This window comes from Topomyia yanbarensis, chromosome 3 (assembly GCF_030247195.1).
Source record: "Topomyia yanbarensis strain Yona2022 chromosome 3, ASM3024719v1, whole genome shotgun sequence".
Classification (NCBI taxonomy): domain Eukaryota; kingdom Metazoa; phylum Arthropoda; class Insecta; order Diptera; family Culicidae; genus Topomyia; species Topomyia yanbarensis.
Genome location: NC_080672.1, coordinates 395,911,541 through 395,962,791, shown reverse-complemented (window position 1 = coordinate 395,962,791; position 51,251 = coordinate 395,911,541). Strand labels below are relative to the sequence as shown.

The window sequence follows — 51,251 nt, the reverse complement described above, 5'->3', positions numbered from 1 at the left end:
CAGGGACTAGGGGCTTTTCAAAGGCTGGCCATCTGCCAGACAGTAACACATCCTTGGATATATAACTTTCAGCATTGCTCGGGCGAGCTCATTCTCTGGTCGAACGTCGGAGCAGAGACCATAGCAGTAGCCGACAGATATATTTAAATTATGCAGTGCGCTGTGTACTGCTTTGCACACCACAACTGGAGAGTTACTGCACTCAGTGTCAGTGCTAGTCAGCATGCCGTTCCGATGAATCTGGCACCGCATTGCTTTTTGCGACACTAGAGTTTTAAAACTGATAAAAAACAAATCGACGGCCCTCAAATTTGTAAAGCCGATTGTTTTGAGCTTCATGGAACACCTTGAAACCAGTGATGCCACAAGTACAGATTTATCTGGAAAGGTACAGACTATTGAAGCATTTTTGATACAGATTCTGTACGGTACAGATTACAGATTTTTGTAAAAAAGTACAGAATAGTACAGATTGTTTTACATGACAGCAAAGTAAAATAATTTAACCCTGCAATGCATCCCAGTAAACAGCAGGTAAACGTTGATTTAGGCAGCAGTGATGGCAACAATCTGAAGTGGAACTGGTACTGATTGAGCTTGAACTGAAGCTGACATTAGAATGCGATATGCGAGAAATCTGCTTCCAGCAAATCAAAGGGATGATGTATAAGTGAAAACCGAGCGAATCTTCTCGGAGTGCATACGTTTGCCCTTTTTTACAATGGAGAATGCAATTTACGCACTGACCCAGTAACACGTGCATTAGTATATGCCAAGCTACCACACGGAGTGTACTGGAGTGTCGGTCTCCACCATGACAAGGTAATACCGACTAAACTCCATTGGGCTCCGCCATTGTTCTCCCCAGGGACTACCTCTCGGTATTACTTCTGGGGGGGGGGGGGGTGGCTGTACTTGATGTACTCACTCACTCTCGCTCACGCGTTCATACATCGTGTATGAGGCTTACTTGGGTGCTCGCTCTGTCACTCTCTAACACTCCATATTCTTGGAGATAAACTCAGAGGCAACACCCAACAGGCAGCACAGTACACCGAATGACCGGAACAACCTCGGAACAACGCGTGATATGTGAAAGAAACTCGGGACGCAAATCGTGAACGTGTTTATTCAAGCTAATGCTACAGTGGAATGGATGGTACATTTTGCTTTCTCTGTCTGCTGACAACTAGGTTGTCCAGTGGCGCCAGGTATAAATATTACTCCCACTTTTACACTGCCAACACTCCTCCTTAATATTTCTCCTCAATCTGGGATCGTACATAAACACTGACAAAGTCTATTACACTTGATATTGCTCGACCGATGCAGCTAAATATTTCTGCATCACCGTATTTGTATCCTACAACGCAAGCAAACAAAATGTAGATTTCTGTAAAATCGACTCCAGTTTGCCCAAAACTACTAATGGTTATTAACAAAATTAATAGGCCACAACACATTATCATCATCTTCGCTTTCAAATAATTTTCATTCGTCACAGCTCTAAGAAAACGTTTGGGGCTTGCAATACAAGTCTCGCCTCTCTCCATTTTTATATCGACGGTGCCCGACACTACCGCGGTATCAACGTCAAATCGTTTCAGAAACACTCCTGATTTTCTACAGATCAATCCGTCCACTTGTTCCTGAATATCCGCCATATGTTTTTCTGGAAACTTTTGCGATTCATTTGGCTCCTCCTGAAGCGCAATACCAATATTTCCGAATCCTGACTCTACGATATTATTTGAGCCATTCAACTTCGTCTGATCTCGTGACTCAAACCGATCATGCCACACGTGCAAACAACTCTCCGATCGTCGAACTTTCTTGTTCAGCTTTCCGTTTACTTCTTTCAGCACATACATGTTGTCCGTTAGTTCCGCCACTGCAACAATATGTCCTGTAGCACTCACGATATCACAACGATCTGCATTAAACTCTATCCTCAACCCCTTTTGCGTCAGCTTATGTACGGATAACAATCCACTATCCAAATTAGGCACGTAGAGCACATCTTTAAATAGAATATCAATAATTTTTCCTTGGCCATCAAAACACTTTGTCGCTCCTTCGCCAACTCCTGCCGACATAGTTACAGAACCATCCGCCAATACCACCTTGATCCGTGAACTTTCGTCCAGTTTGCTAAAGAAGTCCTTATTGTTCGTCATGTGATGTGAACACCCGCTGTCTATGTACCAACAGCCTTTGCGCCGACTGTGCCCAGCAGTGAAACAAATCGGAGATTGTTTATTCAAAACCTGCTTCGCTTTCACCTCCTCCTGCTTGCCATCATCGGAATCTTCGTTACTCTGCTGCTGCTTCTTCTTCAGAAGTCGACAATCCCGTCGGAAATGACCAGGTTTTCTACAAAAATAGCAGACCTTCTCCTTCGGCCCCCTGTTATGAACTTTCATAGCTTTTTCACCAGTGTCTACACCACGTTCTACTCGCCGCTGATGCTCATCGAATAGTTTTTGCTTTACAAGCTCCATAGTCTGGTCAGCATCCGGCCGGCTTTCCAGTGCCGTCACCAAACTACTATACGATTCAGGAAGACTGCGATATATCATCGCTATTTTTAACGGATTCTCTAGTTTCTGACCCGCACAATCCAGTCGGTCGAATAGCTCCTCGAGATCACACAAATGCTTCTCTATGTCACCTCCTTCATCCATGTTCAAGCTGCAAATGCGTCGTAGTAATGAGACTCGTGACGTCATCGTCGCCTTTTCATGGAATTCTTTAAGTTGATTCCATGCCGCTTGAGCAGATACAGAATTTCGAACCAAATTTAACTGACTATCCTCGACATAAAGAACAATAGTCGCCAAAGCCTTCTGATCGGCCTTCGTCCAAGCCGTTGTAACCGGTTCCGGTTTTATCCCTGCCACAGCATTCCACAGCTCCTCACGCTTTAGCAGCATTTCGATGCGCGTTTTCCATACTTGGTAGTTCTGGTTACTGAGTCGTGCAAACATATATTTCTCGCTCATTTTCATCAATTTTTCGTATTATCAACGAACAGAAACAAGTGAAAAAAAACGTTAACCGCAACGCATACTCCAACCAAAAGAAGATACAATGGTGAACTTGCAATATAGCTACACAACACGCGCCTTTTACGAGCCGTAAACAGCCAACCTCGATTGCACTCGGGCAGAGGAAGAAAAAACAAAATTCTCGCAAATTTTAAAACTTCACCAACAGTTCTTTCACATCACCTGGGCCCATAACCTCTTGGAGATAAACTCAGAGGCAACACCCAACAGGCAGCACAGTACACCGAATGACCGGAACAACCTCGGAACAACGCGTGATATGTGAAAGAAACTCGGGACGCAAATCGTGAACGTGTTTATTCAAGCTAATGCTACAGTGGAATGGATGGTACATTTTGCTTTCTCTGTCTGCTGACAACTAGGTTGTCCAGTGGCGCCAGGTATAAATATTACTCCCACTTTTACACTGCCAACACATATGAGGCTTACTTTTGTGCTCACCTCTATCACGCCATGCGAGGCTTACTTGTGTGCTCACCTTTTTCGTACCTTGTGAGGCTTACTTTTGTGCTCACCTCTAACATACCATGTGAGGCTTACTTCTGTGCTCACCACTAACATACCGTGTGAGGATGACTTGGATGCTCACCCTTCCATCTTGGCATGAGGCAGTCCATATATACGCCTATTCACTCACTCTTCTGCCTTGCTTCGGGGTGGCTGGGTTTACCCCTTACGCAGTTGCCAGTCGCTGCGCCAAACCTGCCTCAGCATGAACAGACCATTCACTCACTTTTTCGCGCTCGGCCCTTTCCGCTTCAACTAACCAATCACTAGTAGCCTGCAGGCAATCTGGGTGGTTGCAGTCGAGACTGCGTTCCACTTCTCCACCGCTTAGCACATCCGCTGAATAAGGGTATCAAGGGTTGTGTCCCAGCCACAGACGTCAAGCATTGTTCTCCTTTCGACGTCGAACCGATGACATACGAACAGTATGTGTTCGGCAGTTTCGTCTACACCTGGGCAGTCCGGGCAGACTGGGACCTCCGCGTGCCCGAACCTGTGGAGGTACTGACGAAAACAGCCATGGCCTGACAGGAATTGTGTCAGGCGGAAGTGAACTTCCCCATGGGGTCTTCCCACCCAGCTCGATATGCTAGGTATCAGCCGGTGGGTCATCCTACCTTTCGAGGAGTTGTCCCACTCACGCTGCCATCTGGCGACCGAGGTCACTCTGGTGCGCTCGCGGGTTCCCCTATTTCCACGTAGCTCGAAGCACTCCTCATCTTCCCGAATGACCAGCCCGACTGGCATCATGCTCGCTATCACGCAGGATGCATCGTGTGATACCGTGCGGTAGGCAGATATCACTCTGAGGCACATCACGCGGTAGATGCTCTCCAGTTTCTACCCTCAGTGACCTTGACCATGACGGGCCGCCGTATCTGAGGACTTGCGGTTGTTGACGATAACTACCTCCAGGGCCGGCGGAAAGCGTGGGTAGTATGGGTAGTACTACCCACTCAAAATTAACCGAGTGGGTAATTACCCACTCGAAATTTTGAACCATTTCAAAAAATTTAGATGCGCAACACATGTATCTCGCTCTACACACATTTGAAAACATCGATGTACCACAAATTCTATTTGCATAAACGAACGTGATTTAATGTGAATGTAATGTAAGCGTGTGCATTGCGAAAAGGGAAAAAATCCTTACTAATGGACTCCTCACCCTATGGTTTCTACCCACTCGGGCGTAAAGTGTTTCGCCGCCCCTGACTACCTCCGTATTATGCTGAGCGAGCTCCAGGCCTCTCGCGCTCATCCATTCCTCCACCGTGTTGATCGTGTGTTCTGCGGTTAGTTCTACCTCAGGGATTTACTCCCCATAGACCTCCAAGGTTACGTCGTCGGCAAAGCCGACTATCTTGACCCCAGGAGGAAACTTCAGTCTCACAACCCCGTCATACATGAGGTTCCATAATACCGGGCCTAGGATCGAGCCCTGCGGGACTCCGGCGGTATAGGAACCCTTTTCTGACCGGCATCTGTCTCGTATAACAGTACGCGGTTCTGGAAGTAACTTTCCAGGATCCGGTACAGACCCATCGGTAGGCTAAGCCGGTGTAACGAGAGCGCGATGGCATCTCAGCTTGCGCTGTTGAATGCGTACTTCACGTCAAGTGTCACTAACGCACAGTATCGAATGCCTCGCCTTTTCCGTTGGATCGCTATCTCGGCAGTCTTTATCACTGAGTTGATAGCGTCCACCATGGATTTACCCTTTCGAAAGCCTAACTGGTTGCTTGACAGGCCGTCCGTGCCTTCTGAGTGCGGGGTTAGCCTGCTGAGGATGATCCTCTCCAGCAATTTGCCAGTCGCGTCGATCAAACAGATTGGTCCCGGGTTTCGGCAACAGCACCAATTTCTGCCTTTTCCATCTATCGGGGAAGTGGCACTCGTCAAGGCATCTCTGCATATCTAGCCTGAATATGTTAGGGTTCGCTATGATCGCTGCCTTGAGAGCGCTGTTTGGAACTCCATCCGGCCCTGGAGCTTTGTTCATTGCAAGGGAATTAGCCACTGCGAGTAGTTCTTCATTCGTCACCGGAGCCACCATTTCGGCCCCGCCCACATTGTCTCGCGGTGCAGGTGGCCAGGGGCTTGTGGCTCGAGACGGGAAGAGTACTTCGATAATCGTCGCCAACCGGAGACCGTTCTTGGGGTGGAGAGCCCCCTTTGGTCTTGTCCATCACGATTATGTAGGCGTCACCCCACGGATTCGCGTTGACACTCTCACACAGGTTGTCGAAACACGCTCTCTTGCTGCTTTTAATAGCCTTGTTAAGGACCAATTTCGCAGCTCGAAACACTTCACGGCGGTTCTCTCTTGCATCCTCGGTGCGAGCTCTTTGCATCCTACGTCTAGCTCTGAGACAGGCTGACCGTAGAGCTGCAATCTCGGCACTCCACCAGTATACCGGACGTGTGCCGTTTCTTGGCAGGGTTTTCCTCGGCATAGTGGCATCGCACGCGCGTGATAGAACGGCTACCAGCGCATCCCCGCTTAGACTGTCGGCGCTAGCCTCCAGTCCCAGGGCCGCGGTGAAAGCTTCGCTGTCGAAGTTATTGGACTTGCACCCGCGTACCTGACAGGGATCTCCCGCCCTCGGATGCTGCACACCATAGTTGATCCTAAAGCGGATTGCTAAATGATCGCTATGGGTGTAGCCTTCGTCTGCCCTCCATTCCATGCCTGGAGCCAGATTCGGGCTGGCAAATGTTACGTCAATCCACGCCTCCACCCCGTTTCTACGGAATGTACTAGCGGAGCCATTATTAGCTAGCACAGTATCGAGTTTCGCAAGCGCCTCCATTAGCGCTTGGCCCCTGCTATTTGTACAGCGGCTGCCCCACTCCACTGCCCAAGTGTTAAAGTCTCCCGCTATGACTACCGGTTTCCGACCTACTAGGTCTGACGAGAGCCTGTCGATCATCTGGTTGAACTGTTCTATGGGCCACCTTGGTGGAGCGTAGCAGCTGCAATAGAACACACCATTGATCTTGGCAATTGCAACACCCTCGGCGGAGGAGTGTATTACCTCTTGAACCGGGATCCGTCCCGTTGTACAGATTGCCACCATTCTAGACCCGTCCGACACCCAATTGCCGTTGCCGGCAGGGATGTTGTACGGGTCTGATAGGAGGGCGACATCTGTCCTCGACTCCGAGACCGACAGCCACAGCAGCTGTTTGGCTGCTGCACAATGGTTAAGATTTAGCTGTGTGACGTTCACGACTTCTTCTTATTTGCCTCACCGAAGGGACACGAAGGCCCGCCCATAGCATGATTACGGGCTTGTTTCTTAGCGGTGCAGATAAGGCACTTGTGCGCCTTAGTGCAACCCCGCTCCTTATGCCCCTCCTCGCCGCAGCGACGACATAGCTTGCTCCTGTCTATGCCCTTGCACTGGTAGGCTTTGCGGCCGGACTCAAGGCACCGATAACACCTATCCACTGAAGGCGGCTGGGGTATGCTAATTGCGCTTACCGATCAGCCGATCTTCACTTTACCTTTCTCGGTTACCTTTTTGGCATCCGCCTTCAGTAGCCTGAGGTAGGCTACTTGGGTGCCGGAGGGTCCCCCTCTAAAACGCACAGAGGCCCGCTCGATTGTCATTAGCAGGCTCTATTTCAGCTCCTTGCTAATATTATGTTTCGCGCTAGTGAACTCGATTATTGCATCGAGCTGCTCCACCACTTTGCACATCGCGGATAGTGGCCCGTCCAGCGAGTTGGTAGGGCTATTTTCTACCACTGCTGAGGGGTCACTGGTGCTATCGGATGCAGCACTCGTGGCTCCACTACTCTCCCCACGGGGGGGGGGGGAGTAGACTTCGCCAAACCACCTCTAGCAAAGGGGTTTGGCACCTCCGTTTGTTTATTGTTTTTGTTTTTGTTCACTTCATTCATGTTGATACCCACGAGTTGCGCGAGAAAGAAAGTTCCGCCACGCCAGAGCTCCGCAGTAACGTGGTAAGGAACGCTTACTGTGGGGGTTGCCCAGGTACCCCACAGGCTCCGTTAACGATCGAGCATCTTTTTCATCCCCTCGATCACTCATCCCTCGGCACGGGTCGCTTCTGGAATTGGGGTTATGACCTATCTTGCTTTACGTGGTGACCGCGGCCCAGATCATCACAACCATCCTCCTTTACCAGGGCTTTGGACCTGTAGCTCTGGTTCTCAATAGTTCCAGGTACGTATGTTATTACAGACATGCTACTATTGAGATCCGTCATTCGCTAGCGGAGTTAAATACAACCCTTTTGAAATCATCAGAAGGCGATGGTTCATTATGCGGCAAATATGCCAAACAATAAACGTATTTCTTGTTTATGTCATCAACAATCATATTGACTGTGACAGCATAAATATCGCGAGTTGTGAGGTCGAACATAAGATATGCGTCAATAGCACTATTCGCAAGCATACATGCACGAGAGAGTTCATGTGGATTCGTCATGCCATTTTTGTTGAAAGCTACAAAGACGGAGTTAAGTAGCTTTCCAACATAGAAATTTCCTTTGTGGAAATACGATTCTTGAACCAAAGCTATTGAAGATTTCCCTTCCTGCACAAGGCGGGATAGATTCATAGTTGCTATACGTTTATGCTGAAGATTAATTTGTGCTACTCCAACCATACTCGATTACACAACTACACATTTCATCATCAGCACTTGTTGTACAGCAGCTAGAAGATACCAAACACGTTGACTTATAATCGCCTATAGCGAACCCCTCCTAGTGGATCAAAGCCAAAAAGGCCAAGTGAAATTCGACCAAACGATCAACAGACAAATGAATTTCGACCAACAGACCTAGAACCTAAAAACTGCATGAAAATGACTTCAGGGTAAATTAGTTATGGAATTTGCGTTTCTAACTTAGCTACCAACTTCAGTGTAGTTCAACGATGGCCTCTGCTTTTACCCTGCAGCATTATAAACTACCCCACTGCTCTCTGGTACATTCAATCTTACAGTGTTATGGTTTAGTTCTCAGCATGCTTGCCGGAAATGTTAGCAGCAGAAAAATCTATCAGGAAAATTCTAAATAACCTTTCAAACCACGTACTTAAAATGTAGAGTCTATAAAAACCTTAGCCTTGACCGTGAGCGAATCAGACAAATAGTCATCTTTCGATGAACTTTACATCCTTTCTGCACAGCTCGTAGGTAAGCGACAGAAGCAAAAAAAAACTAAAGTCATTTAATAGTTGACGAAGGGAAGAACAAAGCTCAACAATAGTAAATACATATTATTAGCTAGGGTTGGGGAAGGAAACACGCAGTCTCGAGACTCAACGTCAACACCCCAACAATTGAGCCAGCTACCTTGGGACCCCTCCGAACGACGACAGCCGCCGCCCCAGCCATCAGCACCAGCGGAGAAGTTTTCCTCTATCGAGCCACCATACATCGACGGGCTCACGGGCTCACCCACCGGTAGTTGGTCGGTTCAGTATATAAAGTGAAGGCGCACAGCGCGGCCGTTGTACGTCACTAGTTCCGTTGTGATGAAAAGGCGAAAAAATCGCGGAAAATCTTCTACTGCTAACCGGGTACGGGTACGGGCGCTTGTTTAGTCGCGGTTATCCTGTCGTTGTCATTCCATCGTCAAAGTCGGACGTGTTATCGCGGGTGTGTGTGTGTGTTTGTGTGCGCGCGGGGGCCACGCTACGGATAGAGCGTCGGGGTTATTATTTCAAGTACGGGATCGAAAAACGCGATGTCACCGCCTTGCGGCGAAACAGTTTAGTAAATCCAAAATCCGCGCCAAAAAGTGCCTCGCAGGAATGCCTGAGCTTTCCTGCGGTTTCATCAGCCAATCATAACATCAACTCAAAGCATCGTGAGAAGGCCAGGAAGCAAACACGAAGGCAGCAGCAGTGAAACGAAAGGGCAAAGTTTTATCGATTCCGAACATTAAAAATCAGCGCCACGTTACTTCGGTCGTCTTCCTCGGTGGTGGACTCCTGGGTTACCTTCTGGGCCAGGAGACCCGAGCTTGTGGCACACTGCCGCAAAGTTTGAAAACTTCTTCCGAAATCCGGTCGCGGTCGACGGTTGCTCTGTTTCCGGAGACGTCCGCGGGGAATGAAAGGAAAATCAAAGTGCAGACGAGAAGCAGCATTCTACTTAATGAGTGGGTGCAACGTGTCGATTTCTCCCGAGTGAAGCAGTAGTGCCCGTGGTCTCTAATATGAGTCTTACTGAAGCGTGTGGAGGATTATGAATAAAGTGCTCTTTTATAGGTCAGTGCTAATTTTCGGATTACATGGTTCTAATGACGCCAAAGTCGATGCTTAACGGAAAAAAATCGCTAATTACCTTGGCCGTTGGGATAATGGGGTACTAGTGAAGCATATTGCATGACATTCAAGAAACTGTAGAACATGGCCTTTCTACAAACAGCTAGTTCTTACATGATGTTTACATTGTTTGGTTTTGTGTTGGTTTCTTATTGCTGATGCGAGTGCCACCAACATAACTCTGGAATATTGTTGAAACACGAACGTTTCAAATGAGTGATCTCTCGCACGTCAGCAAGGACCTGACTGGGTTAGTCACGCTCACACGGTACAAGCGTGCATCCTAGAAGCCTAATGAAACCAATAGTGAAGCGCCACGCGAAAAGACCACCACCACCGTTGTGTGATTCGCCGTTATAAAAAGCGCCAGTTTCACGACGCCTCGAGAGCTAATAATAAACTGTATCTTTTGCAGTGTCTTCTACCTGTCATTGACGCTATGGATCTACGCGGCTACCGGTGCATTAACTTATCGACTTCCAGCAGGCGTTAAAGTGTACGATAAAAATGTCAAACCAAGTAAGTGGAATGCGTGGGAGGGGTGCAACAACTAAACCGAACGTCACCAACGGGGTGCACTGTTGATTCTCTTGTGGTCAACGATTGTGTCACTGTTTCTCCAAAATATTATAGCGTGTTGTGTTGCTTAAAAAATAATAGTGGCCATTAATCGTAAACCGTTTCTTTGCATAAATTTCAACCAAAGCGAAACGTATTCGAATGGACAGATTCTACAATATTTACCGAGGGTTAAAAAATACCATTAAAATGTCTTTATTGCATTGTACCCCTTAATGCTATAAAAAAGTCACATTTTATGGATTCCCTGTCACGTACTGTTTATGGTCAGAGAAATCTTAACGCATGGTAAATTTTTTTAACCACTAAGGAGAACATTTTTAAAAACACGTTTGCGCGTAGAGGGCACAAAACTTAGCTAATTTTTTTAAGGATGTGCATTAGCTTGCTAAACCAAACCAAGTTTCAGTTCCAATAATTCTCATCAGCTTCATCAGAACTCCTTTTCTCGTGGCACATTACACAGGACTAAAAAAATTAAAATAATTTCAGAAACGCAAATAGTGTTTTCGTTTTTTGGAGTCAGCATCAATCCAGCGCTAGCTTAGTTCAGTCACTAAGTTAGTGTCGGATTCTGATGAGAAAAACTCGAAACGCATCTCCCATAACTAATTCAGATAAATCTTGTTGATAGATTTTGTAGAAAGTTCGACATATCTTCCATGTGTATGTGGTATCAAATATTATCATGTAAAGGTTCATCACAAAAAATAAGTTTAAAAATAACCACGGTGACAATTTTTGACCCATTTCCGAACTGAAGAGTTCATAATCGTGATCAAATTGTATTTTTTTCTTGGTTTTGTAAAAATTGCTGATTTTTTTAATGTTACCGTTATCGTGCCTAGTATAGAATACTTTAATTTATGACCTATAGAGACAGTTAAAGCCCGCAATAAACAAATTACAATTACAGTTGTCAGTGAGTGCTCCACGCAGTCTGGACAATGTGAGTCAAAAAGGCAATTAATTATTATTAATGAATAATTCATCTTCGTTTGAAAACTGTTCATCATTTGTAGTGTTCTTCGATTTCAAAAGTAACTTATATAATTTACTAGTCCCATCAAGACTAGAGACATTTGAACGCTTGGCTTTTCCACCTGCTTCGCTCGAAGTATCTAAAAACATTCCTATTGGTCTTACGAGACGATTTGAATACCGTTGAACTCTATCTGCTTCAGCAATTCCAAGTAAATCTGCAGTGTCTAGAAAGTTCGATATTCTACCAAGGGGTTTCTCAAGAAGCACACGCAACTCAAATTAGACAAGCCTCTTCGTTTGAAACTACTATGAGTGAGTTTGTCTTGTGCACGACCTTTCAATTCATATTGACGACCACAGTCACTTGTCGCTAAGCTCTTTTCGTTGATGGTCTAGTTCGTCGAGTTGGCATTACGATATATAATGATATCTAAGAAAACATTACAATGATCTAAAGAAATGTATCTGTGATCAGATAACGAGGGTTCGAGGTCGTTTGAAACAAGTCAGTTCGGTAATTCATGCGATATTCTGTCGGAGCAGAGAGTTACATCTAACACCTCTTTCCTACCGCACTGTTCGAATGTTAGGTGAATTCAGAGCCTGTCAAGTCGATATCTGAGTTACCCCAAATGATGTGAAGGACTTTTGCATCACTGCCAATTAGGATTTATTCCCGCGGAGCGAAGAATTCAGGCATCGGAAAGTTACTTCGTGTCCCCGGATATAGCCTAAACGGCATTTATAACATTTGCTCACTTTTTTAGCTACGACCAATAAAAAAATTTAAGTAAATCTCTCACGGAGGAAAACTATTGTTGTTTTCTTTTTTTTTAATACCTTGTGGCCCACAATTTCATGTTTTAAAATAATTTCAGACAAATGCTCACCACGAATACGTTTTACATTTCTTATAAAAGAAATGTATAGAATTCGCTCAAACTTTCAAGATTTTTTCCGAGGCCCGGAGGGCCGAGTCTTATATACCAATCGACTCAGCTCGACGATTTGGGACAATGTCTGTGTGTGTGTGTGTCTGTGTGTGTGTGTATGTAACGGACAAATTCTCATTCGTGTTTCTCAGCAATGGCTGAACCGATCTTATCCAAACCTATTTTAAATGAAAGAACTAAAAAACAGTATGAACGCTATTAATTTGTTTTTGATTCTGATGTTTAGTTTTTAGGATATGAATGTTTGAATGCGTAAAAATGGCGTTTTTTGCAGTTTTTTAAAATTTTCTGCCGAAGGTGACAATATAGATTAACAATTTATATGTTTTTAGACAGCTTTAACGAATACCTTTCGAACAAGCTATAGATTGTTGAAATCGGACTATTATCAAAAGATATATTTAACATTAAATGCGGACGAAAGATTTTTATCATTTCCCATTGCCAGAAATATGACCAAAACATGTAATCTATTATTAACGCCGAAACGGCTTATTTTAGGTCAATAGTATCTTCGGAGAATTTAATGGAGGTAATATGCCCTTTCTTTTGGTATTGTGCTTTTGCTGATTAATCCCCCTATGAGTGAGATATTTTCACAAATTTTCTTGGAAGTGATTATATCGAAATGATGCCTTCACCAAATTTGTAGCTCTTACTTTTGCGAATAACTTTACTGAAGACTTCAAATATCTATTTTGAATACTTTAAAAGTTATGGCTTGTTGTTTGTGGATTACTCTTTGTCGCCTATTTATTGTTCAATATAGTAATAATCCATTGAAATAAGCCAAACATTATTTCGATAAATCGAATTTCGTATTCCATTTTTCTATCTACAACCGCTAGAAATAATCATCGAACACTTCCAAGTTGTCTGGAAGGAACTTGATAACGTATCAGTGCAAAAATGTTCATTTGTGCGAACCTTCTGACTGCAATTTTTCTAACTAATGACCATCGGATCGATCCGAAACCTTTCGGAAAATGAAAAGCGAAATAAATAACTCCAAGCAACGGCGTAGCCAAGAGAAGGTTTTGGGGTTTAAAATCTTACAACCCCCCCCCCCCACCACACCCAAAAAAAATATTGGATCGAAGTTGAAAATTTATTGATGCAGACTGATTTAATTCAATATTACAAAAAACATTATCTGATCCGTAGATTGATAACCCGTTGTTGTAAACATCATGAGGACTTTTGATAAATTGTCGGAATGGGGTCCTGATATGTAACTGATCTATTGGTCTTGATTTCACAGTTGTCTAATAGCATCAATATCAAATTCCTGCCTGAAACATTCCAATAGAAAATTCCAGAGTTCTGTAATCAATCATAATCCTCAGATTTATTTTCAAATTTTCAGCTTTTTTCCTACACAATATTACGAAAGCTTATTAAACAATTTTTCCTAATAAGTTTGTGAAAATTATAAACTATTTGAAATTTTTTAATAGTTTTATTTTTTATTTAACCGTGATTTTTTAATAAATAGTGACCATCCGCTTCACAACGTAGTCTATTTTTCATGGCTTGCGGTGAGCACGATCTCTCGAATTGCTGAACTGAAAATTATGGAATAGAAATTAATTTTTAGTATTCTTTACAGACCCGCTGGTGCCCTAAGACGATTTCGCTAGATTTTCAGAGCACTGTGCACCCAGTGCATTAACGCAAGTGACGGAAGGTTATCGAAAAGATTCGTGAAAATGAAAATTCCAGTAATGATGATGATTTCCGCAAACGGTTCGTTTTCGAGTGGTTTTTATTTGTTCTTTGGCATTAGGATTAGCGATAATCATTTCAATCAAGGATACTACTGGGAAGTCACCTTTAGAAAAAGTCGATGTCGAAGTAAAATTTGGAACTCTGCACGCATGCACTTCAGAGATAGCGTGATATCAGGAGCTGCGATTTCATTTCAACGCTTTTTTGTTGAAAGGGCGATACTTACAAATGAAAACATAGGGCTTTTTTCATACATGCGAATGAGGGCTTTGAAACGCAACAAATTAACCTAAAAATTTTGATTCTACGATATTGCTTTCTTAAACTACAGCAAAAATACCACGGGCGAAACTGTATTTTTGTTTGTTTATTTAAAGTTTCGCCTTCCACGCTCCATGCATATCAACAGGGCGATACTTTTTTTGCTAGCAGTATAGAGGCGAAACTGTTATTTTCGTATTATTTAGGATTATCAAGCTGATATCAGCTGTAAATATTAACAATGATCTCTATTGAAAAAACACGGACGAAATCGGTGGTGTAGAACGGTAGTTATTGTAAAAAACGTAAGGGCGATACTTCAATGCTGATAGGTGGGACCGAAAAAGTAAACAATCGTCAAAGGGGCGATACTATCATTTTGTCAATTTCAATAGCAAAAACAAATTTTAATTTAATAATTTCAAATACTTTATGAAATTTTGGGTTTCGATCACTGAATCATGCAATCTAGGATGTAAAAAAACACAATAGTTCTTAAATAGGATATAGAACCAAATCTGGAAATATTCACCGTTGATTTTCTTTGAATGGTATCACTGCTAGTATCGCCCTTTTCAAGAAAAAGCGTTGATTTCTTAGTTCTCAGTCGCATTGGAAATTTGAGTAAAATATAAACTTCAAATCGATTAAAAAAAAATCGTTTTTTTGTTTCAGTACAATATATAACCCCTTTAGGAAAATTCAGTTTTCCCACCACAATATAGATATTTTATTAACAGAGCATTAACAATAATTCGTTGGTATGTCTATTTTATTTATTTTTTCGCTTTCCCATTGATTTGGTTTGAGATTTCTAGCACTGATGTTGTCCTATGCTGATTTGAGCGATTCTCTGAGTCCTGCCACTATCCCATGTAGTATATGTTATCAAACACATCGCGAAGCATCAAGTTCTAAATGCTCTCAAACGATATAATATCCGAAGAGTGATAAGAGTTATAAGAAATGTCTCATCACACTGTTAGGTGGATTAAACACGTTTTACAAATGGCATTCGGTGTTTTTTTGCCAAAAACGTACTATAAATTATTCACCCGAAAGCAACAAAGAATCTTCTGGGCTGTTTTATGATTGTTTTGTTTTATGATACCTTCATTTTGGTGATACAGTTATAGTGATTAATGCCCCTCGAAGCGAGATATTTGCTACCTTTTTTCAAGTATGAAAAACAGGATGAAGATTTCAGCAACGTTGAAAAGCTTGTTTTAGCGAACATCTTTACCGAAAACCAAAATTCTCTACTTCTAGTACATTCGAAGTTATAGAATGTTGTTTGTGAAAGACTTTTTTTAACATAATCTTTTAATCTTTTTTAGATGTTGAGGTAACTATGACACAATATGAACTTTCATAATGCGATAACCTTTTATGTTTTGCACCTAAAAGTTTGAAATTTTTTAACTTTTCCTTTTTCCTGGAGAGCAACGGCTTTCCATAGAGTTCCGAATTTTCTGACATTCCTGAAGGTACAAAAAAGTTACGAATAAGGTGTTAGCGGGTCATATTATCCCGGATTTCGAACTCAGTTTTAAGTTCTTACTTACTAAATTAACAATGAAACTAATAAACTATAACTTGAACCAGAGTGTATGTAAGGAGAGTGAAGACAACTGTCATGATTATCTGTCAGTGATATTCCAAACGGACAAACGACCTCTCAAAATACATGGATTTGACTCGTTTGGGATGACACTGACAAATAATCATTGTTCCAATTGTGACAGTGTCGTCACTCTCCTTATATGCACTCAGACTTGAACATTTAAACGGGCTGCCAGTGTTTTCATTTCCGAAATAAGTGCTGGTAATTTTCTGGCATTTGTGTCCTCCTATCTATAAATATAGTAACTATAACACCTTTGTGTTAGAGTATGTGTCCGTCCTAGATGCATTATAGTATAAATGTTCACATTCGTCATTTTTGAGTGTGTTGGTTTGTTGCTAGTGAAATTAATCATGTCGCCCGGTACAGCGAAACACATAATCAACAAAACGCCCTATCGAAACGAAACTTACAAGCACGTGGTCACAATAAGTATGGCGGCCGGGATCGCAAAAGGGTAAATGTTTACATCACTGACCAATCAGAACGAAGTAAGGGAACACGAGCTTTTGTTTTCTCCCTCATTTCTTCTTGTTGGCTCGAAAAAAAAAATGACAGCCGATGCACACATAGAAAAAAATGTGGACACCTGTACATCTCGGTGTCCGTCCATCAGGCCGTTAGGCCGAAGAAGACATTAAGTCAAAGGGACAGTAGGCTGAATACATATTATGCCGAATGGGCATTAAGAAGAGAGATAGGGAAAAAGAAGTCGAAGTTATCATGTGGAGCTTTCTTGGTGTGACCTAATTTTTCATATATCTCGACTAAACGAATCTCATATTGCATTGTCTGAAAAATAAAAAAATATTTGTTTCAGTTCTTTCAAATTTATAATTTATATGTAATTTTCATAGCAATATACACTTAGGTTTTTTACGGGGGATACAGGCCGCGTAAATGAAAACCGTGTAAATTTCAATCTCCGTGTAACTGAAAACCGCGTGAATTTCAAAACCCGCGTAAATGAAAACCGCATAAATTTAAGAATCCGCGTTAATGGGAACCTAGGATATGAGTTGACCACTTTAGTTTTAAGTCAAGAATAACCCCAGCGTACTTAACCCATTCATGCCCATGTTGTTTGTGGACAACAACGTTTTTAAACTGCTATAACTTTTGATTGAGGAAAGATTTGCTCACAAAAACAAGTAAGGCTAATAAATGTGACTACTGCCTTTCATTTGTGTATTAACAGTTACAAGGATCAGTTCTAGAGCTAAAGTTATTGCAATTCATCTGAATGCATTCCGATGGAGCAGTGCTGCCAGGGACAGTTTACGATGACGACTGAAAATGAATTTTTCATATTATGTTCGTTAAGTTGCAATATTATTGAAAACTGATCAAACCTATCAATTTATATTGTCTTTGGCTATGTTTTTCACGCAATTGGACTATTGTAAATATACTAGGAGAATTGTATTGAGCATCGGAAGGTAAAAATTGAGTTGCTAGAAGCTTGCAAGGGAACCTACCTTTATGAAAAAGGCTTTTCGTGTTTCTTGACCCCACTGTTTTTAAGGAAAAATAGTTTAGAAACCCTATATGAACGAGAAAAAAGTTGGGCATGAAAGGGTTAACTTAATATGCTACAATAATTTGAGAGTCAAAGAACTGCAACAGACGAATGAGCTTCGGTTGTGATTCTTCGTTGCATGAAAAGCACAATTATTGTTTCATTTGGATTAACTGATAGTCCAAAATAATACATTATTGCTCAATAACACATAAGGCTTGCTGCTTCAAATCAAAATGCGTGTTAATACAAATAACGGCGACCGTTATATGGTAATCATCCGCGTAATGTCGGAAACCCAAACTTATTAGGTTTTCTCAACAAGTCTTCGGCGACAAAATTCCACAGAAGAGGTGACAGTACACCACCTTGAGGACATCCGCAGACACTCGACTTGTCTGAACGATGAGCACAGATGCCGGTTACTAAGCATTGCGTGTATCAAGTTCGTGATATACGAAGGTACTGCATGACCCCGTACTGCTTCCAACATGGGAAGCCACGTTGTCAAAAGCAGCTTCAATATCAAGAAAAATTCTAAGAGTGATAGCTTTTGCGAAAAACCCTTCAAATGTTGTAGACTACATTATGTAACTGAATGGTAGTAGACGTTCCCCGATGACATGCATGGTGCATTGCATACAGCAGGTACTCGCCCAAACTAACATTCCGAATGTAATGGCCAATTAACCGTTTCACTGCTTTAGGAAGGAAAAAAGTCACGCTGGTCGGTCTATAGCTCTTTGCTCCCTCATAAGTAACGCATAACATAAGTAACCTTTGGAAATGAATTTTACAATTATTTCCCTCCAGGCTATTGAAATGTATCCTGTTGCAAGACTACAAGTAAGAACTTTTTTTCAAAATATGCTTGATGTTTTCATATCCTCTTTGAAGTAGAACTGGAATGATTTTAGCTTTTCCCGGAGACCTATACGTTGCATTGTGACGATGACTTCATCATGTTTGACTGCTGATTACACTAGTTTACAGCATTTCTGAACTCACTAAGCTGATGGTCATTTTCGATGCAAAATTGTGTGCTGAATCCGAAAATGAAGTTCAAAAAATTTACAGTAGGACTGTTTTTGAGTTACAATGAAAAACTGAATTTCACCTTTAAAATAAAAAGTACTTTCAGTAAAATCCAAATATATTCGGTTGTAGTGCATCGATATGAAATGTTATAATATGAATTAAGAGGAAGGGGGGAGGGTGGTAAGGGTTGCAAGGCGAAAAAAAAATTTTTTTTGGAGCTTTGCCTGAAGCGAATTGATCAAAACTTTTGTACATTGTGGTGTACCATCTAACATTCTGAAAGTGTACTATGCAAAAATATCGATAAACGACTCGGCGACGAAGCTTTTTGTAGAACGTCTCTGGAAAAAAACATGATTTGCGGTGCTACCTGCCATTACAAAACTATTTAACTGATTTCTTTCAAACTTTGTCTACAGATTCTATATAAAAAAAATACCTAAACCCTACGTTAAGCTTTCGAGATAAATTTTCAATTAAGGGGTTTCTTACTCATTTTAAATAAAAATTTAAATTTTTTACGAAAAATTCTGCCTTTTTGAGTGATTATCTCAATAACTCAACGTAGGGGTATTTTTATATAGAATGTGTATGCAACGTTTGAAAGAAATCGGTTAGTAGTTTTTGAATGGCAGGTAACACCGCAAATCATGTTTTTTTTCCAGAGACGTTCTACAAAAAGCTTCGTCGCCGAGTCGTTTATCGATATTTTTGCATAGTACACTTTCAGAATGATAGATAGTACACTATAATGTACAAAAGTTTTGATGTACAAAAGTTTTGATCAATTCGCTTCAGGCAAAGTTCTAAAATATATCACAAAAAAGTGTTTTTTTTTTCACGCTGAAACTCTTACCTCCCCCTCTCCGCTTAAAGGTATTTGAATGCACTTTGGTTCGTTTGTTTTAATGTGCCTACTGGTTCTGACATTATTTACCAGTTTATAGAACTTTTTCTTAATTTTTAATCATTTTTTAAAGAAAAATGAGCGTTTGGTCAATATTTTAGGCAAGATAAAGCAATCCTAAAAATTATATCTTTATAAGAGATTAAAGCATGTTAATAAACAATGAAAATAAGCCCTTATTAGTTTAAATCGGACGGAAATTGTGAATATTATTCAATTTTTTGTAGGAATGGAGTTTTTAAGTTTCTCTGAGCCAACTTATTGAACCGTCTCGATTTCTGTTTTTCTAGGGCTTGTTTCATAATATATGAGGCACTCTCTGTCAGAATTCTGTTAAACAAATAAATTGACGAATTTGGAAAGAATTTAATGTAGGGTAATAGAAGAGCTCATTTATCCAAATGATTCTCGACTTCTGATAACAATAATTTCAGGCTCAGTGGAGTAATGTCATCAAAAAATTGCCATTAAATATACGCATAATATTTACATGTGTCATGCAGAATCGTATATGTATAAAATTCGTTGTAAACCTCACGCTTCACAACGCCTTGATACACATATCGGAAACTTATAACGGCGCAAAATGTTAAATGCTTGCACTAGCTTCACAAATGAAGACTTATCCACCTATTTCATCCCGTTTTGTTCTACTAACAATTTATTTTACGTTATTAAAATATTTAGAAGCTTGTAATTTGAAATTATATTGAATTCACATTGGCTTCTACGACGTACCGATTTTACTGTACTGGTCCACTAAACTTCAATATACTACAATAAATTGCGTAAAACATCTAAGCACAATTACAACATATTCTACATTCTTCAAATCATTCTGAAGTTCACATTTTGAGATTTTAAACCTAAAATAAGTCTTGTTCGATATCCTACATAATTTCAAAACACGAACTGCTAGATGTTCTAGGAAGGAAAATAAATAAAAAGTTTTACAAATTATCAATTTTATAATACTTGACGTTTTTTATTAACATTGTACAAAACACAGTTGAGCAGCTAGCGTTTCAAAATACGAATTTTATGCCGTGTGAGGGTTTAGTTTACAACGAATTTCATATCATAAGTGTTATTTTATGTAATACACAATATTACACGCGGTATTGCATACCAATTATTCGATGACTTATAACCTCATTTAGCCTTAAATTATTGTTATCAGAAGTCGAGAATCGTTCGGCTAAACAATAACAATAACAGTCTATTATCTTTCTCCTGACTAAACCAGCCTAGAGACCGTGTGGCATCCGGCGGGTTGAAGTATCTCAGCCAAGAATTGTTCCAGATCCCATGTCGTAAGAGGTGACTGATAACAGGAGTCCTCGAGTGGAAGTGTTTCTCCCTGCCGAGGACTGAATGGCTGGCATGATTGAAATATGCCAGTCACGCACGGAGTGTCGTGGGTATTGTCTTTGCTGTGTTAAGCGAGTCTCTTACACAGTAGATGTTTGCTTCTTCGTAATGTGCTGTAAGCGTCGGAAGTCTCCTCCATGAAGATTGTTGATACTACCGCGTGTTTTAAATTGCCGTATAAGTTTTTAAATTATAAAGCAGGAAATGTTTGTGTTTGTTTGATGTGTTTACTGTGAACCGACCTTCCACTAATCACAGTTGATAGACCTTTGGAAAGCAACTATCATCAGCATGCAGCCACCATAGCTTTTAAAACCCACCACCAGATGTCGTCGACGGAAAGGGGTGGCGGTAGGCGAAGGAACGGGTGGGGTGGCGATCAACCTGATTGGGTAGCTCGCTGCGCGTTATGTACCATAGACGGGGGCAATGAACTTGGCCAAAGGGGAATGACCGAGGCTGCTCTAGCTCGCTTCGACTAACTTACAACGGGAAAGGTCGATCACTTACCCGGAAAGCGTCGAACAGTCAAGTTAATTGAAGAGCAACTATTGGAGTAAATTTATAAGTGAATTTGAAATCGTGAGGAGCTCAAGTGGACAACAGGTAAAGTCCGAATATGATGTCATGGCCCAAAAAAAAGACCAAGAATGCCCGTCAGGTTACTTAACCACGATTTGTGTTCTGTTATCTACAGGACCCCGCAGTTTTTGCTGAAAATCTAACCGATGCGCAGTTCGTTGGCTTTTCTTCACGCCACGCCATTGTTCCGGGATTCCGGCTCGCCATCAATTAGCAGAGGACCAAGGCCGCAACCACCCTTGGTGTAACTCAACGACACCGAAGATCGCCACCCCTTAATCGGTTCCAGTCCAGCGGACGGCAAAGGCCGTAGACGCGGCGGAAAGGAGAACGGGAGTTCGACAGTAGGAGAATAAGGTGGTGAAGCAGCAATAAAAAGGTCAGATAGAATTAAGAAGTGGAAAGTGGAAGAGATTGAAGAAAGAGTTTGTGAAAGTGAGGAAAATAAAAGTAGAATTTGCATCAACTAATCGGGCATTTCCTTGCTACCCGCGAAACTCCAGGATAAGCGTGCCGACCCTGAGGTATTTGTTTCAGGGAGTGTCAGCAGTTCACACGGCTGGGGCTGGCCAACACTTACAGTGCAATGCTCTGATCGACCATGGTTCGAGTAACCCAAATTAATCTTCAGCATAGACGTACAGCAACTATGAATCTATCCCACCTTTTGCAGGAAGCAAAACTTTCATAGGTTCAAGAACCGTATTTCCACGAAGGAAACTTCTATGTTGGAAAGCTACTTAGCCCCGCCATTGTAGCTTACAACAAAATGACAAGACAAATCCACACTGAATGTCTCGGGCATGTAAACTTGTGAATAGTTCTGTCGACGCATATCTTTTAACCGACCTCAAACTCGTGATATTTGTGCTGTCACAGTCAAGGTGACTAATGATAACATCAACAGGAAATTCGTCTATTGTTCAGCATATTCTCCGCATAATGAATCATACCCTTCTGATGATTTCAAAAGGGTTGTATCATACTATGGCAGAAATGGGTTTCCACTCATAATCGGCAGTGATCCAAATACCCACCACATAATTTGAGGCAGCTCAGATATCAATTTGAGAGGGACCAAATTGATGGACTGTTTATGCAGCACAAATTTGCATATACTTAATGTAGCAAATCACCCAATATTTGCACGATCTGGCAGAGAAGAGGTGTTAGATGTAACTCTCTGCCCTGACTGTATTACACATGAGTTGGCAAACTGGCTCGTCCACAACGAGCTCAAGCCGTCGTTATCTCATCATAAGTACATCGTCTTTGATCATTTGAACGCCTAGATGTAGCAACCGCTTGCGGTTCTACTGTGTGATAATTCAATTTTGAATAAGTTGTAGAAAACATTGGATTTAATTATTGTAGATTGTAAATTCCTAATTCCTATTGTAAATAATAGCAAAAATTAGCCTTTTCTCCTGTTCTCAAATATTCAATACCTTCATTGTTACGTAAACAAATAAACATAGCGAAACAACGAAATTACTAGAACCTATTAATATGAGCAACTCAATTCATTTCAATAATTCACTACCACAACTATTAGTAGTTCATTCATAATCAACCACAAATAGAAATGCAACCATCTACCAACGAAGCGCATCAAAGATGAAAAGCAAATGCTATATTACTTAGACTGCAACATTATACAAAATGAAAACCCAAACATAAATAAAAATTTAAATTAAAAAAAAATCATTTCAATACCAGTCATTTAAAACAGTCGAAATAGGAAACACATCGAATGCACGCTGCCGTGATGCACAAATCCTCGACAACCTAGGGGGTACGTTCCATTTGAGCCAGTATATTCTGATTCCTCATTCTGACGGCCTAAAATATGTGTGATAAGGCGGAGTTTCGTACAAAAATAACATAATTGATTCTGTACCAGACTACAACGGTGAAGTGGAAAATGCCTAATCTGGCCGCGAAAGTATCGTGCGACCTCAAGAAGTCCAGGAGTCATTTTTAGAGGTTTTCATGTAGATTTGTCCATTTAAATCCCTGAAGTGATGAAGAAATGAAAATTTGCCACATGCTCGGATCGCTAGCCAAACAAGGATTGTGTTCCGAATTTCGACATCTTCTTCTTTCACTTTCTGTACAGCTTCCCTGTGCAAATTTTGCCACCTTGTTGGTGACCCCTCCTGCTTGGTGCCTTTCGAACTTTTTATACGTGTTGTAAAAAACATTTTATTGCTATTGGTCCAATTTGGAATCCTTTACTCCCTGCACAAGGCGGGATAGATTCATAATTGCTGTACGTTTATGCTGACGATTAATTTGTGCTACTCGAACCATACGCAATCACAGCACTACACATTTCAACATCAGCAGCAGCAACTAAAAGATACCAAACACTTTTGCTGTAGCGAACCCGGAAATGGGTATTAGGGACATAGCCATCATTTGAATTCCACAATTTGCGAAGCAACATACGTCCACTTTGTCAGAGATGCACTACAGCACGGATACGACCCATGACAGGCATATTTTAGATGTTACTATGTTTTAATAGCTGCAAGGTTCTACCGCATTGATTTTGTTGGCTATTTTTGGCAAATTTAAGACTACAAGAAACGAAAGCAATACAATTGAAAGACGGATTACGTATTCTAGAGCGAATCAGTTAGAAACTTAGAATGGAAAACTAGGACTAGGCAGGCTCATATAGACATGATTGAAAGGAAATGTGAAGAATCCTTTGCCTTCTGCTGGTAGGAGTTGGGCGTTTCACCCAAGTCTACCGCATGGTAGCTGATAGAACATCACTCATCATCATGTTTTAGCACCGAAGCTGGTGTTTTGACGTCCTTATCCGTTCACGCTCTTTTCATTTTGTTGCTACCGTAGAAAGCAAATTGCACCTCGTCAACGCTAGTCTAAGGATTAAATGTCATCATTAGGTTCACGAGAAAGCATGAGATAGGAACTAGTGAACACTGTGCTATCGCACAGTTTGATTACCCGGAATATTTCGAGTTTTTAATGATTGTTAATAAATAGCTGCAAAACATGGCGTGAGTTCCACCTACCCCAACTTTTCATCACACAATGTTCAGAAGACGCGCACTGCCAACAGAATCTCCTGTCTAAAGCGCAATCCATCAGAATTATTCCTTAGAAGTAGTTAAGTACAGTTCCAGCAAGGTAAATATTTGGAACGCCCCAATCGAAATGAGATAATAATTGCGCGTCATACCTTCCACCTGTATATGCGAGAGTCGTTAACGGAAACAATGCATGCATCTGCCGCCCTTGAACAGTAACATGATATTGTCCGTGTGTTCCTTCTTGTCGCTCCCTGCACTATTATCAGGTGCCACGGATGCAATAAGATAATTGCATTTCCATCCATTTACTTGATTAACTTTTTCCAGCATTTTAAAGTTCGCTCAACTTCTAGACACCGTCTTCGTGTAGCATAATAATATGAGATTGAATACGGCTAGGGGGGAATGAATTTGTGAAATTAGTACCTCGAATTTCACCCTTCGACTACATCAATTGGCCCACCTTTTCCGGGTTCCTGTTTCAAAACTTAATCAAATTTCTCGGTTCGATTCACAGCCTGGGTTCTATTTATAGCGAACCATTTAATTTCCTATACATTTAAAGTCGTGGCCTTGATACAGCCTGTTTGAGTTTATCTAACTACGCGAAATTCCTTCCGAGCTAATAATTGCTGTTTGATGGTGGCCGGCAGCATGTCAATCGGCACGCCACGAGCTGCAACCTGAAAAGATTGCACGCTACCGCACCGATGCGTAGGTATACTAAATCGACCCACATCTCAAATCGACAGCTTTGGTGCAATTCTGCGGAATTATGATGATAACGCGTGTATGACGAAAATTTAATGTGCATGCGGAAACTCTATCCGTTCTGGTGGTAGGCCCGTTCCGCGAATAATTGAAAATATTAAACGATGAAATATGTTTGTTGTTAAAATGCTTTGCGTTATTATTTGGGAGAAACAGTGGTAGCTTCGTGTTGGTATAAGAGAAACAATTATTTTGATATTTTATTATATTGAAAACTGAATTATGGAGGAAGTTCCTAGTTTCGCTGTGCAACGTGATACGTCGAATGATGGAGGCGCACGGTTGTTCTACTGAAAGGAAAACAAAAAATGGTAACCATTGATTGAATGTTTTATGTCTTCCACAGGTTCTATTACCGATATATCAGTTTCACTCTACATCAACCGAATATCTGGAGTGGATGAAAATAAAGAGGTTTGTATCTGATGCATTTGAAGAGGTATACAGCATTTCAAAATTATTGCGTTTGCTCGCACCCATTTTTCCTTCACAATTTAAATATAAATCAAAATATTTAGCTATTTTTAGTCTTAAACAATACAACAAAGAAAAATTCAAAACAATATATATATAGCGTCTGTGATAGTTCCGTTTTACGCACTGCGCAATGATTGAAAAAAGTTGTTCACAACATCAAAATTGTTTAAAGTGCTTCCATGGCAATCAACGGCCTATATCAAAGTTCACTGTTGCTAAACCATAAGCGTTCTAGTGTTTATCTTTACCCACATCATTGTATTCCCATTCTTAATGTACAAAAATTTTCACCCTAGGAAATCTCAATCGACGTATTTCTGCAAATCATCTGGGAAGATCTACGGCTGGCTCCGGTGGAGGAACCAGAAATGACGAAACAGTACGTGGAGCTGACACCGACCGAACGGAACATGGTGTGGGTTCCCGACCTCTACATCCGGCAGCTGCGCGAGATGAAGGTGATGACCCTGCTCGAGGAAATGAGCAGTCTGCGGTTGTACAAAAATAGCACCTTATCGCTGAGCATAGGGTATGGTGGGGTGTGTGGTGGGAATGGGGGTGTTGCTATTATTGATTATGCTAATGGGTTTTGATTGATTATTTTACAGTGCCACAATAATATTTAAATGCGATATGGATTTCGTGCTATATCCACTAGATGTACAAAGATGCCCGGTAGATTTTAGCAGTTGTAAGTAGTTGCTAGAAGGTTGTTAAACATGGTTTTTCGTCAGATTTATTAGACCACTCCGAGATTTTATTTTTATTTATTAATTTATTATTTCTGATCTGAGAGTATGTATCTGAACCAAATTGTAATATTTCAAGCAACAAATTACTTAAATTTTTCCCCTCTTTCTCTAGATAAGTATACCGTTAAGGAAATGCGCTTCCGCTGGAAGAACGACAACGGTCTCACATTCCCGAACGATTTCGGGGATCAGTTCTTCCGATTGCCAAAATACGTTGTCTCGTTCTACACCGAACAGGCACCGCAGACGATTCACTACGCTGATGGTGAGATGCACTCATTACATTTCCTATTTTCGTTTAGCACTAGATTTCAATTTGAAAAGCCCTTCCAGACAACCACAGTTCCGCCCGGCTGGAGATTACGTTGTCGCGCGAAGTCAAAAGCTACCTGCTGGAAAACTATCTTCCCTCGACGCTGTTCGTCTCGATGTCGTGGGGGTCGTTTGTCGTTGTTCCGGAAATCGTCCCGGGGCGGATGGTGCTGCTGGTAACCACGTTGCTCTCTCTAATCACCATGTTCGACACGGTTCGCAACAATTCGCCGGACGCGCTGGAGCTGAAATGCTTGGAGGTGAGTTCATCTATGATTGATTCCGAAAAAAAGAAACAGTCTAACATACGTTATTCTACTACATCCTTTCTCTAACCTCATGGCATTCCCCACTGGCCTGGCTGGACCGATTCCGCCGAACTCGCACAGGTGTGGCTTATATCATGCACACTCTTTGTGTTCTTCGCGCTGATAGAATATTTTATCGTGCTGTTCGGCATCCGGTACGACAAGCACTGGCGAGTGGCGCACAAAACCCACGTGCAGGTTGCTCCTCCGGTACAACTCCAGTCGACGATCAGCCTGGCGGAGACACCGGTGAGTGTTTGTAGCTATAGTGTGTTATATGTGTAAATAAATACATCCTTGATGAAGTGGGAATTTAGCTTTAATTTTCTCTAACGAATTAGCAAATTACGCTATGACAGACGGATATTTTTCTTTTCATACAATACTGTTCTACTGCACTTTGCATTATTAATAATATTTATTTAGTCTTCTTGAAACAGCAGAAAAATCAGAGAAATACTGGATTCAACTGAAATAATACACAGCAAAAAATATTTTATTTAAATCATTTTTGTTTTAAATTTCATTCCGTATACTCATATTTTCAACTCATTATAATTGATTTTATTATTATTTTATGAGTCATTCCACGAGTGAAAAAAGTTTTCTTTTGAGAGGCCGTTTTCAAATAAGATTGCACGCAGTTTTGAAAAATCGTGTTTTGATATAAATGCGTTTAATGTTTTGCGAACACATTCGATTAATTATTCGTGGTAGAATTTCAATATTTTGTAACAATTGCATGGAATTATGGGTTTTGAACATCGCTGATTACGAATCTGAAGTTAGTTTATTGAAATATAAGATGGCCGGACCCCACTAAACAAATAAGTGATATTTAAACCAAAATCGCGAAAAGAAGGTTTTGCGATTTAACAACAAAAATTTGAGTTAATATGTATCAAAATCGAAAAAATATAAATGACGATTCCAATATGGCGAACTAAAATGTGACTAACAATTTTGACAAAAATATCTTTCAGGAAACGCAACAATAAAACGATAAACAGGCGTAGCGTAGTTGGTAAATCGATTGCCTTGTACGCAGCGCACCTGGGTTCGAGTCCCGACCCCGCACATAGGATTAGAATTTTTCATAAGAGATTGTTCTAACCCGAAGAGGTGAATGACCTTAAGGCTCAAGTTACCTCAAGGCTTGGTAGTGTGCGTAAGAAAAATTGTGTTCAGCTTTGCCACCAGATTATCCATTTAAACCTTTTCAAAACTCTTAAAGATGAATATCAGTCGATTTATTAAATAATCACGATTCAATTCATGCAAAATACCTGCTGGAAAAACCATCGGCTTAGCTGAATGGTGCTTTTGAAAAAGCGGCTGTGATTTTTTGTCACACTACCACACCATGCTGGGGTACGCAACACAACTGCGCAATGAAAAAATCACCCGATGGTTTTTCCAGCAGGTATTTTGCATGAATTGAATCGTGATTATTTAATAAATCGACTTCTATTTTTCTTTTAGAGTTTTGAAAAGGTTTAAGTGGATAATCTGGTGGCAAAGCTGAACACAATTTTTCCTACCCATACTACCCAGCGTTCAAATATAACACATGCTCAAAAAAGGTTACTTGAACCTTAAGGTTAAAACCTCTATAATCGAAATAAAAAAATCTAATTTTTGAAAATTTCAAGTGAGAATCTCCCCTGTAATATGACAATACTTAATTTATTCAATTAATTTTATAGCTTTTTGAATATCGTTATTTTTTTATATTATTCATTTAATTAATTCAAATATTTTTCTGCTTCATTTTATTAATTTCATCATAATTTAGTTTTTTTCTATTGCGGAATTATTTTATTCATTCTATTGATTTTATTTGTTTTTATAAATTTTATCCATTTTATTCTATTTATTTGGCGGTGGTCAGCTGTTTTCATCCGCGTCCCTTATCACCTATTTTATAAGGTGATTCATAAACAGTGCTATCTTTGAAAATGAACCACCTTGGTTATGCAACTAATTTTTCCGATCTTATTTTATTGCAAATAATTAAGTAGTCTTCATTTTATTATATTCAGAATTGCACATATTCTGTCGTATGTAATTTTAAATGTTCTTTGATTCGATGGCATTGTAAGGGAACACGTATCCGCCGGTTGATGCCAATCGAGCTGACATTTCTTTGGACTGATCAAACTAATTTCTTTGTTCAGTGTTTATTTGACCAACCAGGAAACTAATCCACTGGGTATTGTGCGTGAGGAATACGCATGATCTTGCCTGAGTGAAATGATGACTGTTGAATCATATATTTAATTTACAGTCCGCAAGAAGAATCAGAAGCCAGTTACCAATTTGCAGCAGTCATATCAGCACGAAGAACATATGCTTTATTGTCATATTCGTTGGCTTGCTTTTAGTCCAACAAATAAATTAAATTAAATCAAATTACTTGTTCTCATTATAATGAATATTTTCATTTGCTTTGAAGTAGTACATGCACTATATTATTGATTGTCATGTTAACAATATTTCTTCATTAGTCTAAAAATATTCTAGCTTGATTATTGACGTAAAAGGTGACAGGTTAGTTTCTTTTCGTTCTTATTGTTTTCAATCTTGTTCTAGTAATTGGTGTAAAGATTAGCGTCTTCGATTATATATTCGACATAAAAAGCTAGTCGTTTCAGGTATTTCGGTAGTGCTTATTTTATACCGTCTTTAAGCACTAGCTGCCGTTAGTTATATGAGTCTTTTACGCGCTCTACAGAGCAGTAACAACTATAATACTCGGTATCTTATTCAATTGTTCGTGGAGAAAGAAATCAATAAATAATTGTCATTTTTTTGCTATATAAATACCAAATATTTTATATACGATATATTAGATATTACCGCATCCATTTCGACAGATCTATTGAGACGCTAAAGGTAATCATCGCTTTTCATAATATTGAAATCTTTTTTAAATATCGTGTTTCGCCGGAATAAAAAACAAGGAAAAATAAAATTGATTCTATTAAACATATATATAAAAGTCAATGTTTGTATGTATATGATTTATAGACTCCTAAACAGCTTAACCGATTGCCGTAAAAATTTGTACATAGTAGGCGTTTGCTATGGAGCGTGTTTGTGTGCTATTGGTTGGGGATTATCTGCCCGCCAGATGGCGCTTCGGAACAAATTGTGTTTTTCTCCTATTTCGATGAAAGTCGCAGCAACGCGCGGTGGGTATTAGCTAGTTAAACATAAGCAACACTCCCAATTGTTGGCAATCCGGAGTTGAAGTTGCTTTTTCGCAAACCGGGCATTTCCAAATTAATTCAACAAACGTTAAGTCAATCAAATTCTCGGCAGCCGGCAGCCCAGAGCAATAAACACATGATAACACATATGAGCGTTGCATAGATCGTCTCACTTATTAAGGCGAATCCAGGTTTGTGTAACTCTTTACCCCATGCTACTAACAAAAAACTCCTTCCCGTGCCAAACGTGGAGATGCAGAGGTATACACGGTCTCCATAACAACGTTTGCTACACTAAAATTCCTTTCCTTCCCCGACGACTGCAAGGACGTGGCCGGCGCCGTTATTGGCATTTGAACGTAAAGAACTCTCGAAACGTGCACATTGAGGATGGATAGCTACTCCCAGGCCCCATTCGTTGATTCTCTGCGCAATTTTGCTTGTTCTAGTCAATCACGGAGTAGCAACTACGAATTGTACGATCATCATGCTCATGCTCATTTTATCCATTTTATTCTATTTATTTGTTTTATTACTTTCGTTTTATTTTATTTATTTTATTCATTTCATCAATTTCTTTAATTTCATAGTTATTATTAATTTTATTCGTTTCATACATTTTATTAATTTTATTTATTTTTTCTTTAATGTTATCAGTTTTATTTATTCAATTTGATTAGTTAATTTAATGCACTTAAGTAATTTAATTAATTATTCTTATACTTCATTTAATTCAAATATTTTTACAATTAATTGAATTATTTTATTTTATTCATTTTTTTATTTATTTTGTTCATTTCACTCATTTAATTCAATTAAATTCCACCTCTAGTTGGATACCTACTGTCCTGCAAACTAATAAATCCAACAGTGATATGTGTAAGAAATGTCTCATCTCACTGCTAGGTGAATTAAGTGGTTTTTTTTCTTGATTTGTTTTCCAATCGTTTATTAAGCCTAACGTATATTATGCCTAACGTGCATTATGTCTAATGTCCATTATGCTTAACGTACGTTTGCCAATGCTACCAATGTGTAGCTGGTTGTTGATTTGGAGAAACTATGTGCAATCGTTTTTACTTCGCTGTTGGCACTGGCTGTTGATTTCGGGATTCAAAACGCATCAGTTATTGGTTGGCTGTTCGATTGTGTTTTAGCAGCTTATGTCGAAGGCTGTTTATTGGCACTGGTTGTACAGGATGCGAGACGATTTTTTGCAATGAATGCTAAGTTTCAGAAAAATTATACCATTTAATCATATTTGCAAAAGCTCTTTTATGGATTATTTTCTACTGTGACATGTGGGAATAGTAAATTATTTCATTGAAACCTGTTTTAATCCACCTATTGGTGCTATTGTGGCTTTCTCATTTCTCCCAACTATGATTCCATGAATTACGCGTCGACGCTGAAGTACTTGAAACAAAAAAGACATATCATGCTTAATTTGTTAAGGGTGGGGGTGGTAATGGTTTCAGCGTGAAAAGAAAAACGTTTTTTTCAGCGATTTTTTAGAACTTTGCGTGAAGCGAATTGATCAAAACTTTTGTATATTATAGTGTATCATTTCAATAACATGCTGTAATTTTGCTATGCAAAAATGTCGACAAACGACTCGGTGACGAAGCTTTTTGTAGAACGTCTCAGGAAAAACATGATTTGCGGTGTTACCTGCCATTCAAAAACTACTTAACCGATTTCTTTCAAACTTTGCATACACATTCTATGTAAAACGTACCTAATCCCTACGTTGAGTTTTTGAGATAATTTTTCGATTGAGGGGGTGTCATATTTGTATTTAATATAACTAAAGAGACTAGAATAACAAAGAGACGCCATCTTTATTCAGTGAAAACAATTCAACTAGCAACAAGGCTACAGGTCACAGGCAACACTGCAAATGTGCAAGCCTCACCAAACTTGTTTGTTGTTATTCCGTTTGTTTCTTCTAACCAATATAGAAATCCAATGCGACTTCTGGTCTGCTGAGTTCCTCGACTAGCTAAAACATAGTTATATCCGCAGGAATCGTATTTTGCAGCAGCAAAGCCATATTAGGCCAAAATTTATTATTTGCATCATTTGGTTTTCGTTACCCTCATGCTGAATTTCGTGCTCCCATAAAACCAAGCCCTTTTCTCTTTAGCGTTTCTAAACACGATGGTATTGTAACAAATTTGGTTCGAGGATATAATTTTTATCTTTAAATCTTTAGTAATTTTAGTGAATTGCATAACAATACTTCCTTGAAAACAGTGCCACATAATGCTAAACATTTACGATTGATAACTCTCTTGTTCGTTTGGAATGACATTGACAGTAAAATTGGAATTCCAAACGGAACTTGGCGTCTCTTTGTTATTTTAGTCTCATTAGGTATTACATTAAAAAAACTCTAGAAAGAGAACTGCAGAAAGAAAAACAGCATTTTTAGCAACGTATGCCCCGGCATTGTGTGGCAACGGTTGTACGTCATTTCGCGGAATACCATTTCCCGGTATACCATATTCCGGAAAATCATATCCCAGAATGTACTATTTCCCGGAAAACCATTTCCCGGAATGTACCATTTCCCAGAAAACCATTTCTTGGAATGTACCATTTCCCGGAAAAACCATTTCCCAGAATGTTCCATTTCCCGGAAAACCATTTCGCGGAATACCATTTCCCGGAAAATAAATTAAACCTTGCGTACCTTGCCACCACTCATTTTGAAATTCTCTCTAGAGCATAAAAAAGTAGTTTGGAAATATGTTTATAATTTTATTGATTTTAATGGTAAGTTAGAATAACATATAAAACAATGCTTCAGATATATCTATTTTGGGATTTTTATGGATTATGCATCTAAAAAATCTGCGGTTGTTCTTTCTCATACATGCATGCTTCCTTGTCGTTCGTTATTTTTGGCATGTTTTTGATTTATATGTACTTTCTATTTCTATGTAGCTTCACATTATTTTAAGTACTCTTACAAAATATTCTTGGTGTTTTATTGGATTTAAGTACTAGTGGTCCTAACATACCTTCCCCATCAGAATTCCCATAGAAAATTTGACAGTTAATAAATTTCACAGTCGACCGACAAAAACGGGTGCATCGAGGTCGACAGATTAATTAAACGAGCAAGTTGGGTTTCGTCGGTGGACAATTTTCGTCACCATATTAATCGCCAGATTTAATCTGTGTGAATCTGGTTCCAGTTTTAAACCGAATACAAATTTGTATTTGTTTCAACTATCAACTAATCGATCGATTTAATTGGTTGAAATAGACCGATTTCAACAGATTTCGTCTGTCATATTTAATCGGTTGTTGAGTCGGCTGACGTCCATGTTAAACCCCCATAAGAGTCGGTGCAACAATCGACCGATTAATTGGCGGCATAGTCGGCCGATTGTGCCCACGCAAGCCGATTTAGTCGGTGCGAAAATCGGGAGGATTTTCTATGGGGTTATAACTTTTTGAATTATAATTGTTATTCTATGAGCTTATTCGCCTTCTTTTGGAGATGAGCAAATCATGAAAAATATTTTTGAATTTGTCTTCTTTAAAATTTGAGTACTTTTTTTGGAAATTATTAATTCATAACAATCTTCTTTGAGACTTTGCCTTTTTAAGCATAATCTGTTTTCTGGTACTTTATTGGTTTATGAGAGCTTGTTTTTTTTTATTAATATGATTAGAGAGCAAAGATAAGGTGTCAAGCGAATCAAACAAAAACTTGGAATGCAGAAGAATGTCATCATGTTTTATTCCAGCACAGTCAATCAATATCTATAAAGCTTATCATATCTTGATTGCAAATTTTATTTGTCGCGGAATAATGTGAAATAAAGAATAGAGGAGAATAGGTTAGTTTAGTTTAAAAGTTGGTAGCTCTCTCGGTGTTCCATCTAAATATACGTAAATGGAATGATTCCTACAAAAGGAAAAATATTTCTTTTTCACGGATTCCTTGTTAAAATAATTGAACAAATCCAAGATTACTCTTCTGTAACGGCGAAAATGAAATCCTTTGATTTCGACGATAAATTTAACCCATTCCTCTGGATCTCGAAGACCATTCACGAAAAAAGTGGTTAATTGTAAACGCTCGTGATAATTAAAGTTTTTAGAAACCAGAATTCTCTCTATGTAACCAGCCCACGTGTATGCAGGTCCACAAACATCTTGGAAGGTAAAAAACACATGATTCGTTGGGCTGTAAACTCGGCTCAAAATCTCTAGTGGATTGTTCATGATATTGCTTCTATAAAATGATAAGATTTTGAATGCTATAGAATACCATATATGTAAGTCAACATAGCTCTGGATTTGTTCTTAAAGTTCAAATTACATGTTAACTTTAGATTTCAATAGTATAAATAATTACCGAGAAAAAGTACATTCCGGGTAATGGTATTCCGGGAAATAGTACATTCCGGGAAATGATATTCTGGGAGATGGTACATTCCGGGAAATGGTTTTCTGGGAAATGGTACATTCCGGGAAATGGTTTTCTGGGAAATGACATTCCGGAAAATGGTTTTCCGGGAAATGGTAAACCGGGAATCGACGTACAATCTGTGGCAACACGTGCAATGTTATAAGGATAGGCAATGTTCGATTGAATTCGTTTTTGACAGCTAAACCCGAATCCAATCGATACAAAATATAGTCTCTGCAGTTCTCTTTCTAGAGTTTTTCTGTATAACATTTCCTATGGTGCAAGTTGTCAGAATCAACCAATAAGCAGCTGGAAGATTCTGACGTTAAATTGACACAAATACGACCCCCTCCCCCATTGTTATGTCTTGTCTTAGGTTTCCCTCCAGGTACACTATACCACAACGACCAAACTATCCCGATTAAAATTTTCATCGAATATTTGCAATATATGGGTCTCTCACGGCTAGACGATTCTTGATCACTGTGGCTGTCATTACTTTCTAGTGTGGTTGAAGTTTGTCGTGCACCTAAAAACGTAGTCTATTTAGTGATGTCAGGTTAGGTGATTAGCTTAACTTTCGTGTATATAGGGAAACTCTGCCCAAGACGGACACGTTAAAGTTTAATGGCAAATTCGACTCCTCGATTGATGCGTTGCTCGCAAATTGCACTCAAACCGTAATTTGAAATAATCACCCTTATTCTTGTTTACGACGAATGCGAGAGTCGTTCGAAGGTGGTTCGAGCGAATAGTTAGCCCATTTGATTTTGCTGTCGTAAACGAGATTACAAACCACTTTCGTTCGAATCTCGCATTTGTCGTAAACAAGAATAAGGGTGTATATTCTATCAATATAGTAACCACAGATAATAGACGCTAGAACAAAATTGTTTCAAAAACCTGTGTAACCTTCAAATTGATAAACGTTGGACATCCGTGTTTCACTATTGCCATTCGCGCAACTGTTTGCTACACGTGTTTGACAGCTGCACTATAACTACATTGTATCGATCACTGCGCCATCTACAAACGTTTGCCCAACGTATTTCATATGTCTGATTTATTCGGAATTCCAGTAGCGGTTATTTACACACGATTCAAATCGAGCGTAAACGTCTGTTATCTGTGCTTATACTAATAAAATTTAAAACAGAAAGATGTTTAAAATGGTTGTGAAAAAGAGGCACAAAATCGGTATGCGAAAGACGGACACCTGGTATGGGTAATATGGATATATGGCATTGGTAACGATGAACATAGGACAAGGAGAGAGTGAGGAGGCGCTTCTCGATCAATATATTTTGTTGTCTATTGGTACATAACAATCTAGCGATAATAAAAAATAGCCCAAGGTTATGCAGTTTGACGTTTCAATTCTAGTTTATATTCGCGTAATAAATATGTCCATCTTTTTCCACCGTACTGTGTCCGTCGTATCCAACATGATACCCAACTTTAAAAATGTTCCTAAATCATGAACGCCTCCATTGAAATTTCTGTTTTTTCAGCAGTCAAGTATTAAATTGCCAGTACATCATGTCGACCTAAAACTATTTTCCGAGAAGAACAGCTTTCAGGTTTAAATCGTTATTTTCTGATGTCAAAAAATAATGATCTTTAATTTGGAAAAATTGTGCCAGTTTTTCATATGTATTGGTAGCGGGTGTCCTTACGAGTACACTCATATCATTCTTAAACCTTAATTATTCTTTTATGATTTTTAAATTAAAAAAAACCAACTTAAATTCAACCAGCAAACTGACAGTTGTCCCACTAAATGACGTATCTGCAAATATCTCGTTCGCCTCATTGTTAACCGGGACAGCACCCCACACAGCATGATCTGGTACTTTGTCAATCCGCTAACAACCTGCCATCCCAAGTTTCATCTGCAAACTATGGTAGATCTGATAAGGCAACCTATAGGGTCGTGCAAGTCGCATGGGTTTGGATGTGTTATTGTCCTAAAAGGAAACAAACTAAAAAAATGTTTTTTCAATAGTTTCGGGCCAAAAAATTGAAAAAGAACTGAGATATTAACTCACGGTACTAATCTGCATCAGAATATGCCTTAACCTGCACACCCCTAAAGATCCCTATTATACTCGTTAGCGTGCTCCCGAGAAAGAAATTGTTTTGCTTAAATATTTGATAATTCGCGTGCTAGATAATAGCAGTATCTTTCGGAATCATTTGAAATCTTCTAAAAAATCATATAGTATCAGTACTGCCCATAACAGCATAAGAGTCCCATGTTGAAAAACAGCAAGCCGAGAAAAACGCTGTTCAAGATTGTCCCATCCATTGAGCCAAATGGATGGGACAACCATGTTTTGGTATTTTTTTTTGATATTTTCTGAACAAACCCGGTAATCTTATTTGTGCAGTGTGATTCAGTGGTGAAACAGAATACAATCCAACGGATAACTCATTTTCGACAAAAATCCACATGGGACTCTTATGCGTTTATGGGCAGAGTACCATTCGACAGAAGTATTCATTTTGTGAGAAACACAATTTATCCATCTTACTTACAGTTTCCGTCTTCGACGCAGTTCCCCTATTTAATTTTTTAGTAAGCAGGGAATCATGGTTTCACAATCCCGACATATTTTCATAATATGTATATTCAAACATATTATCCACAGCTATTACAGTTTAAATTAACAGCGAAGTGGCGAATTTGAATCAAAATTTTTATTTCATTGTTTCCTATTCAAAGTCATAGGAAAAAAAAACACTTGAGATCAAGTGTACTCTCTCTACCTCTTACTTTTCTATGATACTTGCAGATGCTTCAGTACACTCTTGAGGTAAACCTCCCCATTTACAGCCCCGGTAGTCACGGACGGCGCACTCCGTTTGCTACACGAGCAGATCACTTACCTAATCATGTATTTAATGGCAACCTTTGAAAGTTTTTGCTTGCTTACTTCCTCCGGAACATCAAACTTGTGCTGGACGATGAAGAACAGTAGTCCCGGAAACAGCCGGAAGTCCGCATTGGCGTAAGCCTCATCATCCATGACAATCAGGCTTCGTCAGCATCTGGGTGTACAGCTTCCGGACCAGTGTCTTTTCCACCATATTTTGACGATCGTCACGATCGCTAACCGAAGCACTGACATTCCGCTAAAGGTTCAAGTTACCTTTTTTAAGCATGTGTTAGAATTGAACGCTTGGTAGTGTGGGTAGGAAAATTTGTGTTCAGCTTTGCCACCGGATTATCCATTTAAACCTTTTTAAAACTCTAAAAGAAGAATATCAGTCGATTTATTAGATCATCACGATTCAATTCATGCAAAATACCTGCTGGAAAAACCATCGGCTTAGCTAAACGGTGCTTTTGAAAAAGTGGCTGTGGTTTTTTCATTGCGCAGTTGTGGCGCGTACCCCAGCTCGGTGTGGTAGTGTGATAAAAAATCACAGCCACTTTTTCAAAAGTACCATCCAGCTAAGCCGATGGTTTTTCCAGCAGGTATTTTGCATGAATTGAATCGTGATGATCTAATAAATCGACTGATATTCTTCTTTTAGAGTTTTGAAAATGTTTAAATGGATAATATGGTGGCAAAGCTGAACACAATTTCTCTTACGCATACTACCAAGCCTTGAGGTAACTTGAGCCTTAAACGCTTTCATTACACAATTGTGATCCTGATCGCTAATAGAACATCCATTCTAACCGCATTTTTCTTTCCGTTCGATGCTCAGAGTTTGATAGTATTGTTTAATCACACGACTCATCGTTCATTGCACAATTCCGATTTGCTTCCGATGTCCCGTGGAGAGATTTGAGAATTTTCCAGGCGCTTGCGTAAAATCAATTCGCCAGGTTGCTTTTCGGGTGACTTTCCAATTATCGAAAAACTGACAGCGATAAAATTTTAAATTTGAATACAGTGTAAACAATACACTCTAATAGCAAAGAGAATAGGGAAAGAGACGAAGAGTGAAAATCAGTCAAAACGGCAACACTCCCTTTATGATGATTTCAACACTAGAATTTTGGCAACCGCTTCCACAGGCAGCACTTTAAATGACTTCTATTATATTTTGAAAACAAACCGTATGTCGATCGTTGGATTTGTTTATCAAACGATGCGCATTTCGAAACAAAGACATCAAATAATTTTAAAGCGTGTTTTTACACATACATATACTCTAGAATGCACCTCACAATCACGATTGAACCAAATTCTGACGAAAATTGAAATTTCTTTTTTGATAGATGTACAATACTTATCTCCTCCAACTGAGGCGTGAGTAATGTTTATTTACATTGCACGATTGGTCTGCTCAATAAGGTATTTTTGGCTTCACACTATTCGTCTCTTTTCCTATTCTCTTTTGGCGATTTCGCTTGAACCTGAAACTGAGTCAGGTTCTAACCCCAACTGCTGTCAGTTCATACATTTTGACAGCAGTTGGGGTTAGGAACTGACTCAGTTTCGCCTCAAACGAAAACCACATTTGTCTAATAGCTACTTCTATCTACAGTCACTTTATACACAGACTAGCGAAGTGTCAAAAATTGCAGCTAAACGGACTGTCAAAAAGTGCAGCCAAACGAGCATGAGGGTTTTCAGAGGGGAAGTACAACCCGGTCAGCGTGGCAAGCAGAAAGTTAGCAAAAGTTGAGCAAAGCGAAATTGATGCTGGCAGAGTTTCTGCGAGCATTTTGCGAGATTTGTGCGAGAATTCTGGCAACGAATTCGCTCAAATGCAACAAGCGTTTCTGACAGAAGCGGTTAAACCAACCGATGCTGCTCACTTTTATCCAGGATCCAGTCAGAAATGTACGGCCAAGATCTCTGCACGCTTCCTGCCACATCTATGTCAGATGTTTTGCTCGATTCGTACTAAATTCTACCAGGTAGGAATTGCCAGGATCTTTGCACAGTTTATGTCAGGGTTTTGCTCGGTTCCTGTCAAAATTTACCAGAAAACGCGAGCGAAACCGAGTTCGCCCTAGCTCAACTAACCCGACAGGATACGCGCAGAAATCTGACAGGGCTGCCAAACCAAGACTTACAGAAATCTAGCTGAGCGGTCTCTGCCAGAAAATTTGCTCACTGGGCAGAGATGCCAGGTACTTTTTTCAAATGTCTGCAATAATAATTTTAAAAGTCTGGGAAGAACAAAAATGTGAGGCAAGCTAGTGTAACCAAAAGCCTTTATATTCAAAAATCTGCAAATATCTGCAACCAAACTAAAAAATCTGCAAATATCTGCAACCAAACGGAAAAATCTGCAAATATCTGCGTCATCGAAAAAATCTGCAGCTTAAATTAAAAGTCTGCGAATTTGCAGACTTGTCTGCAAATCTGGCATCTCTGTCACTGGGAAGAGGAACCCCAGCAAAGCTTATGGGAGCTTCCGTGATGCCAGTTTACATTCAAGGTTGCTATTTTTACTGTTTTTCTCTCCGCAAGTCTGTTATGTAAAGTGTCTGTACTTCTATCTAAATTCTCACGGACAAAATTTAATTTAATATGTTTAATACGCAACGGGTTGTTTTCTACAGCGTTTTCCGTGATCCAATTTAATGTGGGATACCCTTTCCGGTTGGCAGCTGGTAGCTACCGTTCGGGATCAGAGACTCACATGCAATCTAACCGCAGCGAAGTGGAGCAGAGGGACAATTCTAACGCGCTCGGGCGCACAGCGGGAGCAAGAATCCGTATAGTTTGTATTCAAAATGGTCATAATGAAGTTGTCACAAAGCTCGTGGAGTGAGGTAGATAGATTATTATCAAGAAGCCCCCATGCCGTACCGTGAGAGTTAGTAACCTAAAACTAGCCTCGGTGCGGGGAGGAGTTCCACCATATCGGAAAGCCGTCGCTGGCGAACTGAGGCTCTAGGGGGAACGTAGGTGGAAGCAAACGTCTTTGCCTTTAATTATAATTTGTCAAGCGACAACGTTAACGACAACGACAACCTGGTGTCGAGGGGAGGTCGTTTCGATTGAAAAAAAATCACATTTTTCTTCCGTAATAAACTTCTCGATCTAGACGATTAACTTAAAATCATGAAATTTGAGGTATTTTTCAGAAGACGAATCTTCTCAAAAAGGAGGTTGTTAGGTAGAGCAGACGCGGTGCAGATCACCCGATAAGGGTCTGAGTTAACATAGGTTCTCTTCCCGTTAACTGCGACTGATGCATAATGCAATCGTTTGTAGTCCAGTATCTTCACTGGGCGAAGCATAGGGTCTTTAAAATAGTAAACCCCGTGTTTCAGCATATCCGAGAAATTCAAACTCGAATCGGAAATGACACCCTCGATTGCGGTTTGGTTTGCCGGTACGTAGGCTCTGTACCTCTGATGTAGCGCCTACATCAGAAATATTGGGTATTTCCAGTTGTAAACAATAATATCAGCGGTTCAACTTTTTTGAATGTAAATTCCGTGAAAATGCCATAGTTTTCCAGTATGAATAAAACTCCCTGAAAATCGCAGTTTTTCCAGTTTTTTTTTAGGAATGGACAACCTGATATAATTATATACGCTTCCCCATTCTAGATGAATTCGACCCACACGCGTCGTGAGAACGGCATCGAAAACACCAACCTACGGGTGACGAGTACAAACAGGGTACAACCACAGGAAGGAGATCCAACCAAGGCCAGTTCGATCGGTAATCTATCGGGCAATTTCCAGAACACACAACACGTTACTTCCGTTATGACCAGTAGGCGGTAAGATTGCTATTATAAAACCAATAACCCGCAACAAGCACAGCAAAACTAACGCACGTTTAGTGTTCACAGCTTCCGCAACGTGGCCGACGTGGCGCTAATGTATGCCGGCTCGCAACGAGGCCGATTGGACCAAATCTCGCTGATCATCTTCCCGCTTAGCTTTCTCATCTTTACAATCGCCTACTGGACAATGTACATTAGCGAATCGAATAGGAAAAAGCTTTAGGATTTTCCGAGCTTTCTGTTAACCGTTGATAATAATAGTAGCGTTAAACTAATCGTAAGTTTAGCTGAACATCACAAAATTTTAACAAAAACACATATCATGGAAATATTATCTATACATATATGAAGTATTATACAAAACCGATTGCCTTAAAAAGTATTTTCTCTAGTCAATCTACCAAGGTCTCAAATTCATCAGAATGCCATTGCAACTGTACAGCATCGTTATCCAATCTTGTTCCGTTTTAGTTAGACAAAAATTGTTTGCCCCATTCCAAAAAATTTTAACCACAATGAAATAATTTTAATAAACTTATCACAAATTTATGCCATTCGGTTTCTAATTGAAAGAACGCTCCCTTTTCGCAGTGAAATACATATATTTACGTCCTTACATACAACTCACTAGGGTAAGATTTGACTCGTATCTGATGCATCACGAATTGATAAAATTAGACTCTGTATTGTTTAGTACGGACACGCTACCCACCACCGGCCAAGCTCCTTCGGGAGGAGACAGCTATTCGCTTCGTATACAAACGAAGGCCAACATTTTACGTGCTAAACGAAGCTATTAATAGATGAAGGCTTTAAAACTAAATTCTTCTCGCTAAACGCTGGAATGCTTTCGAATTTGAACTGAATGTTTTTTTTGTTGTTTGGAACTGCTCTCCGCCTCGCTTCTCCGGAAAGGGGATAGTTTTTGATTTGGTGTTTTGGGTGTTTAATTCTTTTGGTGTTTCTGTGCATTCGTGCAGCGTCGTTCTTCACTTGCCATTCCAGCTGATGATTTTTCCATTCTCAAAGGCTAAATTGATCCGTGGCTTTGGAACGAATTTGCCTGGTTTCACAAGCTCCATACTTTCGTCCTGGAAGTACTGTTCGGGAATGGAAATTGAGCAAGCATTTTGTTATTGGAAACAGATAAAACTTTGCTGTATGTCTCCCTAAGGAGAAAGGTTTTGATCCTGTTATTAAGTTAGTGTCAGATTCTGATGGGACGAAATTGAAACTCAAAATCCATAACTAAGTTCATAGAAACTTACCAAACATTGGGAGATGAACTTCAGGTATCTGTGCTCCATTTTCGAGTTCACTTCCAGTATGTTTGAAATGCTGACAAAGAAAGTTAAGGATAAATAATGGATGCAAACAAGAGTGTGAAAAAAGGTACTAACTTCTCTTCCGAACAAAGCTTTTTAATAATATTTTGGCAAATGGAAGTGTTGCAATCGACATCAAACAGTGGGATCCCAAAGTGAATATCTAGCAATGTCCATTCCTGCCAAAAATGTGGCCTTATTATCAATAAAAAAAACGACACAAAGCAACGACAAACCTCCATATTGTTGACCGAAGGACGTCTCTGCATTTCCGTATCGGAATCCGCATTCCGACTAGCATCTGCAAGTTCTAGCACCAACTCCTGGCTGATCTCACCCCGTTGCTCGATTTCCACTAAGACCTCCTCCGTAACGGAATTATCACGAATTCGTCGGATGTCCTCAACCAAACTAGCGTCGTCACTTTCGATTGATGTGATCGAACCGATTGTATCCGATCGAACCTGTACAATGAGAGCACGATTAGAGAGTGTTTGGAAAATCATCAAAATTCCTTAAATTCCTACCGGTTTCGGTTTCGTTTGATCTTTCCTCAATCCCGTCTGGGTGCTGCTCTCTTTGTCAGTTTTAGATTTTTCTCGGAGCAAGCAAACATTCTCGTCGTAGTTTTCGCAACCTGTCAAAGGAGTTAACGTTAAAAGGACATTTTCGAAAAACTAAAGCTACCCACCATAATCCGGAACACCCGTCCTAATAAACGTCAGATAACCGAAGCTACGCTGCAAATCTAGCACCTTAGCAAGTCGCCGCACCGCCGAATGCTGACTCCATCTGCTGAGTCCTCCATCATCAAGTGAATCAGTAAAAGGGAACACTTCGTAGTGAGTCTCAGCTGGCTGTTTAATCCCGTAGCCCTGGATCAGAACGCAACCATTCTTCAGGTGTTCGTTCAGCGTGGCGAACTTCTCCGAGTTCAGTACAAACGATTCGGTGTGGACGATTGTGATGAGCAGTTTCCCGTAACCGAGAAACAACCGAGGCAAATGAGTGAGGACAGCTCCCTTGGTGAGCAGCAAACTAGGCGGCCCATAGCCCCCCATGTGGTAGTAGAAAAGTTTCGTCCAAATATGAGAGTTGGCCGAAGTTCGGTAGAATTGACCAAAGAACGGAATGGTAAATGGCGTGGACAGAACACCGGACAGTGGTGCAGCGGCAATCAGAAATTTGTACTTCTTCTCTAGCAGACGAGTTCTAGTCTTTAAATCTAGCGCTTCCAGACTCTCCAAGCGAAACAAATCTAACTCTGTATTGAGGACGTTTTTCAGTGCAACGATCGTCGATCGTAAAATTATGGCATGGTGAAAGTAGCGGCTAACTTCACCTTCTCCGTCGGCATCCAGGATGGAAACCTTCTCCAACTCGCGAAGAAAATCGTTCATCCCTTCGTCGCATAGCTTACCGACCTCGAACAGGGTGACGGCGTGTGTTTTTAGCCCCGGCGAAAGGTTTCCCATCATAAGAAATGCGGTCAGCGTCGAATCAAAAATAAATCCGACACGTTTAGCGTCCGTCGCCGTTCGAGCATCGTCTGCTTTCACATCCGAATAGGTGGACAGGTCCACCGGACTGTCATCTGCCGGACTTGGACTGTCCAGCGAGCCGATGGTGAAATCATCCGGTCGATCACTCTGCTCGCTGTCGATCGAATCTTGGCTAAGCAAAAGCGAATGGTAGTTGAAAATTGTACTACCGGCATGTTGCTGCTGCTGCTGTGCCAGATCACGTTTCGCATTTTTCCAGCTCTCGTTCGATTCAACGTTGTTCACAAAATTGGTCTGTTTGCGACGGGCGAAGTTCAGTCGACAGAAGAGTGAGGTCGCTTGCTTTACCGTGTCCAATGGTACTTGAAGAATTTGCGAAAGCTGTTAAAAATAAAGATAATTATATCCGACAGCATCCGCATAAGCACCACCTACCTCCGCAATAGTCGACTGCTCATCAACAGTTACAAACACGTTGTACAGTAAGTTCTCGAAATAATCCCCACATACCCGGTTCATCACAAAATTCTGCAACGGCGGGATGCTAATCTTGTCCTCACCACTAATTGGCACATCGAGATAAATCAAACCTCGTCGGTACAAACTGTGCACGACCTCATACAGCAGCGCTCCGGCCGTCTGCGCGCCATAATCAATCAACTGATCAATCACGGCCAGTTCTTCTGCGCTCAAAGACTGTACATCACTTTCCAGCACATAACCAACTTCGACCTTCCACCACGGTTCGATCACGATCCGACGAGGAAATTTTGGCAGCAGGTAGTACGGATTACGCTTGAAAAAGAGCTTCGGCGATCCGGTCTTTAGGTCGCTTGAAATAGACAGATACTCATTGCGACCAACACCAACCACCCGTAGGCAATCCGCTGCGGTGAAATTTGGTAGCGAATCGTAGTTCTTATCGTTGTTCAGCAGAAACACTAGCATATCTAAAAATGAAAGGCAATTAACAAACAACCAAACATTTTAAAGATTATCAACACTTACCCGTGTAATAATTAAAAGGAGTTAACCGAAGGCCCTTGGTCACGATATCTGCCAGATGATACGGAAAAAGATGCAGCGCCCGAATATTCTCCTCAATCAATTTCTCATAGTAAAGTTTTTCATGCCCAAACGTGTTATACACTTGCCATATACAGGTACATACAATTAAACATAATCAATCATTGCCTTGATAACATTCCCTATGCCACGCTTACCTAAATTGCCTCGATATCGCAGCTGGTTCTTGAGGCTGTACTCAAGAATAAGCTTTTCGTACCGCTTCTCATTATCGCTCAAAGCCTGTCGAGATTGAATCCGTTCAGCATAACATTCCTTTACACATTGTTTCCTTCACTTACCTTCCGCAATTCGGGAGCCAAATTCCGCCAGCTGACTTTGCTGCGAATGTTTTCCTCCACGTTGACCAAAATGTTGTTCGGAATCATCGCAGCTTCAAAGGTGTGCCATATTCCTCACCAAAAATCGGAAAATCCCGCACTCGTGCAGAGCTGGCCAATGTTGATTTAATGATAGCGAATTCCTAGTATTTTAAAACGTAAAAAATGGAATGTTGATGTTTTCATTACAGCAGAATTCGTCAGCACTTGTAAAAATGTTATAAAAATATTGGCAAACGATGGCAGGTCGTGAGAATAGACGAACTAGAAATTGACGGACGTGAAAAAAGAATGTCATTGTCGTTTTTGGAAGACCGCACAGACAAAGCAGACGTGTGTGCTTCATTCCAGTTTCACTTAAATATATAAAATCTCGACAAACATATGATTACGGCTTATAAGCCAACTGCCAAAATTCTCTTTGAAGGGAAATTCCGGACAAACTATTGCACACCAACCACAGATGTTGGTACTAAATAAAAGAGAAACGTTTTCTCTTTCATTAACATCTGTAAACTGTGTTTTGTTGGTAACGGTTTGTCCGGAATTTCCTTTCAAAGATAATTTTGACAGTTGCCCGGTCAGCGTGGCAAGCAGAAAGTTAGCAAAAGTTGAGCAAAGCGAAATTGATGCTGGCAGAGTTTCTGCGAGTATTTTGCGCGATTTGTGCGAGAATTCTGGCAACGAATTCGCTCAAATGCAACAACCGTTTCTGACAGAAGCGGTTAAACCAACCGATGCTGCCCACTTTTTTCCAGAATCCAGCCAGGAATGTACGGCCAAGATCTCTGTACGTTTCCTGTTACATCTTTGTCAGATGTTTTGCTCGATTCGTGCTAAATTCTACCAGGTAGGAATTGCCAGAATCTTTGCACAGTTTGTGTCTGAGTTATGCCAGGGTTTTGCTCGGTTCCTGTCAAAATTTGCCAGAAAACGCGAGTGAAACCGAGTTCGCCCTAGCTCAACTAACCCGACAGGATACGCACAGAAATCTGACAGGGCTGCCAAACCTAGACTTACAGAAATCTAGCAGAGCGGTCTCTGCCAGAAAATTTGCTCACTGAGTGGCTTATAAACCGTAATCATATGTTTGTCGAGAAATGCGCAATTTCGCACGTAGGGTCCCCTAATAAACGTCGTATATGATTAAAGAGCCTAACGAATTGTTCAGGGTATCATACAAACAATATGTGGAATCGTTGCACTATATGGGTTAATGTTCGTGTATAATTTTTTATTAAGCGGACCCTACACGAGCAGAAATATTGACAATAAATCATTTATTGATCAATATATTGATGGTGTAAGGTCATCTTAAAAATATTGATCCTGTAGAATTTAAATGGAATTGATGGATTGAAGCAGTCACCTTTAAGAGTTACTTTTTTGTGTTACCCGAGAGGAACGACACTTCGTTATTTTATTATTATGAAATGAACTTATAATTTATAACTCGGTTTGATAAAGATTGGCATTTGTTAGCTCCGAATGGATTCACATTTTTAACATTGGTGGAGAATGGTTTTTAGAATGGCGAGGATGTTTTGAAATGCGCCATGAAAAAAATTGAATAATCCATATTAACCTTTGAAAAGGGTTAATAAGATTTGCAAAAAAACCTCTGTTTTGCTGATTTCTCGCAATTCACTATAACTTCAATGAAGAAAACATTCCGAATAGCTTCTTCAAAGGGTAAAAATGTGGATTAATGAGTATTTTTCTTGAAATTCCACTCTGCAACGAAATAAGGAGTGAAACGAGTTTTTTACAAAAATCTCTTTAGCCATTTTGAAGAATTAATATTGTATTGCTCGAAATTCACGATTTGACAGTTTCAGTGCTCGATGAAATCACAACGAAACATTACCAGCAGCACAAATGCACACACAGAAGAATCAGGCCTTTTTGAAAAAACAAAACGTTTAGTTGAATTTCAAACTTGACGAATTACTGTTTCGAACTCTCTCTCGAAGGCACGTATTTGGTTTAGTTCAACAAACACTTCTGTTTGCATTTTAAATAGAAACATTGTTGAAACAAAATAAAATTTGTTAGATCTAACTGTTCCCTTTATTAAAAATCAAGAGAATCTTTGATTGGTGTCAACTAAATTTAAGTCGTGACTCGCTGGTTGGGCCTTGTCCAACTAACGAATTTGATTCGCTAGTTGGACTGACTGACAAATGTCAAAAACTCTCCAAAGAAGATGTTGGCAGTGTAAATGCATCTGTTCGCATCTCTAAATATTGTCAGATTGATTGTCAAAGTAAATTTGACATGAAATTTTGGCATTCAGATGCTTTTTAGTTGGACAATGGTTCAACCAGCGCAGGTCCAACTAAAAAGCGGTCCAGTTAAAAAGGGTCCAACCAGCGAATCACGACTGTAACTAGTTTATAAATTTCCCAGTCGACCGACGAAATCGGGTGCTTCGATGTCGACAGATTAATTAACCGACTATGTTGGGTTTCGTCGCCCGCATAAATGTGTACCATATGCCAACCATTGCATCAAACGTCTCAAAACTGTTTTCAATATGGTTCGTTCAACAATAGATTAACTATTTCCTGGTACACTATCGAACATAACCAGTGTCGTTTTTCCATACTCGACCATACAAACAACGAGTTGTTAAGAACAGTCACCATAACAAAATGTGCTGTTTTCCACATACATTTTGACAACACACCATTCATGAACCATACAGATTATGATGACATGCATATTTTAGATCTAGCGATGCATAAAACATTTGGTAAAAAAAGAACTCTAACCCCTTCACATTACAATTCTATCGATTGATGAAGTTTTATTTTGTTACACGTCATCTTCTGAAGAAAGCTTCGTTGGCGCTAAGTGGACTGACACTTTATCCAATTGAGCTATCGCCGTATCAGAGACTAATAGAGACTACCAACTGACGAAGAAAATTCCGTGGTACACTGTGTACTAGATCTTCAGAAGCAGTAGAAGTATCACGGTCCCTTCAGTTCTGCCAACATTGACAAACCAATCAAGTGATCCCCTTTGCATCGGGTTTGTAAAGTTGGTAGCAGGTAATATTTGTTGACCGTTGCTAGGATCGTCGCTGCATGCATCTGTTGTTTACATGCAAAAATGTCTCAATTTTTCATCTCCGCAGCGCCATAGAGAGCGGAGGAAACCGACCATTAAATTAGGCGGAACATGTCTGAAGCGGAATTGATGATATGGTAATTTTGAAAGGAGAAATATCATTGATAACGTAAAATGCGAGCTGACACCCCAAGTAACCATAAGTATTAAGCTATTGCACTATATTGGCTATACATTTGCACTAATATTGCATTGAAACTCCATTACAGCATTAACAACGCAATAAAGCTCTATATTAGCATCAATAATGCATAACTGCACAGCCGACATATAGCATTATAGCTTGCTCTATATGCGTATATAAAGCTGATATAACGCGTACATGATTCAAGGATCTTTAAAGCATGTAAGCAAATACAAATATATTATACATATTTGTATTTGATGTAAGCTTTACAAGTGCATTTAATGCGCGCATATATAAAAAGCTGATATAATGCTATTGTAATGCTGTGGGTTTATTTGTTATGCAACTCTTCTTGAAGATTATTTTCGGCATATTTCATTTCAATCGAACATATGCAATACAGTCCAGGAAGCAAACGCAGCGCACTTACCGTGAAGGACGAGGCAAGGTACCTCAGTTCGAGACTTACTAAATGTAATTTTCGTAAACATTCATATCATGTGAGAACGAAAGCTTATTAAGGATATTCATTACAATGCATTAGAACAGAGTCAATTACGGTTTTAAACAGAATAATTTATTTTAAAAATTATCCTTTTTACTCATCATACCGAAAGGCAACATAAGAAATGGTTTTAAAACCATGGCGGACACTGACAACCAACTGAAGCTTTTTAATAGCATTAGTAGTGCCAATATAAGGCTTTCAAATTTGACATTTGTACGCTTTTGCTATATAATAGCATTAGTACTGCAGAAACGAGCTGTCAATCTCTGCACAGTAATAGCACTATATTTCGCCTTTTCTGGCATTATATAAGTATTTAGGGCTTAACGGCTTTTTTGGATAGCTTTATATGTGGATCTAAAGCAGATATTGGGCTACGTTATAATGCTTATTGGTTACTTGGGACCTTTTAGCTTTTCAACCACAGGTGAAGCAACACGTAATCTGGCAAGTTTTACACCATTCGGGGATTTCATTTCAAACGCAGTTCGTGTGCATTTAAATTGCTGAAACTATTAACACAAACTTACAGACATAACACTCGAAAACAATTCTTCGTCCGTTTCAACGGTCATTTTAAATATATTTTTAGTTGAGACTGTGGCCGCATTTGAGATTAATGCGCTGCTGACATATGCGCAAGTGTAAGGGGATAGACCACTAGTGAAAAATTGTTCGCGAGCCTGGGGGATAACCCTTTTGCAAATGAGTGGTTGGAACCGTGTATAAAAGGTGGAGCTAATGTTTTTAAGGAATTTCCTCATAGTGTTATGTCTGTTAGTCTGTGCTATTAATGAGGTTGTAGCCAAGAAGCTTTTAACATCATAAGGATGGCGTCTGAGACATTTCGGTGCACGAAAGATGCACCATGAAACGAGGGGCAAGCGCTAAATCTTCAATACGACGCAGTGCCAAAAGTAGTACTTAATTAGTTACTTTAAGTACCATGAAGTACATTGAATACCGCAAATATTTAAAAAGTACGTGTAAAATTCATTGTACTTTAATTTAATTAAAAAGAATTTAAGTACAGCAGCTTCGTACTTTAAATACGCAAAATATTTTAATTACCGTCAATATGTACTTCAAATACTTTAAGTACTCACACATTAATCACATTACATGAAGTACCTTTTTAAGTATAACAGAAGTATTTTTAAATACTTTCATTATTTATTTTAATTATATTCAAAATATGTTTGGTTTTTTCAATACGACGCACTCAAATCTGCTAGTGCTTGCTCGAGTAGAGTTTTACAATAGCATTTACCCTACAAATAACCATAAAACAATAAATATTATAGTTCTTACTGTTTCAATATTGTTCGAAGCAGAGTTCTCACAATAGATTAACAATAAAATTTCATGTAACAATCAATTTTACTGTTCAGCAAAAAACTGATACAGTAAATTAACATTGAACTTTACTGTTTTCGAGAAAAAATGCATAGGAAAAAAGATGGGTGGGTAATGTCTGCGACATAACCGGAGAGATGTAGAATACATAAGGAACACGTTCTTCAAATATGTTGATACTCATTGGAATTTTCGGACAAAAGGTGATTTGGGCGAGGAATATTTCAAATTATTCTTTACAAAAATGATGGTGGTCCTGAAAAGGACCGGTTTTGTTGGCGTTGTTGGCCTTGGTGAGGGAGATGGCTAACGATGAAATTAATTGTTAGCATGAGGAAGTCGCGTAGTACTGGCCAATGGAAGAACAGATAATAATTGATTCCTGAAAATCAATTTTTCTTTATTCATGTAAATTATACATA

The 51,251-nt window shown here is 39.8% G+C and overlaps 2 protein-coding genes across 4 annotated transcripts; one reads left to right on the top strand and one right to left on the bottom strand.

Annotated features, from left to right (window-relative positions):
- Window positions 1-8,982: 8,982 nt before the first annotated feature.
- Window positions 8,983-42,019, top strand: LOC131688911 (glycine receptor subunit alpha-2-like). 3 transcript variants are annotated; one of them, XM_058973531.1, is made up of 10 exons: window positions 8,983-9,830; window positions 10,303-10,406; window positions 25,616-25,683; window positions 26,043-26,275; window positions 26,355-26,437; window positions 26,611-26,763; window positions 26,823-27,070; window positions 27,200-27,367; window positions 41,289-41,464; window positions 41,528-42,019. In XM_058973531.1, exons 1-10 carry the CDS (start codon window positions 9,808-9,810, stop codon window positions 41,691-41,693), a joined length of 1,422 nt encoding a protein of 473 aa, XP_058829514.1. In that variant the 5' UTR covers window positions 8,983-9,807; the 3' UTR covers window positions 41,694-42,019. The 3 variants fall into 3 exon arrangements, with proteins under 3 accessions (XP_058829514.1, XP_058829516.1, XP_058829515.1); XM_058973533.1 differs by having other exon boundaries at window positions 8,985-9,830; window positions 26,832-27,070; XM_058973532.1 differs by having other exon boundaries at window positions 8,989-9,830; window positions 41,537-42,019.
- Window positions 42,020-42,052: 33 nt separating this feature from the next.
- On the bottom strand, window positions 42,053-45,956 carry LOC131688910 (protein FAM91A1). Its single transcript, XM_058973530.1, has 10 exons — window positions 45,665-45,956; window positions 45,521-45,605; window positions 45,306-45,446; window positions 44,733-45,247; window positions 43,487-44,678; window positions 43,323-43,432; window positions 43,032-43,259; window positions 42,871-42,974; window positions 42,739-42,808; window positions 42,053-42,570 (listed from the first exon to the last, which is right to left on the bottom strand). Exons 1-10 carry the CDS (start codon window positions 45,749-45,751, stop codon window positions 42,460-42,462), a joined length of 2,643 nt encoding a protein of 880 aa, XP_058829513.1. The 5' UTR covers window positions 45,752-45,956; the 3' UTR covers window positions 42,053-42,459.
- Window positions 45,957-51,251: the final 5,295 nt, after the last annotated feature.

What these genes read in the sequence shown, in the direction of transcription:
- LOC131688911 (XM_058973531.1), top strand. Translation starts at nt 9,808, where the DNA reads ATGAATAAAGTGCTCTTTTATAG. An exon ending in GACGATTCACTACGCTGATG is followed by an intron (nt 26,764 to 26,822) that starts GTGAGATGCACT and finishes CAATTTGAAAAG; the next exon opens with CCCTTCCAGACAACCACAGT. An exon ending in TCCGTTATGACCAGTAGGCG is followed by an intron (nt 41,465 to 41,527) that starts GTAAGATTGCTA and finishes ACGCACGTTTAG; the next exon opens with TGTTCACAGCTTCCGCAACG.
- LOC131688910 (XM_058973530.1), bottom strand. Translation starts at nt 45,751, where the DNA reads ATGATTCCGAACAACATTTTGGTCAACGTGGAGGAAAACATTCGCAGC. An exon ending in TGGCTCCCGAATTGCGGAAG is followed by an intron (nt 45,606 to 45,664) that starts GTAAGTGAAGGA and finishes CAATCTCGACAG; the next exon opens with GCTTTGAGCGATAATGAGAA. An exon ending in AGCAGTCGACTATTGCGGAG is followed by an intron (nt 44,679 to 44,732) that starts GTAGGTGGTGCT and finishes TATTTTTAACAG; the next exon opens with CTTTCGCAAATTCTTCAAGT.